The sequence below is a fragment of the Cricetulus griseus genome, chromosome 4 (genome assembly GCF_003668045.3).
Source record: "Cricetulus griseus strain 17A/GY chromosome 4, alternate assembly CriGri-PICRH-1.0, whole genome shotgun sequence".
Lineage (NCBI taxonomy): Eukaryota > Metazoa > Chordata > Mammalia > Rodentia > Cricetidae > Cricetulus > Cricetulus griseus.
This window is the reverse complement of record NC_048597.1, coordinates 43,015,140-43,087,228: the sequence shown is the minus strand read 5'-3', so window position 1 is coordinate 43,087,228 and position 72,089 is coordinate 43,015,140. Positions and strand designations below refer to the sequence as shown.

Here is a 72,089-nt window from a genome sequence, read left to right as displayed (position 1 = left end):
CAGGCTAGCAGACAGCCTAGGAGCAGTTTGCTTCAGTGTCTTACACTCTCCTTATACACACAAGGATGCTGTTCTACTGTAAGATGATCTCTTTAAGTGTAAGTTACTAGAAGTATAGTTACTGGATCAGGTACTATGTACTTGATCAAGTTGGAATTTTTTTTCTAATAGTCTTCCAAGAACACTGTGTCAATGTCTGTAGCCAAAACTCAGCCATGAACATGCTTTGTGTCTTTGTGCACTCACAAGGAATTTTTTGTTGTCCTCTAAAATTTGCCAGTTCAATAGGGATTTTTTTCCCTTTTGTTCTCTCTTTTTTGTTTTGTTTTGTTTTTGAGACAGGGTTTCTTTGTATTACCTTGGCTGTCCTGGAACTAGCTCTGTAACCAGGCTGACCTCAAACTCTAAGACATACAGCTGACTCTGCCTCTCAAGTGCTGGGATTAAAGGCATGCACTTTACCACCATCTAACTAAAAAAGAAATTATTTTTAAATGGAAACATTTTACATTCTCACAAAATACAATCAGCATTCTTACCTCTCCTGAATTGCAGGTCATAAATATATCTTGTGCACTGTGAAGGATTAGGATGGTTTTCTTTCTCTTAGTCTGTGATAACTTTTCATATATTAAAGACCTCAGCCATCAAGCAAACATTTGTCAAATATCAGCAATGCAGCAAGGACTGCACTTCTATACAAATGTATATATACAAATGAATACACCCTTCTCTCCCAGATCACGCATGCTACCATGTCTCATGTGAAGAGTATACAAAATGAAGATTTTTATTGTCTGGAGCCCTACTATGAATTAAATGACTTTTTTATCACTGAGCTAAGAATATAGGTTGTATATCCCTAATGTGTAACGCTGGAGACCAGAAAATTTTCAGATTTCAGATTTTGTTTTGGATTTTAAAATATTTGCATGTATTTGATGATTGGGAAGGCATGCAAATTTCAGCATGACTTTGTTCTATGTTTCAAATAGACACATGACCTCAAGGTTACTTTATACATTATTTTTACTGTACCTGTATGTTAACTGTAAGTTATGGTGTCATGTCAGTGTTTGAAAATCTTCAGGTTCAGGCCGGATGGTGGTGGCACATGCCATTAATCCCAGCACTTGGGAGACAGAGGCAGGTGGATCTCTGTGAGTTTGAGGCCAGCCTGGTGTACAAAGATACATAGAGAAACCCATCTCAAAAAACTAAAACAAACAAACAAACAAACAAACAAAAAACAAAAAACAAAAAAAAACTTCATGTTCTGGAACCTTTGCATTTAAGCTTTTCACATCAATGATACAAAACCTGTATTATCCTGACTTAACTTGCTGCATTAGACTTAAAACTTACATTTTTAATCAAAGAATATTTTATATTTTAAGATTCATTTCTAAAGCTATATTTAACCCTCTAATCCCACACTGATCCATATTGGCATTTGGAAAAGATGTTTTTTCAGTCATGGGATAATGGCAATCACTGCTCCATCAGTAATTTGCACTACCAGATATCCCATAGTTCTGCCATTAGAATCAATACCACTGATGCCAAAGAAACACATGGATCTAAAGCAATAGCCAATTCATACACACAGTCATACACATATTTAATATATTCTCCATGACCACACCAGTAAGAGTTTACTAGAAAACACCTAGTATCTGTTACATGAGTATAATAATAAATGACTGAGAACAAATAAACCAATCAGTTTAACAGAATGCTATGGAACATCTTCATGTCCTAGGTACTGGGGTAGGTGTTGTGGATATAAACTCTGAGCCATAGTGGACCAATTACCTAGTATAACATTCAGGAAACCCAGTTAAAACCCCAGTACTATAATAAAAAAATAAAATGAAATACACACACACACACACACACACACACACACACACACACACACACACACACACCACGCCAACTGAGTTTCGTAAAGGAGAAAGGCATTTAGGAAAAATAAGATATGATATGGACTCCAGTAGCAATGTCAAGACTGAGCAGGGCTCCTGTGCATGTACTGCTTCCCCCAGTGGCTGCTGGTGCCACACACACACACACACACACACACACACACACACACACACACACACACACACACACACATCAACCTATATTGAGCATAGCGAGGATCCCCAGAAATATATATGGAAACAGATGTCTTTGAAAAGCAAATTCTATTTTCAATAAGCTCTTTTAAAGTCACTGTGTAGCAAACACCGATGAAAAGTAAGAAATCATGTCTAATCACTTTCCCAACTTATCCTTGTGGTTTACTTTGAGTAAGATAAATCTGCAATGTTAGGAAATAATAATGCACCAAATAGTCAGAGCCAGGAATTCAAGGAAAGGTTGTAATGAGTTTCTGTAAAGGTTGGGGAAATTTGGCTCCCTTCTCAAGAGATAGTTCCACTACTTTAAAAGCATAAGCACTCTATGGAATAATGTAGCAGGATCAGCCCAGATATAAATATTATTTTATAAAATTATGATAATTTCTTGACAAGATAAAGAACCCCATATAATTTTATTAACTCCTTTCTTATTTTGGTAAAAACAGTATTTGGTATGATGCCTAGGAAATTATTTCAGCTCCCTTTAAACGTCCCTGGCAAGTCTATAAAGGATTTTACTCTTACTTACTTAGTTAATATTTTTAGTTCACTGTGACAACATGGTAACCAAAGTCAGGACATCCTGAGTGCCACAAGCAGCAGGAGCTCGCTGCCTATGAGAAATGACTGTAGCATCCCTGAGTCAAAAAGTTCAATGAGATAAGAGACAGCAAATGCCACTTGATAAAGATGGACTTCACATCTAAAAGCAATGCTATTGGTCTAACAGCTTCTTCGTGTGTTCCTCAGGACACAATTACTCAGATTGGCCCTAGAACATGACAGCTCTGCCTGAGTGCTCAAGGAAGACACTCAACAATAACCTATTTTTGACATGTTAAAGATACTCATGGAGGCTAGAGAGGTGACTCATTGTTAAGAGTGTTTGCTGTTTTGAGGAGGACTGGAATTCAGTTCCTAACACTTAGATAGGGTGGCTCTCAACTGCCTGTAACTCCAGCTCCAGTAGATCTGACTGGATCTTCTGGCCTCCTCAGGCATCTGTACTCACATGTACTTGAGCACACACATGTATGCGCATATCTCGAACACACAAACACACTCGCGCGCGCACACACACACACACACACACACACACACACACACACACACACACAAACACACACACACCATATCCGCATATGCGTTATGTTTTTAATCCTTGGGAAGAAAGGACACTCATTACTCATACCTGTAAAAATAAAGGAAAAAGGCAGAAGAAAATCTGAAGCCAAATGAGCACCTTGACTCTGCTCTCCCGTACATGGTCTAGTAGAGTGTCACTCACTAGATCCTTAATCATTTGGGTCTGTACATATGATAGCCTGCAGTAGTACAGGGACCAAGTGTTGGGAGCTGCAAAGTACCATGCCCAAAAGATGGCACCGGTTGCCAGTTTCTGCCTTCTGCCAGCCCGACGGCAAGTGCTCTCTGTGGTAAACAACTCCTAATTTGGTAAAGGTCATGTATCCTCTTAATTCTGCTTGGAGACAACAAATCCTGGCGCACCACGTAGGGTTAGGTGATTGGCAGATGTAGACTATATCAGGCCCCGTCTTGCTCTACCCGGGGCCGCCATTTCACTGTAAAGCAAGGTTGCCGAATTAAAGTATGTTGAAGAAGATTCCTCGGTGTTGCGTCGTTCGTTCTTGCTGGTCAAGGGTGGACGCGACAAGTGGTGGCCCGTACGGGGAACCTCCGCGGGTGAACGACTCAGAACTTCCTGCAGTCAGGGCAGTCGACTGGTAAGTCCCAGGTAAGTTGGGACCAAGTTAAGGACCTCGGTAAAGAGGCAATAAGGTCTCAGGTGTGGAGCAATAAAGTTCCGGGAATGGACAAAGCTGAGGTAGCCAAAAGTGAAAGTATGGGAACTACAACATCGCAACCAATTTTCATTGCTCTTCAAGAGCTGTTACGGTCTAAGGGATTGAAATTAAAGAAAAGTACTTTAGAGAGATTTATCCAAGAGGTTGATGTGGTAGCCCCCTGGTTTGCTGATTCCGGTAATTTAACCACCAGTTGCTGGGACAAGCTTGGAAAAGATCTAGATTTTGCCTGGGCACAGGGAACGCTGAAGCCAGGGACGCGGCCTATTTGGAAAATGGTTCGCAGCTGTCTAGAGGATCAAAGATGCCGCAAGGCTGTAGAAAAGGGGCTGGAGGTGTTAGAACAGCTGAAGGAAATAAACAGATGCAAGTCATGGGGCCTGTGCAGCTCAGTTTACCGTTGCTGTCAGCCCTACCCAATCATGAAGAACCTGATTTGTGATGTGTGCAGGATAGTGTTAGGTTTGCTTTTACTTTCCCTTTATTCTCCATACCATTATATAAGTAGGTGGTTTTACCCCAAGGTATGGCCAATAGCCCCACTATGTGTCAGCTTTTTGTGTGTCATGCTATTGCTCCTATTAGAGAGAAATACCCTGCTGTGAGATGTGTCCACTATATGGATGATATTCTCTTAACTAGTAAGGAGTTGAAATTGCTGCACTTAGCATATAGAGATTGCGTTGGATATCCAATCTACCCTTAATGCTCAATTGAAAGGTCACTATGGTTTTGAATCAATGCATTGATCTAGTACAGGAACAATTGGATACTTTATGGCAATTGGCACAGTTGGGATGTGAATGGAGAATGCCTAGTTTGTGTGTAACAGCTGTTTCCTATCAGAATTATTCTTTAGCAGCAAACATATCTAAACAACCTTCATAGTATCTTCTAGGCAACTGGTCTGGGGATTTTGACAAGCTGATGCAGGAGCTGAGACTCTCCATAGTGCACTTGAATTCCACCAGGGTCAACATCTCGGTTGCGGAAGGACTGTCTGCATGGATCACTCAAGCCATGAATCATCTGAAAGAGTGGGCGGGAATGGGTGCCCTGGGAGGAATGCTTATCCTAGTTAGTTTCATAGCCTTATGGTGTATCTGCAGGATGACGGTCACACAGCAGAGAAGTAATGCCATGATTGCACAAGCCTTCGAAGCCCTGGAGGCAGGGCAGTCACCTCAGGCTTGGCTAACAGTACTAAAGAGCTAAGCAGTCATCCCACTCAGGCTGCGAGAGGAAGTACTGCACTTGAAGTCAGCGTTCCGTGGCTTCATGAAGGGCATGTCTGATTGCATATGGGTTGGTATCGTATTCCCATCTCTGAGAAAAGATACCGGACAGGTGTGGTACCAGCTCAGCTGATAACTGGGCGTTGAGTCATTATAAAGTCCCTTGATTTCAGGGATCAGACCTCTACCCTTTCCTGTTGTGTTATTTTTAAAATAAAAAAGGGGGAACTGTGGGGAGCCACAGCCCCAAGATGGCGCCTGGCTGGATGCCAGGGAGACCGAGCTTAGCTGTAAACAAGCCTTATTTGGAAGCGCTTAGTGGATCTGGTGTGCCTCCTCCAGCTGTGACCTATCCAGGATGGCCAGGTGGCATGAGCTAATTGGGTAATGAGCTTGCTATCTGGGATTGCCAGGTGTTGTGAGTTAACTGGGTAATGAGCTTGCTTTTAAGGGCTTGCCAGGGGGGCTGGGAGATATAGAAGAAGCAGAGAGAGAAGCTATGGAGAAGCTGAGGTAGAGGTAGAAGGAGAAACTAATGTACAAGGTTCCTGAATAAACTGCTTGAAGAAGAGTCGTGGTCGTGTCCTTCTTGCTGGTCGAGATAGGCGAGACAAGACCAAGGATATTATAATCTGCAACCTCTGGTTTATATTGTAACATGGCCACAAAAGATCTGTGCAAAAATGGGCATTTTTAATCCCTAGTACTTTTCTCATCTCTGAGAAGGAATAAGAAAAACATACATTACAACTAAGAGAAAAAAGGGGTTACGCATGTAAAATTCTTCCCCTGGACAAATGTCAATTGCTTAATATTCAAATGAATATTTGATCAGCTCCACCCTACTACTAAGGAATGACTCATATTTAGATACAGTGACTCATTAACTTGAGTCTATGGTAGAGGGTTGTTTTGTGATCTTCTCCATCATTAGGTGGGTCTGATGGAGTATTAATGTGCAATTGTCCACAGTCTGTCATTCTTGACCTCCTCTTCCTTTTAGATCCCATCTCCCTCTAGGCTAACCTCTTTAAGACTTCAGTCTGTCTGAAGACCCTCTAGGGAAGACCTCACCCTCCCTGGGGAGCAGAAAGGGTATGGGATAGGTAGGGTTGTGGGGGCAGGGGAGGAGGGGAGGCAGAGGGAACTGGGATTGACATGTAAAATAATCTTGTTTTTAATTTAAATAAAAAATGGACAGAAAGAAAAAAAAAGACTTCAGTCTGCCAGAATAAGACAGAGATATCTTCTCACCACTCCTATTTAATAGAACACAGCATGTCTTAGGGAAGCAATTGGTCAAATACTCCATCAGAAAGTTCACATCAAGGAAAAGTTCAGTAAAGCTGAAAGATTTTTTTAAAAATCCAGTACACATATAAAAGCAGTGTTTTTATAACAAAATAAATTGCTGAAAAAACAAAAACAATTAGAAAACAATCCCATCCTCAATAGATTAAAAAAAAAACACTTAGGAGATGAACAGGGACAACAATAATAGATTTGCCAAGTGGACAGGAGAAGACCTCAGCCCTACACAAAGAACTACAGCAACTAAGGGATGCTGAGAGCAGTGTGGGAGAAGAAAGAGCACACCAATGATCTACCCAGTACCAAATGCTTAGCCCTGAAGTGGATTTTTGCTTATTTTGTTTTAAGTTACTTTTTAAATTTTCTTGGGGGTGGTTATTGTATGGAAGCGAGGGGTGGATACGGAAGGACTGGGAAATGAGTCAGAATGGGGTGCATGATGTGAAATTCCCAAAGAATCAATAAAAAATTGTTAGTAATAAACTACTCAATCTTATTAATCACTAGGGAAACACAGACAAAACAGCAAATAAATATCATTTACCACACTTAGAATGACTATCATCAAAAAGAAAAACAACAAGCTTATCAGTCTAAAGGAAAATGAGTGCCTTTATCTACTGTTTGATAAAAATATAAATTAGCACAGTCCTTATAGAAATTACTAAATAAGCAGCAGCAAAATAGAAGGTCAGCAAGATAGCTCAGTGGATAAAGGTGCTAGCCACCAAGCCTAAGCACCCAAGACTGATCCCCAGAGCCTACAAGGTGAAAAGAGAAAGCCAAGTTGCATAAATTGTCTTCTGACCTCTACATGCATGCCACATCATTCCCCCCTCAAGAAAAATTTAAATACCATGTGGTCCAGTTATTCCTCTACTGGAAATATTTCCAAAAAGGACAAATTATTAGACACCAAAGATATAGCACTCTTAGTTCCAGTGTACTGTTCCTGATGACCAAAATAAGGACTCTACCTAGAGGATAATCACTGGTTAGATGGCTGAAGATTCTCTCTCTCTCTCTCTCTCTCTCTCTCTCTCTCTCTCTCTCTCTCTCTCTCTCTCTCTCACACACACACACACACACACACACACACACACACCGAGAGAGAGAGAGAGAGAGAAGAATTTATTCTTTTTTTCTGAAGCACAGGAAGAGAACTATCAGGAAAAACAATCTATTTCATAATGACCAGAGTAGTGAGAAACCCAACACATAAAAGTGACTAGTTATTTGAACAGATATAAATGCTCTTCATGCTGATTAAATTCTTACACATTGTATACTTTTACATGCAACAGATTTCCATTATGAATCCCATAAACATATGTAAATTTTAGTTCAGTAATAATTTTTTTAAAAAAAGAATGTTTTAAAAAGTCTTAATTGCATTATTTAAGTGGTCTCCAAATTCCAGTGACCCTCAGTCTTCCAGAGAATGTGCTCGAAGTCCAAATTAAGCCACTTTTCTTAAGCCACTTTATTTGTAGTACACACATATAGGTGAAGTAAAAATCGACTATAATTAAATTGCCATAAAAATATGTGAATAAAGATACCAAATCACAATGTAATAAATTATGTACACATATATAGAGCCAGTTACATAAACAAACAGCTAGGAATTCTTTTCCTGCTGGGGTGCATGTAAAATATTATGATCTTTTATAACAAGTAGGTTATGTTGAATTATATAGCAACACAGCCTGAATGAAACAGTGATTTGGAGAGTCTTAGGTACATGGAAAACTACTGATAATAAAAGTGATTTTTAGTGATGCCTTTCTTAGCTGAGTTTCTCTGGAAAGCTAAGTCAAAAGTCAATTGCTAACATTTTTATGAAGCAAAGCATAATTTTACAAAAGCAAGAATGAAGAAAGGCACTAAAGAAAGCTGATCACACACAAGGCAGCATATTATTAAACCAGGCCACCATGACACACATCTCTGTGGACTGACTGGATGCTTGACCCCACTGGGTACATTTATAGAGGGGAACGGAACAACTTGGTTTCTGAAAAGACCATAGGAAGATGCAGAAGTTCCCTTTCAGGTTCTTTCTTGGCTCCTGTCATGTTCCCAACCCACCCCTTCTGCAGAGAAAAGCGATTCTATTCCCGTCACATTGGCAAGGTGCCTGAGACAAGAGGAACTCAGAGGAGCTGGATCCTGCATCAGGTAGTGGATCTCACAGGCTTCGTGGAGATGGTTACTGAGTGAAGACCATGCTGAGTCTGTCTTGATTCTTTCAGAGAGTTCTCCCAAACTTAAATGGGTCATTTGAGGGTAATTACTGGAAAGGTTAAAGTGAAAGGAGCCAAATGGAAGAGCAGGTATTTGAGATGCTTTTCAGAACTGATCCTTGTGAATGGGAGGAGGGCAGGAAGCAAGGTTAATCAGGGAATGCCTCACCCAGCCTATTACAACTTAATCACATTCTGTGAAACAAAGGGCGCATATGATAGGAGTAGTGCATTGGGAAGAATTCACCACGCCCTAACACTACCACCATGTTTAGTGGTGAGCAAAAGAGTAACCAGGACCTTAGTACAGTGATGGATGTGTGGTTGCTATGGATGGTGCAGCTGCACACTTTATAACCAAAGACCAATTTCTTCCTTAAAGAATAATTCAAATGGCACATCTCTACAACTCCCATTCCCTTGGAGACCTTGCCTCTATAGCACCTATGGTTCAGCAATCCATTTAGGATATATAAACAAATAAGATGGAATCAAGGCATCAAAGAAATGTGTACACACTTGTATTTATTGCAACACTATTCTCAGTAGCCAAGCTGCCACATCAACCTAATACGGTGATATTTTTTTTATTTTATTAGTTCTAGTTAGGGAACAAGCTTATTTCAAGTCCCTTCTCCCTCTCCCTCCCCTCACCCCCAAGCCCTCCTCCCCACCCCCAGTCTACCCCCCACCCCATCCACCCACCACTCCCCAGGCAGGGTAGGGCCCTCAACTGGGGCTCTGCAAAGTCCACCAAGTCTTCCTATGCTGGTCCTGGGCCCTTCCCCATGTGTCCAGGGCCAGAGTGTAACCCTTCACATGGGATGGGCTCTCAAAGTCCCTTCTTGCACCAGGGAAAAATACTAATCCACCACCAGAGGCTCCCTGGAGTGCAGAGGCCTCCTTATTGCCATCCATGTTCAGGGGTCTGGATCAGTCTTGTACTGGCCTCCCAGACAGCATTGGGGTCGATGTGATCTCCCTTGTTCAGGTCAACTGTTCCTGTGGGTTTCTCCAACCTGGGACAGACCCCTTTGTTCTTCATTCCTCCCTCTCTTCAACTAAATTCCCGATTTCGGCTCAGTGTGTATCTGTGGATGTCTGTCTCTGCTTCCTTCAGCCACTGGGTGAGGGCTCTAGGGTGGCATAAAGAGAAGTCATCAATCTCATTTTAGGGGAAGGGATTTTGGGTTATCCTTTCCACCATTACCTGGATTGTCAGATCATGTCATCCTTGTAGGTCTCTGGAGATCTCCCTAGTTCCAGATCTCTTCTCGGGCCTATAGTGGCTCCCTCTGATATGGTATCTCTCATCCTGCTCTCTTTCCTCTATTCTTCCCCCAACTCAATGTTTCTGCCCCTCCATTTCCTCTCATACGGTGATATTTTGTTCATGATCTAATAAAGCTTCCCTGAATATCAGAGCGTAAAACTAGCCACATTAGTCAGCCATAGAGGCCAGGCAATGGTGGCACAACAACCACACTAGTTAGCCATAGAATCTGGGCAGTAGTGGTACATGCTTTTAATCCCAGCACTAGAGAGGAATATAAGGAGGGTAGAGACAGAAGTGCAGTGTATTCAGTCACTCTGAGGACAAGATTGCCCCAGCCTTGGTAGAGATAAGAACTCTCTAGTAGTTGACTGTTTTGTTTCTCTGATCTTCATCCAAGCTTTATTTGTTAGATCATAAGCAAAATATCATCACAGCCTAAGGGTCCATCAACAAAATAAATGGATGAAAAAAATATAGAGTACACCACACACACACACACACACACACACACACACACACACACACACACACACACAAACACCATGTAGAATGCAATACTTTTTAAACATAATAAAATAAGGAGCTCCTGTCACTGATTTGACTTGAATGAACCTGAGAGAAATAAGCCACCCACACAAAGATAAATAACATAGAAACTTACACATATGTGCAACCAAAATGAAATTTGATCATGAAAAGTAGAGTAAAATAGAGTGTGGAGCAGTTAGGAGGTATTGGAAAGACGTTGGCCAAAAAATACACAATTGCAGTGATGTGGCAGGGACAAATTTAAGAGTTCTATTGTATAGCAAAGTAATTATCATTAATAATGATGTTTATAAAAACACAGGGAATGGATGTTAACTGTTATCACTGTAAAAATAATAATTGTGTGAGGTAGTACATTTACAATTAGCTTATTCAACTAATGAATACATACAATTTTATTTGTTGATTTTTTTTAAAAAGTAATTAATACTAGAAGTCACTCTTAAAGCAAACAAAACAATAGGAAGTGGTTTGAAAAATTAAGATTTTAATGAGATTGATCTTTAATTACAAAATCCAATGCATGCTTTTTTGTGTGTTTATATTTCTGATTTTTGCCATTGACTGATCTCTTACAGATATTTTCCCTAATAACCTGCAATTATACATCTTCATAGTTATAAATATGGCAGAAAAAAGTGAACAGTTTTTCAAGACAGTTCAAAAATACAGATGATATATAATATGTAAATAATACCCAGAGGTATGCATAATATCCCTGTGACTAAGGAAACAAAGGGTTCCATTCTCTTTTTATTCAGCAACATAGACCAGGTGACAAGAAAGCTTTCTCAAATGAAAAGATCTAATGAATATACTATATGGCTTATGAAGTAAGAAAAATATCAGATTTATATCATTTTTCTTTGTGGTTCCTAAGAAGGAAAAATGAAATATTTAAATGTAATACTTGGAATGTAAAACAATAAAAAGAAAAACACAATTAGTGGGGGGGGGGAATGTAACCCCAATGTAGAATGAAGAGACTTTAAATTTTTCTTTCTGAATAGCAAGAAGAATCTTCTTGGCCTAGAATAAGCTTGTGAAATTATATTTAAAGAAAGACTAGGAAGAGAGCCGGGTCACAGTAAACAATTTTGTGCCAACCCGTAGGGGGATCAGCTTATTGGATTTCTTCTACATCCTGTCTGTCTCCTTCTATGTCTGCACCACAACTTCCCCGAGACTTTATTAGAGTTCTTGGTAGCTCTGGGCACAAATGGGTATCTAATGATTTCCCTATGGAAGGATCAAACATCCTTGGAGAGAAAGCTGAGCTGGAACCTCTCAGCAACCAATACATTCTTTCCTAACATGGCAGCTGGTCTGCAAGAGGGCAGAATGTATAGAAAGTCCCCATTGGAGCAGACCGTGTTCTAAAGGCTTCAGTGGCAAAAGTCCTAATTCATTCCCCGTGAAAACCCATAGTCATTAGTAATAATTGACATTCACTAGACAGATGCTGTGTGAATCAAACTCTTTTAACCCCTAAAGCAACTCTCCCTATTTATCTATGTCACTCATAAATACTTGTTCTAAGGGCAATGCGCTACAAACAAAGTGGACACTGGAAAACCAAAGCAGTCTTGATGTAGCAATGACGATAGATTATTCTCCCAATTTCTGTGACAACAGAAGACAAAGAATGAAAGGAGAGGCCTCTCACACTGCTACTCTTCCTGTCAGGGCTGATTGCTAATGCAGCCATGTGCAGCCACCTAGATTTTGTGCTTAGAAGAGGACCCTTGTGTTTCATGATCTGGGGCTGCCATCTTGCATTTCTTCAGAGTTCCCACGCATGTTGTAGGAAGTCCTGCTAATGCTGTCTTGAAATTAGCTGAGTGTCTGCCTGGGTATTACTCCATTATATCATAAAACCTTGTGAGGTAAGACAGAGTTTGCTGCCTCTCTTTTACAGAAATGCAAATTGAAGTTGAAAAGGGAAACTTTTTTTTCCCCCAGAAGGTTAATCTTTAGGGAGACTGAGACCTGAAGCCAGTGCTTCAGGCTTCTGGGCCTGAGGGGTTCTTTCTGATAGCTACTGCCTCATGTATCTTGAGCAGTATGACATGAAGGGCTGTACAGGCCAGAGGAGCCTCCTTTCCAGGGGACCCCCATTGCTAATGATATTTCACCTTAACGTTTCTGTGCTTCTTTAAAGATTTTATAGTTTGGCAATTTAGTCATTATCTAAACCCCACCGATCTTTATGTGCACGTGTCCTGTCTTAATTGGCAGGGTCACATCTTAGTTCTCTGTGATGCTTTGACCCCTGTCAGTACACAGATAGGATCTTACTTGCTGCATGTGTGCCTTTCTGGGACTTTTTTTCTTAGCTTTCAGCTGTAAGAAGGAGGGTTGCTAATTAGGAATCCCATGAGGCATCACTGAAGGATTTCCAATAGTGGGTAGTAAAGTGCCTCTATCCCACTAGAATATGCCTGGCAGTGCCAGGTGAAGCAGGGAAAGAGCAGCAAATGATAAGATCCTGGGTTGTGAGAATTACAGAAACCATGGAGAGACAAACGTGGCAGGCACAACCAGGATTCCTCATTTTGCCCCGAGGATAGAACTGAAGATAAGGTGTTTCTTTAAAGGTATTTGTTTCTAAGTATTAAGGCGAGTTGGAACCTCAGAAGCCATGGTTGCTTTTCTCTTTAACATCCAAGGCCCAATTCCAAACCAGCTCTGTCCTCGGAGGACCCAGTATTTGAGACACCATTGTGCACTGTGTGAGGGGAGGCACTAAGAACTCTGATTACATGCTGCTTTCAGTACACAGTCATTTCATGGAAGCTGCAATTAAACATTTACAATTCATTTAAGAGCAGTAAAAGAGACATGGTTTTAAGACATAATTGCAATGTGGGCTTTACAGGGTTTTTCTTTATATCCAAACATTTGCAATCATGAGATTGATATATAAGAGAAAACTGCCTTTGGAAGAAGAAAATACTCCATAATTTTACTGAGGGATACACTCTGAGTCTTTTGCTAGCTGAAGTTATAAGCAGCCTTATAAATGCTTAAATGTAGTATAAGGATTTACATTGATATTTTGAATCATCATTTTTAGTTCTGTATATAAATAGTAATACTTGACATTCTGTTTTTCATAATATAAGGATATCTGTGTGGAGCTAGGTTGTATCAATTTGAGTCAGTTAACTACAGTTCTCAGACATTCTAACAATCCACATACCTTTATGATATGGGATCAGCTTCATAATGTCAGAGATTTTTCTAAATATGCTTGCCGAGATACGTAGCCCTCATTCCTTACTATCACACAGTTGTTACCTAACTATGAAAGAACCCCCAATATTTTCAATGTGAAAAAAGGCCAACATGGCAAGGCATAAAGAAAAATATAATAGCATGAGGAGACAGGAAACGTGAGTTCTATTTCCTATTTGTTAATCAACTAGTCAGTGTCTTTCTGAGCCATTTCTTCTTCAAGCATGCCTAATGTAAACTATACAATCTCTATTACTCATGGCTCCCAATATCTCATTTTCTTTCATGCTTGTCTTGTTAATATAAAGAACAAGTTAGTCCTCCCTTTGTCTCTTTCTTTCACTTTTTCCTGCTTGCCCTATCATGAATCAAAATATTGTACCAGAAAAGGTGGAAAAAATAGAGATAAATGGGAAGGATCTGTTTCTCCAATGCAGTATTTGTGGATTAATTTACATACTAGAAAAGTGCCCTTTGCTAGGTATGAGGGCCAGCTGCCTTCGGTAATGAATGAAAACTGATACACAAAATAACCATCCAAGGTCTCTAATTTAATAGCGGCAAAGCAAAACTAAAGCCTGTGTCTCATGGCTCCAGCCCACAATTGTTTTTTGGTCTGCAAATGCATCAGTATTGACATGAGTGTGACAGTGGGTGGGAGTTTAAGAAATCCCATATAAGTGATGCTTAAAACTACATTTCAGTCTTGTTGCTTTCCCAGGATATTCTGTCCCAAATAGCACACAGAGGCTTGGAAGGCGGAGTAAGTTATGGCTACTGACAGGAAAGCTTGGGCCAAACCAAATTGCCAGCAGTTGCTTGTGGCCTCTGTGGTTTCTATAGCTTAAACATCCAAGTTCAGGCTTTTAAAACTGATGATACAGTTCATCAATTAATGCATTTCAAACAAAAAATAATCTCTAAGTAATCAACTTTGGAGTGATGGCACACACCCGTAATCCTAGCACTCAGGAAGCTGAGGCTTGAGGATTGGAAATTTGAGGGAAGCCTGGGCTACATGACAAGTTCCTGTTGAAGATGCAGAAGGATAAGAAGATCCAGAGGAGGAGGAGGTGGTAGTGGCAGTGACTAGCCCAAAGAGATTATCAGTATATTCATCAATATTTTAAAATGGATCTTCAGTCTAGGTATGGGAACATTTAGTGATCACACATTAACTGTGCCTGTTTCCTTTCTGCACATCTCCCCCACTTCTTTTTTATTGTTAATAAAATATTTATGGACATCTTAGCTCTGAATTCTTCCTCCTTGGTGGTATATTTCTCAAGATCCCTGTAAAGTCTTCAAGACTGGAGTAAAGTGGTCTTGGTCTGGCAGAAACAACAGGTACTGTGTCTGGTGCTTATGATGAGGGCACCGTCTGAGCGCGTTGTGGCAAACTGGCAAGCACTCCCTACCTCCCCATTCCTATTCTGTTTTGCTCCTGTGTTTTTAACTTAGTTTCCTTAAAAACTCCATGCCTCGTCTTGTAATTTGGATGCACTCATTTGAGATGATATGCAGCATTTGAAGCTAAGAAACAGTTCTGTGGACATCAGCCTCAACTCAAAGCAAAAAGAACACATTAAATGATTACGTGAAAGCTAGCTCTAGGAAACCAGCTTAGCTCTCTGTGTGCAGTTGAGCTATTCATCGAGGTTTGCATTCAGAGTATGGCAGTCTGCACTTTACGCCAGCACTTACAGTTAACATATTAGTGTGAGCAATTATTTATATTAGTATTTGCCTGGTTTGTATAAAATTCAGGAAACTCTGCAGGTAATTATTGATCATCTGACATCTCAGGCACCTGCACTCCTGTACACACATACACACACACACACACACACACACACACACACACACACACACACACACACACACACAAGTGTGAATGCACACATCTCCTTCATAAATTGCTTGCTCCTGGTTTTGTCTATCTTATAAAGGACTTTTATTAAGAGTTCATGTTTTTCCATAACAGGGCTGTCACACATTTGAACTCACAGAGACTTCAGCAGCATGCACAGGGCCTGCACGGGTCTGGACCAAATGAGGTCCTAGAGATGAAAACAGAAGAGGACAGGAGCCCCCATTCCTAACCCAGAAGTAATTGATAGCTACTTGAAAATGAAAAATGTCCCCCACATGGGAGTCACAATGGGAAAACAACCCACTCTAGGGCATGTCTCATGCCCAGAACTAGATAGCCAAGACAAAATAAACTTAATGGCATATTTGGAGTTTCTTTTCCTCATAGAGTTGAGTCAGGACATTTTTTTAAACTTGACAAGTCCTTAGCATATATACTGTGGCTTTCAGTTTTGTGGGATTTTTTTGTTTTTGTTTTTGTTTTTTGTTTTTCGAGACAGGGTTTCTCTGTGTAGCTTTGGAGCCTATCCTGGCACTCGCTCTGGAGACCAGGCTGGCCTCAAGCTCACAGAGATCCTCCTACCTCTGCCTCCCAAGTGCTGGGATTAAAGGTGTGCACCACCAACGCCTGGCCAGTTTTGTGTTTCTATGGGATTCTTGTGTTTGTGAATATGTGTATCTCTAGGTCTTGAGGGTTTTTTTTATATATATGCATTTCTTGAGTGTTTTTTCTTTGGCTCTTCCCCCCACCCTTTTGTTTGTTGTGTCCTGTTCTAATATGTTTGTTTTCATTTTATCCTAGTATATGGTATTTTATATTATTGTTCTTTAGATAATGTTTCTTTTCTAAGAAGAGTCAGAAAAGGTGTGGGCAGGATGACAGGGCAGGTGAGAAGGAACTGGAAGGAGTAGAGAGCGGGGAAACCATAATCAGACTATATTGTATGAAAAAAAATCCATTTTCAATAAAAATGAAAAAGAATCAACGTGTCTTTTGTAAGAGTTTCTATTGGTTGATAGACGATTTAATATTTCGTTCTATCTATAGTTCATATATCCACATACTAACTATGTTTATGATGTTTTTCAACAAATAAAAGATTTTATTGTAAGATGGAACTCTCATTTACCATTTTAAATAATTGGAATCAGGCTAGAAAGATGGCTGAGCTGGTATCAGCAAATACTGTTCTTGTAGAGGACCTAAGTTTGATTCCCAGATCAAATGTCAGATGTCTCACAACCAAAAGTATCTCTAGCTCCAGAGAAATCTGACAGCTCTGGCCTTCACAGGCACCTGCACTCCTACACCACACACACACACACACACACACACACACACACACACACACACACACACACACTCAAACGTGCGCACATGCGCACAATTTAAATTTTGTATTTTTAATTTTGGAAAATGAGATTTTACAGTCTATTTAACTAAATAATTACCAATAATTCTTCTAGTTATTACTCAGTCATGTATCAACTTTTCTTTTAATGGTATTTTGTTTGGGTTTTCTTTTCCATTTCCATTGGTTTCATTCTTTATTCCTAAGTAACACTCACTTAAGTAGTCAAGAAAAGCTTTATAAACTTTTCAAGCATCATCACAAAATACTCTGAGTAGTTTTTTTGTTTGTTTTCAAAGTAGAGTTAACTATATCTTTAACTATACTCACTAGTTCCTGGGATGAGCTTACCAATTTATAAAATTCCCTTCAACAAAGTCCTTTTCCATTATATTTAATCTAGCTAACTAGCTATTTAGTGTGTGTGTGTGTGTGTGTGTGTGTGTGTGTGTGTGTGTGTGTGTACTTGTGAATACACTCATGGCATACCTGTGGAGGACAGAGGACAGGCTGCAGGAGTCAGTTCTCTCCTTTTACCATGTGGTTTTGGGGATCACTCAGGTCATCAGGCTAGGCAGCAAGTTCCTTAACCTTCTGAGTCATCTCTCAGGCCCTCAATTTCCATTTCCTAAGGGCCATTACAGATGTTTGATTTTGCTCCTCTCTGGTATCATGGTTCCCTGATTTCTTGCCATCTTTTGTGGTACAGTGGTACCTGCGCATTTGAAGAAACAAACTTTTATTCTTGTTATTCCAGGCTGCATTCAGCAGAATCCCTTCATCAGTCAGCACACTTAGGAATTCTTAGCACACAGGGACCATAGATAAGCTTCCTTTGAGAGCTCTCAGACAGTCTAGTCTGGTGTCTGTCTCAACAGGTAGATGGGCCAAAACCCTGGTACTACTAATATAGGTTTTTCAATTTGGCTCAGAGATGGACCTGGAACCTAGATATCAATGGTATGGGCTTATAGTTTATACTTTTAGGGTCCACCATCAATCATGGGTGGCTCCACGGGGACCAATTTGATGTAAACCCTGAACCTTAATCCGAACAATTGTCCTGTACTGAAATAAATCTGCTTCTGACTCCATACAGATGAACTTGTGTCCCACCTCTATCAAAAGCTAGACTGATGCCTGGAGCTACAAGGATCTAAAGAAGATCTTAACTTTGGAAGTTTTTGAGCCAAAAAAGACATTTGCTAACCTAGATTTTTGGAGCCCTGCCTGCCACATGAGCAAGTCTACAGTCATGTTCAGCCTTTAGCATGTGTCCATGGTGTGGCTTAAATCACAGTTTCTTGAAGCAGACCCAGTGCCAGGATCCATGCCAAAGTTGGGTTCTCAGATCACATGTCATCTTCACATGGTTATTATCTCTCTCCACACTCAATTGCAAGGCTTGGGAAAGGCATGCTGAATGGCGAGAAACTACTTTTCTATTGCTCCCAGTGTGCCTTTTCTTTTCTCTATGTTACACCCAGATGATGTAGCTCATCATCTAGACTTCTCAACTCTTGTGAATATGTTTTCAAGTGTAGAATTATCCCGATTGACAGTTTTGTGGGAGAGCAAGCACTGAAACATCTTATTCTGCTTGTTTAACATCCAGATTAAATTATTTCTCATCTACAGGAAAAGTAGTTCCAGGCTGAGGTGTGAGGCATAGTAAAGTGCTCACCTTTGCATGTATAAAGCTTTGGGTGCCACTCCCAACAATGATGAATCTCTGGCTTCTACCCCAGCATTCAGGGGTCTCTGAGTTCTATCCCCAGTAGGCATGTGCATGGGTTTGGGGGTTCAATCCCTAGCATGTGTGAGTGTCTGTGTTCAATTCCCAACAATGAAAAAAGGTCTCTAAAACATTTTAGATCGATACCAACATTAGCTCTGTCTTATTCTCATTTGGCACTTTGACTTGGATGTAATAATTTTAGAATTAATGATGCATTCTTTATGAGAAATCAGTCAATAATGAAGCCATGCTATTAGACTTTTATTATGTCCACAGTTACTGACACTGTTTGAATAATTGTGTATTGCACAAGTGCATCTGGAAAGAAAACTCAAATGAGGTATAAATTAAAGAAATTAATAAATGAAACAGGACATTTTACATTGTTAACATCTATCTCTCCATTTTGTAAAACATCATTGTTGCACTTTGTTAACCAAAACCTTTGAATGAATGCTTTTTCAAAATATTTTTCAACATCAGTATCCGATATCTGATAGGCAATAACTCTGTGAATATCTCTCTCTCTCTCTCTCTCTCTCTCTCTCTCTCTCTCTCTCTCTCTCTCTCTGTGTGTGTGTGTGTGTGTGTGTGTGTGTGTGTGTGTGTGTGTGTGTGTGTGTACAGAACTTCACTATATAAATATATCAAAGTGTGCAGGACTGCTGTCAGATCTGGTATAAGGGATAAATAAGAAGTAAGTCAGAAAAGATAGAAATAAAAACCAAGTTTATTTTAGCCTGTCTTATTTCTTTTGGTTCCATCACATCTGAAGACTTGGGAAATTTTTTCTGTGCAGTCGAATCAATACCAACTATGAAGAACTGATAAGCACATCTACAGAGGGGAAAAAATGTCATTTTAAAAGGACAAGTAACTGACAAACATTATATGAGAGTAGCAATTGGATGTAGCCCCAAAGCCAATGATTCCCCCATCCCTGTAAGGGGACACCTTTGTGAATCTGCATCTAGGGCTCATCTGCCTTCTCCAAGGAAGCAGCTCCTAGCAAACAGCACACCCTTTGCTAAACGCTCTCCTTCCTGTGTTCCACCTGTCCAATGACAGTCCTCAATGTCCCTGGTCAGGGCACTGGTGGCTGGAGATGAATGTGTCTGGTCAATGATCACAGCTAAGGATATAAAGCTTCTCTCTTAATGTATGCCCTCTTTGTGTGCAGGAACATTTTCACTGATAGTTGTTATCTGTTTGTTTCTTGACCAGTTTCAGGGTTTGGCTTTGCCTGAGCTGTGAAGGCACATGTCTCTAATCCCAACCAAATGAGTAAATCAAAAGCTCAAGGCCAGCTTGGGAATCTTAGAGAGAATCTGTCTCAAAAGACAAAATGTAAAAATGGGGGATGGGGCTGTATGTCAGGGACAGAGCACTTGTGTATAAAGTTCAAGGCCCTGGGATCAACTCAGGACTGCAAAAACAAGATGAAATGAAATAAAAACCTAAAAGTCTCCCTGACCTGTCTTAAAGTGCTTCCTTCCTCTGAGAATTAAATATTTGTTTTACAAATGACTTACTCCCTACATACAAACACATAGTCATGCCGAGAATGTGGCACTGAGCTATTTAGATGTAATTCATCTTTAAAAAGAATTTACTATCATAAAAGCACAATGTTTAAAAGATAAGTGAGCTTAGGAATGATGCTATTAGATGATGCTCAGACTTCTTTCAACTGTACTGCACCTCTCTTACAACTTTGAACTCTAGAATCATTGTTGAAGTCTTTGTCTTCACGCAACAGAGATTTCTTTGAAGTGGAAATGAGTGACCGGTATCATCCTCACAGAAGGTAAGGGGACCTGGTGTGTGTGTGTGGAGATCCCGATTCTTTGTCTTTACACTGTCCCTCCACCTTGATGCCAACTGGGCTCCCTCTTATTCCCAACAACTGGACTTCACCTTCGAGCCCAGTTTATATATGTGTGCTGCTGAGCCCTGTCCTATCTCTGACTTTATCTTAACACCTGCTTGGATCCAAGACTCTTTTTGATTGCAATGTTGGTGTCTCTGCCTCAACCTTACATGTAGACAGCACTAAGTCAGCCCATCTACAGCTTCCTGAAGGCCACATCATGATTCAGGAAGCACTGACACTGTCAGTGTCTTAGACTGTCACTTTATGCCTGAATCTGTCCCTCAGAATCTCAGAATTCATGCAGTTCAGTGCTTTTGAGATTTCATTACACACACACACACAGATATATATATATAGATAGATAGATAGATAGATAGATAGATAGATAGATAGATAGATAGATATAGATATAGATATAGATATTTCTCCTTTTAGAATGCTGGCTTACTGGGAGGTGTTGGCACACAACTTTAATCCCTCGGGAGGCAGAGGCAGACAGATCTCTGAATTCCAGGCCAACCCGGTCTACAGAGCAAGTCCCAGGGCCAGCTCCAAAGCTACACAGAGAAACCCTGTCTCAAAAAACAAACAAACAAACAAACAAACAAACAAAATGTTGGCTCTAGGTTGTCTCAGTGGTTAAGAGCAAGTATTGCTCTTCCAGAGGACCTGAGTTCAATTCCCTGCACTTTTGTCAGGTGGCTTACTACCACCTGTAACTCCAGCTCCACACTATCCGACACCTCGGGCCCCCACAGTCACCTGTTCTCGTGTGCATACACGCATATATACACATACTTAAAATTAAATTTAAATATTATGACTCTCTTAGGGCCCTCCTTGTTTACTAGTTTCTCTGGCAGTGTGGATTGTAGGCTGGCAATCCTTTACTCTATGTCTAAAATCCACATATGAGTGAGTACATACCATGTTTGCCTTTTTGTGATTGAGTTTCCTTGCTCAGAATGGTTTCTTCTAGTTCCATCCATTTTCCTGCAAATTTCAAGATTCCATTGTTTTTTTTTTCTGCTGAGTAGTACTACATTGTGTAAATGTACCACATTTTCTCTATCCATTTTTCAGTTGAGGGGCATCTAGGTTGTTTCCAGGTTCTGGCTATTACAAATAATGCAAAAATTACAAATATTACAAATAACTGCTATGAACATAGTTGAACAGATGTCCTTGTTGTATGAATGTGCCTAAGAGTAGAATTGCTGGGTCTTTTGGGAGACTGATTCCCATTTTCTTGAGGAGTCGCCATACTGATTTCCAAAGTGACTGTATGAGTTGTCACTTCCACCAGCAGTGGGGAAGTGTTCCCCTTTCTCCACATCCTCTCCAGCATAAACTGTCATTGGTGTTTTTGATTTTGGCCATTCTGACAGGAGTAAGATGGTATCTCAGAGTTGTTTTGATTTGCATTTCCCTGATGGCTAAGGATGTTGAGCACTTTCTTATGTGCCTTTCAGCCATTTTAGATTCCTCTATTGAGAATTGTCTATTTAGTTCTGTACCCCATTTTTTAATTGGATTGTTTGTTGTTTTGGAGAATAGCATCTTGAGCTCTTTGTATATTTTGGAGATCAGCCCTCTGTCAGATGTGGGGTTGGTGAATATCTTTTCCCAGTCTGTGAGCTGCCGTTTTGTCTTACTGACTGTGTCCTTAGCCTTACAGAAGCTGCTCAGTTTCAGGAGCAGTTATCAATTGTTGATCTCAGTGTCTGTGCTAGTGGTGTAATGTTCAGGAAGAAGTCTCCTTTACCAATTAATTCAAGGGTACAGTTTCCCACTTTGTCTTCTAATAAGTTCAGTTTGGCTGGATTTATGTTGAGGTCTTTGATCCATTTGGACTTAAGTTTTGTGCATGGCAATAGACATGGATCTATCCAGCATCCAGTCATGCCAGCACCATTTGTTGAAGATGCTTTCTTTATTCCATCGTATAAATTTAGCTTCTTTGTCAAAAGCTAGTAAACAAGGAAAATCCTAAGAGAGACATACATGGTCCCCTGGAGACAGAGAAAGAGACAAGATCTCCTGAGCAAATTGGGAGCAAGGGAGGAGGGGAGAGGGAGCTAGGAGAATGGGAATGGGAGAAGAGGAGGGGTGAGCAGGAATTGAGGGAGCAGGAAGGTTCAGTCAAGGGAAGAATAGAAGAAAACAAGAAAGGAGATACCATAATAGAGGGAGACATTTTAGGTTTACAGAAAACTCAGGCACTAGGGAAAGGTCTGGAGGTCTACAAAGATGACACAAACTAACAATCTAAGCACCAGAGGAGAGGCTACCTTAAATGTCCTCCCCTGATAATGAGATTGATGACTGTCTTATATGCTCTCCTATAGCCTTCATCCAGCAGCTGGTGGAAGTAGAAGCAGACACCCCACAACTAATCACCGAACTGAACTGGAATCCAGTTGCAGAGAACAAGTGATGGGCAAAGGGGTCCAGACCAGGCTGGTGAAACCCACAGAAACAGCTGACCTGAACATGGAGAGCTCTTGCTTCCCAGACAGATATCTGGAATACCAGAATGAGACTGATCCAGGTCCCAGGAACGTGGGTTTCAGTGAGGAGAAATCAGAAATCTGCAGGACCTCCTGTAGTAGTTCAATACATATCCCTAGCATAGGTGTGTGGATTGCCACATACAGGGATACTTCCTGAGCCAAGACACACAGGGGTGGGCCTAGGGCGTATCCCAAAGGATATGATAGATTTTGATGACCCCCCTATGGAAGGCCTCACCCTCCCTGGGGAGCAGAAAGGATATGTGATAGGTGGGGTTTTAGTTGGGGGGGGTAGTAGGGGAGGAGCGGAGGGAGTGGGAACTGGGATTGACATGTAAAACAATCTTGTTTCTAATTCAAATAAAAATAAATAAATAAATAAATATTCTGACTCTGGGTCTAAAGTGCAATGAGAAAGAAATGTGAGTCACAGCCTTTTTAGTGGCAATGACATTTCTTACACGGTGCAATCCCTTATGATTTTGAAGACTCTTTTCATAACATTATTTCTCTCTGAGTAAATTTAGAATTTGCCTGGTAATAATGAGAAAGGGTTTCGTAGGATCCTCCAAATACCAGTGAACAACCTTTAATAAGACATAAAAATTCTTAATATGTGTTGGTAGCAGTCTCCCCTAAGAATACGTATTTCAGCAGAAGAGCAGACCCACCAACTAATCTCCAGATTAGAAGCTGGCACTAGGACTGTTCCTGCAGCTTCATGGAGAAATCAAAGCTGGTACTGTCTTTTGATACAGCAGTGCCCTTTTCCCAGAGCAGTAGCTAATTATTGAGACTCCTCTCAAAAAGGATAACACTTATGCCCCTGTGCTTGTTGTCAGTTGCCAGAGGTGTGGAGCAGAGCTGGCTGATAGTGGTGGGGCCACTCTATGTCTCAGAGAGGAAAAGACTACTAGCAGGCTTGGTTATTAACATGCCACGTCCAGTTCTGCCTAATAAAACTGTCTCCTATCCCAAAGCCACCACTGGTGATAAACTGATATTTCCTCAACACAATGGTATGGGTCAGAAAGAGGTCAAGGCTCAGGAAACTAAAATTTGAAGCCAGTCCCACTGCTTACACTGTTACTGGAATAAACTTAGAGTAAATCTGTCTCCAAGCTTCAGCTCTCTCATCTACACAGTGAGTCTGTTGATTCTGTTCATAAAAGTCTATGCAATGATTTATAAAATGAAAAGCTTCGGGGGCTGGAGGGAAGTCTCAGAAGTTAAGCACCCTTGCTGCTCTCTGGAGTTCCGTTCCCAGCATCTGACGTAGCTATGACGTTAGTTCCAACGGGGTTGACACTCACTTCTGACCCCTGCTCATCCTCCCACACACACATATGTGAGAACACACACCAACACATATAACTAAATTAAAAAATTAAAGAACTATTTGAAACACATGAACCTTCATCCATATAGAAATAACTATTATTTTTATGTTTATCCTCTGAACTAGGTTTTCACACAGTCAGAATGAAGGAGGGAGGAGCTGGTGAGAAACAGCACAGTCTGTTCCTGACGTTGATGTGGGAGAGGACAGAGGATGATTTCAATAACTTCCTGCACAGCAGGCACTGCTGGGTAGCAGAAGTGACTCACATATTTAAAGGAATATTTGAGACCCCAAAGAATGTCTCCCATCTCTAAAGAGTTCAAAGTCTGTTATAATAGAATTGAAATATAAATGAAATCCACACTCTTCTGTTATCTCTTGCCAGACAAATGCACATGTATGACTAGGGGGAAGAATTTTTTTTCCTGGCCATAAGAGGAGAATGGAATTTTAACCTTTTGCTTCCCTGTTTCTTTCATTTAAACCAATTACGCAATACAGAATGGTTTCAGACTGGATGACGTACTTCATGAAAGGCACGGATTATAACGCACAGATTTCTATCAAAAGACGTTTAAATTGGCTTGCAAAGAAAAAAGAAAAAAGAAAAAACTCAAGTTCTGAGTTTCTGCCTCTAACCACAGATAACAAAATGCAATGGCAATAGCTCTCGTGTGTGTGCCATTTACCCAAAACACTGCTGGAAGCTGTAGCTATCACATTAACTGAAAGTGGCTGCCTGCCCACAAAGGAACCATGGGGATCTGGCCATCTCCAGAGCACCTTTGGAATATGTGGAGAGTGCCAGTCACTAGAACAAGACATGAGTCTGGGAGCCATGTAGTTTCCTGACCTTGGGTAGCCATGTGGGTTTCTGTTCTGAAGATGACCCTCCCTCTGTGCCAGCATCACAGGAGGCTGTGTCTGTGTGAGGCTCCTGGGATCCAGGCATTGACTCCTGCTCCTCTTCATCTGAACCCAAAACTTCACCCTTCCAGGAGGGAATGTCTCCTGGTACTGAAGATTCTCTGGGAGTCATCTTGCTCCTTTCCCCATGTGAGAATATCCACGGTCAGAGAAGTAGAAGGAGTAGGACAAAGGTAAGAGGGCTTTCTGCTGACCAGTAAAGATGGGAAGCTGGGCAGTGGTGGTGCACACCTTTGGTCCCAGCACTAGGGAGGCAGAGGCAGGTGGATCTGTGAGAGTTTGAGGCCTGCCTGGTCTACAGAGAAAGTTTTAGGACAGCCCGGGTCTACACAGAAAAACCCTATCTCAAAAAAAGTAAAGATAGGGAGGGAATCAGAGGTCACTCTTGTCTAGTCTGTGGTTACATACAGGAACTCAGAACATGAGTTTTCTTTGCAAGAATTTTAATGTCTTTTGATAGAAATGCGTGTGTTGTCATAGTCAAGGTGCAGGGACTCTATGATGAGACTGATGCAATTCCTGGAGATGCAGAGGTGATGAAAGCCTCTTTGGTGAAGAACAGCTATCACTGCAGTGGGCTAGTGAGGAGACAGGTGGTGAAGAACTGTTCCACAACCAGAGCCATAACTTTGGGCATCCAGCTTACATAAGTGAGTATCCTATCTTACAGCAGAGAATCTGAAAGTCCTAAGAAGAAAAGATGTAATAAAATAAAAGACAGACTTCAGGGTGTCTTCACACCCTTCATATCCTTTTTATTTCGCTGATATTTTCTATTAAGGCATTTTAAATGCACACGGATTTTGTGTATCTTTAATGTGTTATTGTTTGCTGCTTGTCAACTAGAAAACAGTTGTTGTTTTACAATACTGAAATATAGCCACCATCTAGTGGCCAGATCTGGTTACAGCAGACTTGCACAGTTGCGGAGGAGAACTTTTCACATCATTTTCTGGGTATTTTAAAGATAAAGTTCAGTGAAATTGAAAACTGTGGTGTTGACAGACAACAAGGGAAAATTCTTTTCTCTAAAATTTCAAAGCACTCCCCAAACAGCCCAGGTTATTGCCAAGTCAATGTGTTGCTATCTTAAAACTGACAGCTAAGCCCCACTGTGAAGGTAACACCCACACAACTCATTGAAAGTGGAGAGATGGAGCTGATGCCTACGCAGAACCTTCACCCCTACCTTCTAGTGCCTTTGGCATGGAAGGTGCTGTGCAGGCTACCATACTAGAAACATGAACAGCAGCCCAGCCACAAAACCTTTGATCTACAATCCTCCTGCCTACAAAACATGCTAGGATAAAGGTGGCACATAGCTTGTGGGAGTAACCATCCACTATCTGATTTGACTTGTGACCTACTCCACAAGATGAGTGACCAAGAAGCAGAGACTAGCCAGTGGCCTAGGGTAAAACTGCATATTACTTGTCAGAAACAAAATAAAAGTAACAGTTAAATGACTCCTAATGACATTCTGCTGTACTCATAGATCAGTGCCTTGCTCAGCCATCATCAGAAATGCTTCCTACTGCAGCAGATGGGAACAAATACAGAGACTCGCAGGAGACATTACACAAAGAGTGAGACCTTGGAACACACAGCTTTAATTGGGATGTCTCCACCAAATCTGCCTTCCTCACCCCTTCAGAGGATCCCATGGGAGAGGAGACAGAAAGAGTGTATGAGCCAGGGGTGAGGGAGGACACCAGGAAAGCAAGTCCCTCTAAGTTAACTGGGCAAACTCATCTGAGCTCACTGAGATGGAAGCAGCATGCACAAGGCTCACACAGTTCTGCACCATGACCTCTGCATAAATATCATAGTTTTCAGATTATTATTTTTATGAAATTTCTTAATGTGGGAAAAAGTGAGTATCTGATTCTTGTGACTTCTCTTGGGGCTCTTTTTCTTATGTTGCTTTGCCTTGTCCAACTTCAATGTCAGAGTTTTTGTTTTCTCCTATTATATCTTATTTTGTTGTTTTTGGTTGGTTCTCACTTTGAATCCTGTCTTTCTAGTGAAAGACAGAAAGAGAGTAGATTTGGAAGGGAAGGGCGGAGGAGAGGAACTAGGAGAAGTAGAGAGAGGGAACTATAATGATTTTTTAAAAAAGAAAGAAAAAGAAATGAAAAAAGAAAAAGAAGATTTCAAAGCACAAATTCTGGGAAACAAGGAGCTTGGGTGTAGTCACATTGGACTAGTGACCAGCACCTCCTGTGGGTTTTCCAGCCAAAAGTGACTTAGCAACACCTTACTGGAAGAGTAGAAGCTTGAGCAAAAGATACAACAAAACAATCTTATTTATCTGTACCCCCATGGTCAGTGTAGCATGGCTCACAATAACCTGGATGTGGAACAAGCTAAATGTTCATGCGTTAACAGATAAAGACGCCATGGTAGGTACAAAGCATGAAATGCTATTAGCCCCTCCAGAAAAGGGAAATCCTGCCCCCAACCAGAACAGATGAACCTGGAGCCATTATGCTAAAGGAAAAGAGTTGATCTTATGGGAGAGGGTAGAATACTGATTACTAGGAAGTGGAAGAAAATAAAGACACAGTAAAGACAAGCTAGAAAATGAGTACTAACATGCCTACCTACCTAGTTCTACAGCACAAAAATGTTTATAATGTTCTTACTTCGAGATTTATCACAAAACAACCACAGTTACAATTTCATGAGTCCATGCTTACCTCCAAATTCAAGCTGTATACCTTCAATTTGCATGGCTATTATATGGCAACCACGCGTCAAAGTCTTTGCATGTTCTCTCAGGCCTTCACAATCTACCAGCTGACATCCACTCCATCTTTTCATCCTGCCTCATTGTCTCTTGACCAGGATAGTTCAACCATGGTTGTCTGATTGCTATTCCTTGACTCTGAGTACATATCAGTCTCAGGGTCTTTGTACCAACTCCATGTTTTCAACTAATTAGTTTTTCTTCCTCTCACCTTAGGTTTCTATTGAAATATTTCTTCAAAGACACAAACTCAAAGAATCACCAAACTCTAAGCTCTTTCTTTAGCTGATTTCATTTTTATACGTGTTATGATACTGATGTTGTGTTATTTAACATTTTTTATCTTAAAGATTTGTTTTTGTTTTATGTGTATTGATGCTGTGCTTGCATGTGTCTGTTCATTATATACATGCCGTGCCTGAGGAGAACAGATGAGGGGACGGGGACTGGATGCCATCAAGCTGAAAATAGACAGTTGTGAGCTAGCTGTGTCCTGGAAACTGTACCTGGGTCCTCTGAAATAGTAGCAAGTGATCTTAACCATGAGCCATTTCTCCAAATCCAGTGTTCTATTATTTATTTACAGGTTCAGAAACAATTCTCTAAATCTACAGTACAATTTCCATAAGGGGAGGGACTCCATTGTGTGGACCACTGTTCCCTGGAGGAGTGTTGGTGGAGGATAAGTTTAGCGAGTACCCTGAAGTATCTGGGCAGAGATATAGTTAGGCAGGCCAAAGTCTATGCAGACTCACAGCATGAAGAGGCTGAAGTCACTGATTCTGACAGAAGAGAAAGCACACAACACTTATGGACAAGTGGTGCTTACATACAAAGGGATAATAGAGCCATCATTGGTTTGAGGCATAGGCAACTGTTAGGAGCTGGGGATTAAATAATGGACTACAGGTACCTCCATTCAAACTTTGGTCATGTTGGGTGGTCTGTGGGTCTTTAACCCGTAACATTTTCTCCTCTGACATTTTCTTTTCCTCTCCTTCCTACACACCAGTCTAATATTTTGACAATGGATAGAGGGAGGAATGACCTCAGGACAGAGAGCTCTCAAGTCCATGTTTCCTGTCGATCCCAGGAGAACAAAAATGGTGCAGAAGAAGGGCACCCTTCTGAGTTCTATTCTAAGTAAGAAGTATGGTTGCACTGAAGGGTCTCAACTGAGATGGCAGGACCAGAACCCTACCCTGGATTCAGGAATGCAGTTTGCTACAAATTCTACTGGAGGTGGTGAAGAGGTTGTTGTAGAGTCTGCAGGGCTTTGTAGCAAACAAGTCCTCAACCTCACTGGGAACAATCTTTTCACCCACTTAAAAGAACTTAAGAATGTCAACACCAATCACCTGTGCAACCTGTAGTTTTCAAATTTCATAGTATAGAAAATCATATGAGTGGTAGACTTAAGAGGTTAATTCAGCATTTGCATTCAGCTGAGACAGGCTTTTCTGGGTATGTGGACTTCTGCATCTGTGACCAGGGCTCTTAGAATTTGTAGCATGGTTTTTCCTGTCACTCACCTCCAACCACTCTCTTCTGTCTGCTGAGAAGTACACTGAGTAATATTTATTGTATTTACAAAACATTTTATTACAGAATATTTCAAGCAAATATACAAGTACAGTATATTATAACAAACCCTCATGACCTATGAGACTCAACAGTTAGCTCTCTACTAAAGTACACTCCTCTACCCATGGTGTATGCTTTGATTGAATCTCAGAAACAAAGTTTATGTGAACCAGAAAAGAGACCTCAACTTTTATCTTAGTTGTATGAGTCTATCTGTGACTTGGCAAAATGCGTATATCTTCTTGTTGAATATAGGCCAGAATTAGTTGTTTTGCAACTGAAAACTTCAGAGCTGAGATACAGGATGGTTTTTCAGCTTTCTTTCCTTTTTTAAAGATCCTGATGTTGATCTTAGGACATCATATATGGTGGGTAAGTGCTTCATCACCAAACTATATCACAGGACTCATTTTGTTAAAACACAAACCAAAAAAGCCCTTTCACACCTATTCTAAGTTGCCCGTGAAAGCTTAAACTTGAGAGGTTCCCTCCTCAGGTCCAATCTGGGAATAGAAGCCTACACAACAAGTCTTTTAAAGGGTATAATTTATTTCCACCAAGGTTAGCAGGGCCAGAGAGCTGCAGTAGCCCAACCCTTCAAACGCCTGAACTGTCAGGCAGACAAGTGAAATGGCAACAGCTGCCTCGGGCTGTCTCGAGGGTGATAAATGAAATGCTGGCCAGCAGCTCATCTATTTTCTCTTTAAACAGTTGGCCTATGTTGTGTGGGACTGCCTGCTGCAGGTGGCATGGAAATGCATGCCTGTGGCTGGCTGAGTCCTGGCCCATCTCGGCTACACTACTTACTACCTCTGAGAAAATATAATTAGCACCCAGCAGGGAACATCTAGGGGAGTAGACAGAAGTTCAAATAGGCTAATATAGTCCTCACATCTGGAAAGGGAACCCACGTGGGCAACATCACACAGAGCTCTTGGTTCCCTGGCTTACCCACCTGACCACACATTCTGTCGGTGTATGTCTCTCCTCCTAGAATTCTTTTCATGAAGTTGTCTCGAATTCACTGATACTTGATGTAGATAAAGCGTGGTACCATGAACCTCCTGCTTAAAACCTTCCCATAAAATAGGCCACGACAGACATCATTATGACAAGAAAAGTGAAAGCACTCAGAATATTGAGTAGCTGGTAATCCCATGCAGAACCTTTCCGCAAAAACAGCTATTCTGCGTAGCCCACTAAAGACAATCAGAGGGTCAGTCCTAAGAAGCCTGACGTTTCCAAGTGCTTGGGAACAGTGCGCCACTTTCCTACCCCGGGGGCCCTGCCAGACCAACAACAAATTTGATGTGAAGTCAGGATAAACTCTGGAAGGAAGTCATGTGAGGAAAACAGTCCTGGATTTCCTCAGTACATAATAAAAAATAAAATCCCCTAAATGGATTTCGAGGCAGGCATTTTAGTTAAACATGGCATGTTTCCCTGTGATATGTATGAGTCAAAGGAAGTAAAAGAAAACATGAAAGGAGATTGTGAGAACAGAATGCCTGGATTCTCAAAATAAAAGGAGATTGTGGAAAGACATGAAATTACTCATGTTGTTTTTTAAGTTCAACAATTTTCTGTCTCTGAAAAATAAAGCGGTAAAGGTTTTGGAATAGCTCATAGAAATTTCCCAATAAAATATGACAATGAATCTCACCGAATAAATTTAGTTTCCTGAGGAGATGTACCAGATAAAGGGAATATGTCAATATAATTTTGTTATCCTGGCTTGGAAAAACATGACTATCAAGATACTATTTTAAGTCAATGAAGCAATACAAAGAAAACTTCTATTTTTTTTATTTTCCCTTTGAGTTCAGAAAAATGATATATCCTCTGCCCCACTCACTGCCCACTCCCTCAGTGATAACTCTAAGTTTATTTCTGCTGCATCACCACCCACGTTATCCTTGAGTACATCATCTTTTTCTTTGTCTTGTGTTTAATCACTACTGTGAATTTTGACTATAATTTCTTTGAATTGTCTATCCCCAGTAGGACCATATTTTCCATGCCGTATTTCAATATTTCATAGAATTTTTTACCTGAAATTAATTAAGGCAAAACAAGACAGAATCCAAAGTGCCATGTTTTTTTCAAAAAATCTCTTTCTTAAACAATTATGGTTTAAATCTTTACCTGTAATAATTCCAGAGGGCATATGGATCAGAAGGGTGTTTCCTATGAGTCCACTAAAATTTTCCTCCATTATTATAAAATGAATTGAAAGCACTCAGTTTATTTTTAAAACCATTTTAAAGCTGCTGCTTCCTCTTCCTCCTCCTCTTCCTCCTCCTCCTCCTTCCCCTCCTATTCCTTCTCCATCTCCTCCTCATCCCCGTTCCCTCCTCCTCCTTCAAAAAACACCAAATGGGGATTACACCACCTCAGAGGAAGGACCCAGAGGACTCTGGGCCCAGGATTAGGAGGCCACCCATCTTGAGAAGAGGATTCAGCAGTGGTCTTAGGGACTAAGGTCTTGGTTGAGGTGTGGTAGAGGCTTCATGGCTCAAGGAGGTAAAGCCAAAGACAAGGAGTGGATCCCTGTCACCAAACTGGGCCTCCTGGTTAAGGACATGAAGATTAAGTCCCTGGAAGAGATCTACCTGTTCTCCCTGTCCATTAAGAAATCTGAGATTATTGTTTTTTCCCCCCTTGGACACATCACTGAAGAATGAGGTTCTAAAGATCGTGCCAGTGCAAAGCAGACTTGGGCTGGCCAGTGGACCAGGTTCAAGGCTTTTATCACTATTGGGGACTACAAAGGTCATGTTGGTCTTGGTATTAAGTGCTTCAAAGAGGTGGCCACTGCTATCAAAGGGGTCATCATCTTGGCCAAGCTTCCCATTGTCCCTATGTGGAGAGGCTACTAGGGGGACCAGATTGGCAAACCCCACAGTGCTCCATGCAAAGTGACAGGCCACTATGGCTCGGTGTTGGTGGTCTCATCCTTGCCCCCAGAGGCACTGGCATTGTCTCTGCTCCTGTGTCCAAGAAGCTGCTGCTGCTGGTGAGTATTGATGACTGCTACACATCAGCTAGGGGCTGCACTGCCACTCTGGGCAACTTTGCCAAGGCCACCATTGATGCCATCTCTAAGAACCCAGTCCCTGGAAAGACTGCGTTCATCAAGTCTCCTTACCATGAATTCACCGACACTTGTGAAAACCCACACCAGAGTCTCTGTTCAGAAGTTCCAGACTCCAGATGAGGCTAACACATAGGGTTTTATACAAGAAAAATAAAGTGAATTAAGTGTTTCAAAGTGTTTTCTGTTAATTGCTTACTTAGAGATTGGATAACATCCCTCTATTTTGTTTAATAGTTTTGGTCTCAACATGATGGCTCTATATGCCTTTATCTGTTTCATATCCTCATTTTTCCAATACCTTACATACGATATTGGTTAATGGAACTTTTTCAGGGTACCCAGCTGTTGACCTCATATCCGGAATGATCTATAAGTGACAACTTTTAGACTTAATTTCTGAAGGAATAAAGCATCATAACCTTTGCAATTCCCTCTCAACTTGTCTAATGATTATGGTTCTCGGCAGCAGCATCTAAGGGCTCACTTCTGGATTCTAGAACACTCTAGCTAATGGGGAGAGGTTTCCACATATTGCCTCTGCATTCACTTTCCAGGTTTAACCTAATCAAAATGGATGGACTCCACAAAACATAGGCAATCCAAAGAGGGCATAGGAATACATGTAAGATGTATACTCTGCAATCACAGACCAACTATTATCTTATAAATACAAGCCACAAGATGACTGAATGCCCTTGATGATTTTCGTTTTCCTTTCAGTGTGCCCTGAGAAGCTGCTTGAAGGAAGTCAGCTGAGAGATCCTGTTCCTGCCCCTGGGTAATAAAGGTTGATTGGTGTAAGCATGTACGCCACACACATGCACACCAAAGGCCTTGTGTCAAGCATCTATAAACAAAGTGCCCAACCTCTCAGTTGCTCATTGGCTTGATATTTACCAAGAGTCAAGTCCTCTAACTATGGGAGATTAGGGAGGGGAGAATTCACTTTTCAAAGCAAAAATATTAAATTAATAGAAGCACCCTGACCCTTTCTGCTGACTTACAGCAATGGCATTTATAAGATTCTATTTGAAGATCACACAGGAGGTAAATGAAAACCCTTTTTTAGCTTTATTTTATCACTTGTTCACTGCTCTAGAAGTGGTAGTAACTGGGAGAATGGGCTGATAAATGAGGTGGGCTAATGTTTCATGAAGCAAGTCAACTTTATTCAGCACATCAGACAATTTCCACTCTCAATGTTAAAAAGAGTCAAATGAGTGGAGCGTAAAATCATCGGAGGCATATACACAAGTCACAGTAGCTAATTGTAATGGATAATCTGAGGTAAACTCACTTCTATCCAATACACCTGTGGGTGGGGGGGCACACACAGAAACATAATCTAAGGGCAATTCTGTGTTTTTGAAGAAACTGAGGTCACAAGACTCTTGCCTTTCTTTCTCAAGAGTTTTCTCACAAGCACAGAAATATCTTCACACAACTTCATTCTTGGACCATGTTCTGACAATCACTTTTTCAGAACATACACAGGAGCCAGGCAGTGAGATTTGTGATGTCTGTCTACACCAAAACAGCTCAGCCTTGAGAATAAACCCTGTAAATATAATAAAGCAACTTTTACTACCTAACCCAAATACCACTGACTTGTAGCCCTAGTTATCTGTACCAAAGATGGTCATTGATTAAAAGTGTTCACTTTCTCTCTCTCAAGCATTGTAACTTGGGCAATGAAACAGCCCAAAACAAAACAAACAGAATCACAAAACAAAAACAGAAAGTTATGTGATACCAAAACTAGCTTCATCCCTTTCTATAGTTTCTATGCATCATCCCCATTTTTTTCAAACAGTAGACTTTTTTGCTTTTCTTAATTTAGTTTATCATACCCTCACCTAGTGAAAGTAAGGCTAACTAATACTGAAGAAAAGAGTGTTGAATGTGAGTCACCAGCACAGAACTGAAGTAACGTGTCCATCAAGACAAACCATTCAGATTTCTTCCTCTGTCTCACCTTCAGTTTTGTCAGAGTCTTGGTTTCCTGCTCACTTCATCAAATTAAGAATTGCACATGTGATTCTGTATGGTCTTGTGAGCATAGATGACTAGAGCTGACCTGACTTTGATTTCAGAAAGAATCAATTCAACGATCTCTATAGTCACTGCACCAGCTGTGGTTCATTTGCTCCTGTCTTCATTATTTTTCTCAACCTGTACATGGTCACTCTAGCTCCCATATTGTACCTATCAAATAATTTTCAGTCTTTCTCTAAGTCTGAGCAAATTAAGGGGCTTTCATGAAGAAATATGGACACTCTTTCCTTCTGGACATCTCTATACATTTGTATCTCTCTAACACTGACTAAAGAAGAACAGTCAATATCATATTAATGCTCAATATAGAAAAGACAACATTATGCCAGATGTAGTGGTACATTCCTTTAATTCTAACACTTAGGAAGCGGAGGCTGGCAGACCTCAGAGAGTTTGAGGCCAACTTGATCTACATAGCAAGTTTCAGGCCAGCCAGGGCTACATAGAGAAACTTTGTCCCAAAAAAGAATTTTTTTAAAGATAGTCTAACAATCAATAACCATACAGAAAGAAACAAAATGAGTCTGGCTGAGGTAGACCACGTATCCTAGTTCCTGACCAGTGACCTCAAACTGCCCCTTACAGTGACTCATGAAGAGGCATTATGATACATTCCCAACAAGGGTTCTTCCTGTCTTTTCTCCCATTACATGCCATTACTTCTATGTCCTAGTCATGTTCTTAGTGTTATACCCACCTTATTCCACCAATGATATAAGGGGTTTGTGTGTAATCATAAAAACAGAATAAGATGGATAACTGGATCTGAGGAATATACCTAACCACAAGAATGATACCCGTACTTCATTTCCCCCATAATTTAGAGAGAAAGATCATGGTTGTTCTAAATCTCTCAATGGCCTCTCATGTGTTTCTCTACTCACCCTTGAATAATAATGTCTGCATTATTTGAATCTTGAGGATGGTTAAGCCTCTGTGGCTTAAGAAGCCAGTAGAGCCCAGCTCTACCCTCTAATTCTCTGTAGTACATATTTCCAGGTGTTTACCCAGTCTAAACAAAAGTGGTGGGAATTCTACATACATAGTCCAGGATAGGCTATGGTATGGTTTTCCCAAGTCTGGTCACTTTTTTAATACAAACAGTGATGTTGACAGGAAGCTTGTCTGATACATAATAGATGTTAGAAAACAAAAATATTGCATTGGTTCTCCGAATCAGAACCCAATCTAAACACAAATCAATATACACTTGGATAATTCCATATAACTTCTTCTATAAATGTTTTTCCATATTTCTCTCACTTTTAAAATCTATTCATTTCATATGTATAATGAGGGAGCCAACCGGATCTATATGGAGATCAGAGAACAACTTAGGCTGTCTGGTTTTCTCATCATGTGGTTTCCGTCATGTGAATTCCAGGGATCAAACTAAGGTCTTCAGGCTTGGCCATAAGCATCTTTACCCACTGAGTCATCTCAATAGTCCTCTCATTATTATTCATATTATCCATAAAATTCTTATCAGTTTTCTTAGGTGAGTTCATCTCATTGTCCTTGCTGACTGCCGGAACCTTGCTATTGTATCCGTAATTTGTAATGTAACAGGAAAGTGAGAGCTACAGAGAAAGACATGAAGCTGATCATGGCTTCTTCATACATTCTGTCTACAATCCACACACATGACTTTATGTGAGACAAGGAAACCTAGGAAATAGGTAGACATCTTCTTTGCCCTTTGCTTTCTTTTTCTAGTTCAAGTCTCATCCCCTCAGAGCTTTATTTGATTTGCTAGTTCTCATTTCTTTTCTTCACTCTGAAATTCCCACTACATTTAACATGTGTCAGGCAGTTAAATACTTAATTATATGCTGTCTGATAGTGTTTCACGCATGCTAAGGTCCTACAGGACATAGGTGTCTTACATTTCTTTGCAAATCCACACAGTCTCTATAGCAGGAAGTGCTTAATAATACCTGCTGTATAATTGAGTTTCCATTTATATTGCAGCCTGGAGTAGTTACACAAGAACTTGGTACTTGAACCTAGTTAGAATGGATCTACGTGATGAACATAATGGAAATAGAGAGGTGTGATGGCCATGGACTTAGAGGTGTGTGTGTGTGTGTGTGTGTGTGTGTGTGTGTGTGTGTGTGTGTACTATGTAGTGTGTATGTGTATGTTTACAGTCTCGCATGCACATGAGATGCATAACGAGTAAATATAACCAAACATTGATCTACAGATGGTAGTGACCATTGCATATATATTAGCATGTGTGTTTGCACATGTATTTGGAGCTAGCACCAAAAAATGAACCTAAGGGTTCTAATTTGGAAGGCATTTCTTGATTGCTTTAAAAAAAATGCCATCTCATCCCAGTTGTATTATGGTTTCATCAGTAGAATAAAAAATTTTGAAAGGGCAAACAAGAGAATCTGATATAGGCAATTAAGTCTGTGTTGGTTTAAAGGGGTTAAAAATAAATTCAGAGCCACAAAATACTATGTCAGCGTCATATTAAGAACAAAGATCAATGCACTTAAGCTTAGCATCATTTAATCAAAATGGAGCCCAGATTTGAATTTTAGACTCTGCTTTCCCTATGTCTTCCATCATCCCCAACAAAGGGTTTTTGCACTCTATTTATTGAACAGCAAAAAAAAAAGTATAACATGAGGAAGGAATAAGCAATACTTTACAGAAATCTTTTACAGAGTTTTACAAGGGATTAAGTCACTAAATCCAACCGACTCCAACTGATCTAGATAACAGACAAGCACTATCAAGCAATATCAGAATGCCACTTCTAGCATTTATAGTGGATATTCACTTTATAAGGCTGCTGTTAGAAACATTTTCTGTTTCTAACAAGTGATTATCACAACACACTTACAAACACGCATGCATTACTTGGGTCAGGAACATGCAAGCGTACATAACTTAAGATTATAACTTTCTTTAACTTCAGTTGTCAAAATTGATTGCCCAGGAAACCTTATGGCAAGTAAAGTTGGTGGCTATATTGTTCTCTTAAAGGCAGGTTAAACAAAAAAGCTTAGTACATAGTAGGATAGCAGTCTTAAGTCTTAAGTCTTAAGTGACCTTGGGGTATATTATCCACTGTGACTGTGAGGTCCAGCAAAAGTCCCAGTCTCTTAGGATATAAGACATATTTTTAAAGTAATGCAGTGATGCATAAGTCCAGTCTACTAGAAAGTGTTCCAAAGAAGAAAGAAGATTCAGAATTGAACCTTAGCTTCTTGAAAACTTACTCTGAACCATTTCAATATGCTGAAACATAGAAGGAACCAAAAAGGAACACTACCCACTACTAAGAATGAATTCTGCATCCCTAAGCCTTTTTATTTGACATTCTGACCTGCTCCACATCTGCAGTATCTCAACATTACTAAAGGCAGAGTCTGAGCTCTCTCTCTCTCCATGTCTACATAATCAGTTCACAGATGAGTACCTGACTATCAACATCAGAAAGTAGGTTTTAGAGCTACCAGGGGGACAACAATTATTCTTTTATTGCCAGTTTTATGCCTATTCTACTGTGTTTGGATTCTTGAGGATATAAATATATTGAGGTGCTCTATACAGAAACAGTAGGAGAAATAGAGCTAGAGCCAGATAGAGATAACAGAGTTGGAAGATGATAAAGTTGGTAGCCCACATCCTGGGTATCGACCTTTCTCATTACACTTTCTGGATCTTACTTTGCCCACTTACAAATGAGAGCTATTTTTAGGACACAGCCATCAGAAGCATCAAATTATTAAGGCCTAAGCAAATCACTTAAAGAAAACAGATTGATATAATACACCAGTATTTTTGTTACTCTGATGTTTAATCCTGGATGATTAAACTTTGGAAAATATGGCAAATGTGCACAGTTGATTATTATTTCTAAAGGAAGGAAGTGCTGCCATTTACTAAAGCATAACTGAACCTGGAAGAAAACAGGTTGAGATGTTTCTAATCTGATTCCCAAGCTGTTCAGATACCCCTTTGACATTTAACACTGATGTCTCAATCACTCTCCCTATTTGTCTGAAAACTCATTTGACTATTTGATAAAACCTGTTTCCTACTGAATACTGTTCTTTGGTAGTTAAAATTTGTTACATACATTTATAGAATATTCGATTAGAATATTTTAATCATTTTGGTCATTTTTGCAACAACTGAAATAATTTTATAATAGGTCTCAAATACGTCAGCCAGCCATCTCCAGAGAAGCCACAAATGAGTTTTCAAGCTGTGTTAATAAACACATTGCACCAGACCAGCTTCTTTCAGAGACTGTCTCTTCCTTAATTTGTATGAATGGAAAACACTGAGGTGCAGTGCCATAAACTTCACAGAGCATCTTATGACTGACAGCATTTAGCAACAGCACGGATTTTACTGAAGTCAATACAAGTAATGATTTTGCAACTGACAATGCCTATGCTCAGAGCTTTCTCTCCATTGAGTCATCCTTCCATTACCCTGTGTTTGTGAGACAAGTCCACTAAAGGGGACATTCTGCTTTTATCCTTGAGTCACCCAGATATTGGATTTATTGGTGTGCTGATTTCTTTTGTAAGGAGATAACTGCTGGTTGCATTGACAATAAGTTCCCAGCCAATGTTGAACTATAATGCTGGAACTGTGGAGCAGGAGTTATTGAAATGTGAGTAGCATGTTTGAGTTTCAAGAATTCTAGTGACTTGCTGTTTAAGTGTGAGAGATGCTCAGTTCCTGCCTGAGTGCTATCATTTATGTGGTGAATGAAATACCTCAAAAAAATAAAAAACATGTTTGAAATTCTCCTTAGATTATTTTAAGATCATTGAAACTCAGAAACTGACACCCATTTTCTATATACAATACCATAGTCAATATTCACTCTATGCTACACTTTCCTTCTGAATAGCTCATTATACCAGTCGTTAATCTAATAATGAGTTATTGCCTATATACTTATGAAAATTCAAATCAAATTGACTTATGAAGAAAAAGAAGAACTTCCGCCTGCCCACTCTGGTAGCTCCCATCCTGGGGTCTGCAGGCAGGTCGACTTGGCCCCTGATGACCAAGCAACCCAGAGTCTGCTGACATCTCTGTGCTAGTCCAGCTCTCACCAACATGGACAGTGAGTACCTCAGAACCACCTGCACCCATCTTGAGACCCATCAGAGTATTGGACCTTCTTGCACCCACCGGAAGAGAACCTTGGACCAATACACACCAGGAAAGGAAGAGACACCACCTGCACCCACTGGAAGAAGAGAGAGGAAGACAACAATATAAGAACATATCCAACAACAAAAAACCCAATATGACACCACCAGAGTCTAGGGACTCTACACCAGAAAGATATAAACATCCCAACACAGATGAAGCAGAAGAGAGCAACCTTAAAAATAACTTCATGCAGAAGATAGAGACCCTAAGAGAGGAAATGAAAAAATTCTTGAGAGAAATGGAAGAAAAGACAACTCAAAAGATCCAAGAAAAAAAGGAAATAAAATTAAACAGCTGAAGGAAACAGTTCCAAGAGCTGAAAAGAGGCAATAAAGAAAACACAAACTGAGGGAATGCTAGAAGTAAAAAAAAAAAAACTGAGTAAACAATCAATATCCACAGATGCAAGCATGATCAACTGAATACAAGAGATGGAAGACAGAATTTCAGACACTGAAGATAAACTAGAGGAAATAAATTCATCAAGCAAAGAAAATCTTAAGTCCAACAAATCCTTAGCACAAAATATCCAGGAAATATGGGACACAGTGAAAAGACCAAACATAAGGATAATAGGTATAGAAGAAGGTGAAGAACACCAATTCAAAGGTGCAGAAAACATATTCAACAAAATCATAGAAGAAAATTTTCCCAACCTAAAGAAAGACATGCCAATAAAAGTACAAGAAGGCTACAGAACAAATAGAGTGGGCCAAAAAAGAAAATCCCCTAGTCACATAATAATTAAAGCATCAAACACACAGAATAAAGAAAGAATATTAAGAGCAGCAAAGGGAAAAGGCCAAGTAACATAAAGGCAAACCAATCAGAATTGCACCGGACTTCTCCATGGAAACTCTAAAAGCCAGAAGGACCTGGATAGATATTCTACCAACTCTAAGATAATATGGATGCCGGCCCAGACTACTATACCCAGCAAAGCTTTCAATCACTATAAATGGAGAAAACAAGATATTCCAGGACAAAACCAGATTTAAACAATATGTAACCACTAATCCAGTTCTACAGAAAGTACTGGAAGGAAAACTCCAACCTAAGAAAATTAACTACACTCACAAAAATATAGGCAATAGATAATCCCACTTTACCAAAACACAAAAGCAAAAGGAGGGTAAATCCACATACAATACAACTATCAACAACAAATCAAAAACAAACAAGAATAAACACTCAATGCACCTTAATTTCCCTCAATATTAATTAATTTATAATATTAATTAACTTGCCTATAAAAAGACACAGGCTAACAGAGTGCATAAGAAGACAGAATCCATACTTTTGCTGCATACAAGAAACACACCTCAAATTCAAAGACAGACATTACCTCAGAGTAAAGGGTTAGGATAAGATTTTCCAATCAAATGGATCCAAGAAATGAACTGGTGTAGCTATCCTAGCATCTAACAAATTAGATGTCAAACTAAAAATCAATCAAAAGAGATGAAGAAGGTCATTTCATATTCATCACGGGGAAAAATCCATGAGGAAGAAATCTCAATTCTGAACATCTATGCCCTAAATGAAAAGGTACCCATGTTCACAAAAGAAATGTTACTAAAACGCAAATCACACGTAAGACGTCAGACAGTTAGAGTGGGAGACTTCAACACCTAACTCTCACCACTAGACAGGACGTCCAGACAGAAAGGTAACAAAGAGACAAAGGAACTAACAGAAACTATGACCCAATTGGGATTAACAGACATCCATAGAACAATCTATCCAAACACAAAAGAATATATCTTCTTTTCAGGACCACATGAAACCTTCTCTAAAATCGACCACCTACTCGACAACATAGCAAACCTCAACAGGTACAAAAAAAATGGAATAACCCCCTGTATCTTATCAGACCACCATGCTTTAACCTTAGAATTGAAAAACAATCCCAATTGAAGAAAACCTACAAACTCATGGAAATTGAACAACATGCAATTGCACCATTCCTGGGTCAAGGAAGAAATAAAGAAAGAAATTAAAGACTTCCTAGAATTCAATGAAAATGAAGACACAACATACCCAAACTTATGGGACACTTTGAAAGCAGTGCTAAGAGGAAAGTTCATAGTTCTAAGTGCTCACATAGAGAAACTAGAGAATAGTCACACCGGAGAGTTGACATCACAGGGGAAAGCTCTAGAACAAATGGAAGCAAATTCATGCCAGAGGAGTAGACACCAGGATATAATCAAACTGATACCATAAATCAATAAAGTCAAAACAAAGAAAGCAATTCAAAGAAGCAATGTAACAAAGAGTTGGTTCTTAGAGAAAATCAACAAGATAGACAAACCTTTATCCAAACTAACAAAAAGGCAGAGAGAAGAACATGCAAATTAACAAAATCAGAAATGAAAAGGGGGAAATAACACCAGACACTGAGTGAATCCAGTGAATCCAGTGAATCTTCAGGTCATACTTTGAAAAACCGTACTCCACAAATTTCAAAAATTTGAAGGAAATGGACAATTTTCTGGACAGATATCACTTACCAAAATTGAATCAAGAACAGATAAGCAACTTAAACAGACCTATAACCCCTAAGGAAATAGAAGCAGTCATCAAAAGTCCCCCAACGCCCAAAACCCAGGGCCAGATGGCTTCAGTGCAGAATTCTACCAGAAATTCAAAGAAGAGGTAATACCAATACACCTCAAACTGTTCCACACAATAGAAGCAGAAGGTTCATTGCCAAACTCTTTTTACAAGGCTACAATTACCTTGGTACCCAAGCCACACAAAGACACAACTAAGAAAGAGAACTACAGACCAATATCCCTCATGAACATTGATGCAAAAATATTCAATATAATACTGGCAAACCAAATCTAAGAACATACTAGAAAAATCATCCACCATGATCAAGTAGACTTTATCCCATTGATAGATTCGAAAATCTATCAATGTAATCCACCATATAAACCAACTGAAGAAGAAAACTAAATGATCATCTCACTAGAAGGTGAAAAAGCCTTTGACAAAATCCAGCACCCCTTCATGATAAAGGTCCAGGAGAGATCAGGGATAAGAGGAATATACATGAACATAAAAAAAAACAATATACAGTAAACCAACAGCCAACATCAAACTAAATGGAGAGAAACTCAAAGCTATTCCCCTAAAATTAGGAACAAAACAAGACTGTCCACTCTCTCCATAACTCTTCAATATTGTCCTTGAATTTCTTTTGTTTTTGTTTTCGTTTTTCACAGCAGGGTTTCTCTGTGTAGCTTTGGAGGTCCTTGAAGTTCTAACTAGAACAATAAGACAACAAAAGGTGATCAAGGGGATACAAATTGGAAAGAAAGAAGTCAAGCTTTCATTGTTGGCAAAATATTCTACATAATAGTCTATTATGTAGATAGTCTACATAAGTGACCTGAAAAATCTACCAGGAAACTCCTACAGCTGATAAACACATTCATCAAAGTGGCAGGATACAAGATTAACTCAAAAAGAAATCATCCTACTATATATGGATGATAAATGTGCTGAGAAAAAATCAGAGAAACATCACCCTTCACAATTGCCACAAACAACATAAAATGACGTGGGGTAAAACTAACCAAAAAGCAAAAGACCTGTATCATAAGAATTTTGAGTCTTTCAAGAAAGAAATTAAAGAAGATACCAGAAAATAGAAGGATCTCCTATGTTCTTGAATAGGTAGGATCAACATACCTATCCAAGTAAAAATGGCAATCTTGCCAAAAGCAATCTACAGATTCAATGCAATCCCCATCAAAATCCGAGCACAAATCTTCACAGACCTTGAAGGAAAAATTCTCAACTTTATATGGAAAAACAAAAGACCTAGGAGAGCCAAAACAACCCTGTACAATAAAAGAACTTCCGGAGGCATCACCAACCCTGCTTTCAAGCTCTATTATAGAGCTATAGTCCTGAAAACAGCTTGGTATTGGCGCAAAAATTGACAGGTAGACCAATGGAATCAAGTTGAAAACCCTGATATTAACCCACACACCTGCAAACACCTGATTTTTGACAAAGAAGCCAAAGCTATACAATGGAATAAAGAAAGCATCTTCAACAAATGGTGCTGGCATAACTTGATGCTGGCATGTAGAAGACTGCAGATAGATCCATGTCTATCACCATGCACATAACTTAAGTCCAAATGGATCAAAGACCTCAACATAAATCCAGTCACACTGAATCTCTTAGAGGAGAAAGTAGGAAATAACCTTGAATGAATTGATACAGGAGACAGCTTCCTGAACATTACATCAATAGCACAGACACTGAGATCAATAATTAATAAATGGGACCTCCTGAAACTGAGAAGCTTCTATAAGGCTAAGGACACAGCAAACAAGACAAAATGACAGCCCACAGATTGCAAAAAGATATTCTCCAACCCCACATCCGACAGAGGGCTGATCTCCAAAATTTACAAAGAACTCAAGAAGCTAATCTCCAAAACACCAAATAATCCAATTAAAAAGTGGGGTACAGAACTAAATAGACAATTCTCAGTAGAAGAATACAAAATGGCTGAAAGACACATAAGAAAGTGTTCAACATCTTTAGCCATCAGGGAAATGCAAATCAAAACAAGTCTGAGATATCATTTTACACCGGTCAGAATGGCTAAAATCAAAAACACCAATGATGGTTTATGCTGGAGAGGATGTGGGGAAAGGGTGACACTCCCCTGCTGGTGGGAGTGCCAACTTGTACAGCCACTTTGGAAATCAGTATGGTGATTCCTCCGGAAAATAGGAATTAGTATACCACAAGATCCAGCAATTAGACTCTTAGGCATATACCCAAAAGAAGCACATTCATACAACAAGGACATCTGCTCAATGATGTTCATCGCAGCATTATTTGTAATAGCCAGAACATGAAAGCAACCTAGATGCCTATCAACTGAAGAATGGATAGAGAAAATGTGGTACATTTATACAATGGAATACTACTCAGCAGAAAGAAAAAAAAACAAAAAACAATGGAATCTTGTAATTCGAAGGGAAATGGATGGACCTAGAAGAAACCATTCTGAGCCAGGTAACCCAGTCACAAAAAGACAAACATCATATGTACTCACTCATATATGAATTTTAGACATAGAGCAAAGGATTATCAGTCTACAATCCACACTGCCAGAGGAGCTAGGAAACAAGGAAGACTCTAAGAGAGACATGCATGGTCCCCTGGAGAAGGGAAAAAGGGACAAGATCTCCTGAGCAAATTGGGATCATGGGAGGAGGGGAGAGGGAGCTAGGAGAAAGAGAAGGAGAGAACAGGAGGGGAGAGGAGGATATGAGGGAGCAGGAAGGTTTAGTTGAGGGAAGAATAGAGGCAAGCAAGATAAGAGATACCATAATAGAGGGAGACATTTTAGGTTTAAAGAAAAATCAGGCACTAGGGAAATGTCTGGAAATCTAAAAGGATGAAACCAACTAACAATCTAAGCAACAGAGGAGAGACTACCTTAAATGCCCTCCCCTGATAATGAGATTGATGACTAACTTAAATGCCATCCTATAGCCTTCATCCAATAGCTGATGGAAGTAGAAGCAGACACCCACAACTAAACCCTGAACTGAACTGGAATCCAGTTGCAGAGGAGTAGTGATGAGCAAAGTGGTCAAGACCAGGCTGGTGAAACCCACAGAAACAGCTTACCTGAACAAGGGGGATATTTGGTCACGATACTGATAGCTGGGAAACTAGCATGGGACTGATTGAGACCCCCTGAATGTGGGTATCAGTGGGGAGGCCTCAGAAATCTATGGGGCCCCTTGTACTGGATCTGTACTTATCCCTAGAATAGGAATGGACTTTGGGAGCCCATCCCACATGGAGTGTTACTTCCTGAGCTTAGACACAAGGGGTGGACTTAGGCCCTATCCTAAAGGATATGACAGACTCTGAAGACCCCCTATGGAAGGTCTCGCCCTCCCTGGGGAGCAGAAAGGGTATGGGATAGGTAGGGTTTTAGTTGGGGGGTAGGGGAGGAGGGGAGGGAGAGGGAATTGGGATTGACATGTAAAGTAATCTTTCTAATTCAAATAAAAAATTATAAAAAAAACAAAAAAGAAAAGAGATAGAAAAGTGCATTATGTCCTATGATCAGACAATAGTGACTCCAAAAAGAAAAACGATGCTCTCCCTAACTGTCTATTTGCCCATTCTACCTTCAGTCTGAATTTACCCTTTTTCTCCTACTTTTAATGGCTGCTAAACATGGGAGGTGGAGGGGTATTTGCACAAAAGTAGTGGTAACATTACTATGCAGAGGACAGGATCTAGTTTTTCATCTAAGTTTTCTCTATAAGTACCCTAGGAAAGCTAGCCTGCCTTAGGAAAGACTTACTATTTGGTTTTGTTGGTTTTTTGTTGAGTTTTTGTTGATGTCGTTTGTTTCTGTTTATTTCTGTTCTGAAATGAAAGACGTTTTTACCTTGGGTAATAATCCAGGTCATATTTTCTTTCTCAGGATGTGGAGAGTGGTGAGAGTCTGCTGAAGACCATCTTCTATTAAATCTTATGTGTGGAGAAGCCTGACTTCCTCAAAAAAATATGTGAAGATCCTGATCCAGGAAGGAAGGAAGAATCCTCTAATCAGTAAAATGTCAGATGAACATGAGACTCCACACCCAAGGCTCACCCTGTATTTCATTTTTTAACTTGTTTTTTAATGAGATATACATTTTCCCCACTCCCCATCCCTCTTCTCCTTTTCCCCTTCCACCCTCCCTCATGCTCCCCACAGTCCCAATTTACTCAGGAGATCTTGTCTTTTTCCCCTTCCTAGACAGATCCATGTATGACTCTCTTGGGGTCTTCTTTGTTACCTAGGTTCTCTGGGGTTGTAGCTTGTAGACTGGTTATCTTTTGCTCTATGTCTAATATCCAATTATGAGTGAGTACATACTGTGTTTGTCTTTCTGAGTCTGGGTTACGTCTCTCAGGATGGTTTCTTCTAGTTCCATCTATTTGCCTACAAATTTCAAGATTTTTTTTTTTTTTTTTTTTGCTGAGTAGTACTCCATTGTATAAATGTACCACATTTTCTTTACCCATCCTTCAGTTGAGATGCATCTAGGTTATTTCCAGGTTCTGGATATTATGAATAATGTCCTTGGGGTGGCTCACCCTGTATTTCATTTTCGTTGTTGTAATAAAGTACCCTGACAAAAACAAGTTAAGGAAGAAAGGGTTTACTTATCTCCCAATTCAAGGTTACAATCCATCATAGCAGGGAAATCAAGGCAGCAGGGACTTGAAGCCATAGTCACATCCATAGTAAACAACAGAGAGAGAGAAATCAGTGCATGCATGAGAGCTTACTTAATGTGATTGTTTTCAGTTGTGTGCCTTACTAAAGAAACTAAATACTTAGTGATGACTATAAAGTTGTAGCTGATGTAAGCTATATTATCTACTCCCAGCAACTGCTTTGGCTCAGGCTATTGTAGAAGATTGTATCTCTCTTTTTCCTTATCTGTGTTGGTTTTTGTGGAGCTCTTTTTTTTTCTGGTTATTACCTGGTACTTGATCCCTTCTGACAACTTCAATCCTATAATACTCTTCCCCCAAAGGCTGTACTTAAAATATAGTATCTCTGTACATTACAGATATTCAAGTTCATGATCTCAGTCCTTATTAGGCACACTTTGCAGTTCTTGGCTGGAATTTTTATACCCATGATGTCATAGAATATATTTACTATATGAATGATGTTACCTTTTTCTCTGATGATCTTCAAGAGTAAGAGATAATATGCATTTACCAATATTTCCCCACTATGCTTATGGTTTAATCAATAAGTTTAAAAAATTGTATTACCAACTGACTCAGTGGAGCCCTTTCTACTCAGTGGAGCCCATTCTATACGGAAAGATAGCTTGCCTAGCCTAGACACAGGGGTTTTTGGGGTGGACAGGTTTCTTGGCCCCGCCTCAATGAGATGATGGGACAAACTTAGTAGACTTCCTAGGGGAGGTCTTACCCTCTCTGAGGAGCAGATGGGAGGGGGGAATGGAAGGAGAGGAGGGAGGGGGAACTGGGAATGGAATGTAAGAAATAAATTAATAAGAAACACAAAAATTGTATTACCAAGAAAACCCTACATTAACTAAAACTGGTGGTTTTCTTGGTAGTTATCCTTCATTGAAGATCAGTTTTATCATTGTGACTTACATTGGCAATGAAAGAGAAAATATGACTTGCTATGCATTAAGCATTGTTGTCCTCTACTATTATGTTATACATAGACTGTGTCATGAAACAATAATTAAAAGTATTACTCTTAAAGAGCTTTATTTTTCATCCTACATTTCCATTTCCTCCTTAATCTGCCTGTGAGGCTCTCAACCCCCCCACCTATATAGAGAGCCCTTCGAGAATTGTCCAACAATTATACATCTCCTGTCAACTCAGAAATCAATTCTGTTCTCTAAGTTGACCTTCTCACACACTTTGACTCATTTAATGACCTCTTCCTGGTAAAAACATATCTTTCTATCAGTGATTAAGGGAAAGTGGCAAACTTTTCTGTAAATATTTTAGGCTATAGGGACTTTTCTGTTGCGACGATGCAATTCAGCTATAGTAACATAATGTCAGGCACAGACAATATGCAAATTTATGAGAGCAACTAAGCTTCAATAAAACTTTTTTCATGTGTCAAAAATGTTGTTATTCTAGTAAAGTAAATGTGGTTCATATACATGGTGGAATATTTCAGCTATAAAGAAGAATTAAGTTATGTCATTTTCAGGCAATAAACAAGATTAGAGTGAAATGCATCAGTCTCAGAAAAAATATATATTGAATGTTGTCTTTCACTTGTGGGTCCTAGAGTTTACATAACACACAAAAATTATATATATATATATATATATATATATATATATATATATATATATGATAGAGATAAAGGGACTGGAATGGAGAGGAGAAGAAAGCAATGTGAGGAGGAATATATTCAATGTACATTACAAAATGATAAAAAAATCCTCATGAAACTCAGTATCATGTACAATCAATATTTATCAATAAATTGTGGTTATTATTTTGTTCAATCTTTTAAAATTGTAAAACCCATTCTTTGCACTTCACTAATACAAAACAGATAGCAGATTTAATTTGACATCTTAGCATTAGCTTGCCAACACGAAGCTGTAGTTATTGTCCTTAGCAATTATCTCTCCTTTTGTGAATTTGTTTCACTTGGTCTTGTCTGGTCTTCAAGCATCACACAGTGCCCCCAGGATCAGTTCTTAAGCATTTCCCCCGTTTATACTTTCTCTGTTGGTGATCTCATCTCATGTAACTATGAAAGCTCATTTTCTGTTGTTAATAACTCAATATTACTGACTGCATTTTAGGAAGGAAAATGTTGGGTCACAGTTCCAACAGAAAATGGAGAGGCCACATCTGCTGATAATTTTCTTGCTGGCTGAGTCTCAAGGTATCACATTTCATAGTGTGGCAAGACACAAGGAACATATACAAAACTTACCCAAACTGATTTTTATAGCAGATCCACTCTTGAGATTATTTATTAGTCTATTATATATGAATCCATTAATAGTGTGATTGGATTTATCTACTCAAGAGAGCATAAGCCAGACACATTGTGAATGTTCCACCTTGTACTACCTCATTATAGAGACTAAATTCTATCCTTAGCTTCAGAAAGTGTTGATGGGGAATGTTCTTCTGTGTATATGTCTTATTGGTTGTTGAATAAAGCACCATTGGCCAATAGGGAAGCAAGATAGGTGTGACTAAGAGTCAAGGAGAATTCTGGGAAATGTAGTAAAGAGAAGTCGCCATGTGATCCAGGCAGGAATTGACGTAGCAGGCAGAATCAGAATATAAGCAGAGACAAGCAGAAAATTGCTCTCTTCTCTTCTCTTCCCTTGCCTCTCTTCTCTGTGGAGATGCTGAGCAGAAGTGATATAGACCCCAACAGAGTACGAGGCCCAGACCTTATCTCCAGTAAGATAAGGCCACGTGGAAATACTTACATTATTAGAAATTGGTTAATAATTAAGACTCAGCTAGCAAATAAGAAACCTTAGGCAAAGGGCAACAGTATTTGTAACTAATACAGCTTCTTTGTGTTTCTTTGGGGCAGAGAATGGCAGCAGGATATAGCCGGGCCAAGAAAACCTCACATTACAAAGTGCTAACCACTTTCAAATCACAGCAATCTCTCTATGGTCAAGAGTCACAAATTTATACTTTTGCTGAAACTCTCTATAAACTCATGTATTTGTCTGTCTCCTTCCCTCTCTACTTGTAAATCCAATACATAGACAATAAGTAGACTATTGAACCAATAGTCTCTCCCTTTTTATTTATTATTTGTTTATTCTTATTATTTATTTATTTATTTATTTATTCTTTCCCTTTTACAGCTATTTTTCAATGTTTTGCATCTCGATAAGGAGGTTTACAATTTCCATAGTCACTCAAGGCAAAATCCCAGGCTCATTATTGATCCTTTTGTCTCTGATACATCCAAATCTCAAACAAGTTTCTGTCGCTTTACCACTATTTACCACCCACCAATTCCAATTTGGATTAAGTTTATAAATCTTTTGTCTGGATTATTTTGTTAGCTTTCTAGCTCATCTTCCCATATTTTTCCTACCTCCTTCATTCTGTTCTCCACTTTGCTGCCACACTGATACTTTCCAAATGTAAAATAGAGTTATGTCGCGTGCCTACTCAAAAGTATAATAATTTTCTCTCAAAATAAAAAAGTTCTAAAAACCAAATCATTACTATAAAGCTTTCCATGATCTGGCCTCTGCTTATCTCTGTAAATTAATTCCCTGCTATTATTCCCTGCTTGTTTTGTTCTACAGAAGCCATAATGGCTTGAGAATTTTTTTCCATTACTTCTTTTGGAGTGCTGTCACTTCATGTTAAAATAATGCTGCCTTGGAAAGACTTCTTGCGGCATCATGCCCAAGACATCATTCTCCTCCCTCCTCTGTTATGTTATCTTTTTATCCTTTTTATTCTTCATTGATCTTCTACCAATGGGTTGGAGATATATCTTAACAGGTAAGAGTATGGACTGCTCTCACATAGGACTTAAGTTCAGTTCCAAGAACCAAAAGCAGGTAGCCCATAATGACCAACCTCCAGGGTTGAGTCCAACCCCAGAGGACCCAACACAATCCTCTCTTCTGGCCTTAGGGAACAACTGAAATCATGTGCGCATACTCCCAAATACACACACACACACACACACACACACACACACACACACACTTTGGAAGTTAAAAAATTAACCCTTAAGAAAGCTTATATTTACAAGACAATATGTTTGACTGATTGTTTACTGATATATTCCACTAGAATATCAGCTTTTATAGAATCTCATCCATATTTCTCTGTATGTGTATCTCAGAAGCTAGAATAGACCCTATCTGTAAGGCAAAGGAAAGAAAAGTACCTTCCTGGAACTTCTGGGAAAGATGAAGAGCTAGAGGCTGCCTCTGTGTGAGTCAGGGAAAAAAAAGTCAAAATAAAAACAGACTTTATCCCAAAGACAGAAATAGAGAAAAGCCTCAGAAGTCCTCAAAGGAAGTGAAATGATGCTAGACATGAGCAGAAACAAAGACAGGGCAAGCAAGCTGAACACAGTTTTAGCCATGCAGCTCTGTGGGTTTTGGTGAGACAGTGACTTCTCTACTAAAGCAGAGAGAACCCTTATTTGTCTTGCTATGTTACTAATAGGGTAGAGACTATGCACTACCTTGAGAGGGAATCTAGTATTAAAAATTGTGCTACCCCAGAGGCCTGAGATCAGGGAGCATTCACAGATCAAGAAGCCTCAATTTGGCATGCCACAGCCACTGGGAGTCAAGGGACAAGAACGGCAGCTCTGGAGAACATGAAGTCATGACACTGACAGGTCACAGGTCACAAGCAGCAGGAAGCTGGATCAACCTATGAAGAGCATTTGATCATAAGCCTGCCCTCTGTGGCTATAAAAGATGCTCATCCATTGAAAATGTATCTGAAGTTTCATAACATTGAGCCTAAAGGCAGTGGGTGAGTCAGATTCTGGAACCATCTACTGTTGTCTACTGTGAGTAATTTAACACATGGAAGCACTTAACAACAGAAAACACATGACCATGTCAGCTGATGCAGAAAAAGTCTTTAACCAAATTCAACATCCCTTCATGATAAAAGTTATGGAAAAACTAGAAACAGAAAGAGCACAGCTTCACATAATAAAGGTAATATATGCCAACTTCTAGTCAATGTTATACTAAATATAGAGGAACTGAGAGAATTTCCAATAAACTATAGAATGAGACAAGAGTGTCTTTTCCCTCCACTCTCATTATAATGCCTGAAGTCTTCGACACAACAGTAAGATAAGAAAGAGAGATAAAGGGGATACATATACAAAAGGGAGAATTCAAATTATCCCCACTTTCACATAACAAAACTCTAAAATTTCTGTAAGAAAACCCATAGATTTGATAAACATGTTCATCAAAGTAGACTATAAAATCAGCATGTCAAAATAGGTAACTTTTCTGTATGCAGATGAGCTTGATGAGAAAGAAAAAAAGGTGGGAAATCTCATTTATATTTGCTTTAAAATTAAATAGATAAATGCCTGTAGAAGAAAATAAACAAAAGAAGTAAAAGATCTTTACAATGAACTTTTAAGACAGTGAAGGAAATCACTGGAAGCATCTCCTATACTGGTGGATAGACAGAAACAATATTTTAAATATAGACATATAGGTACATATATAATTGAAAGCAATCTACAGATTCATTATAACTACATCAAAATCCCAATGACATTCATCACAGAACTAGGAACAAAGTTCTAGAATGTATATGAAAGCATAGAAGAGTAAAACAATCATTAGAAGAAAGGGTAATGCTAGAAGTATCACAATACTTGAGCTCAAATTACACTACAGAACCAGAGTAATAAAAACAGCATGGTACTGGAACAAAAAAACAGACATTCAGACCAATGAAGGAATAGAATAAAATAGACCCAGAAATAAACTCACACAGATAAAGCTATCCAATGCTTGTCAAAACTATCAAAAACATATACAAGGGAGAAAACCAATATTTTAAACAAGTTGTGCTGATAAAACTGAATTTCCCCTTGTAGAGGTATTAAACTGTCTTGAACAAAAATCAACTCAAATTGCAACATAAATATTCATATAAAAACTGAGACTTTGAAACTGCTAGAAGAAAGCATAGCAAAGCATTCTAAGATACAGGCATAGGCAAAAAAAAAAAATTCTGAACAGAACTCCAGAAGCACAGAAAATGATTCAATAAATTGATAAACAGGAGTACAGAAAATTGAAGGTTTCTCTGCATGGCAATAAAAACAATAGAGGGAAGGGACAGCAAGCAGACTGAGAAAACCAAGTGTTTTTTAGCCACACATCAGACATGGGATTGACATAAACAATATATAAAATTACACACACGCGCGCGCGCACACACACACACACAAACACACACACACACACACACACACACACAGGAATAAACATTCAATCAATAAATGAACTAATGAAGTTAAGAAATTGTTCTACAAAGAAGAAGACAACTGAAAAAATTTCAACATCCTTAGCCAGCAAGAAAACAAAATTAAAATAGCTTTGAGATTCTTTCACCCTTTTCAGAATGGCTATCACAAAAAGAGAAATCACAATAAACTCTGGCTAGGGTGTGGAAAAATAAGAACCTTTAATAGCTGTTGGTGGGGATGTAACTTTTGCATCACTATGGAATCAGTATGCATGTCCCTCTAAAACTGAAAGACTGACTACCATGTGATTTAGCTATACCAGTCTCATTCATCTGCCAGGAGGATTTAGTCACTATACCACAGAGATACTTATACATTGACAGTTATGTCTACACTATCATCAATAACCAGGAAATGGAATTAGTCTAAAGGTTAATCAACAGATGAAAGAAACTATGGTTAATATAGACAATAGAATTTTATGCTGCCATAAAGAAAAATGGAATCATAACATTTATAGGAAAATGAATAGAATTTGAAATCATTATGTGGTTAACCCAAATAATCCAGACTCAAAGAAAAGTACTATGTATGTCCCTCATATGCAGAACATAAATGTAAAAGTCTATGTGTATGTGTGTAAATGTGTATGTGTGTGTGTGTGTGTGTGTGTGTGTGTGTGTGTGTGTGTGTGTGTGTGTGAACCCATAGAAGTGATTATGGAAGGGAAGAATATGACATCAAAAGTAGGAGTCGGACATGGGTAATAGTATAGATGTAAGGGGGAAATGGAGACTAACTGAGGTAATAGTATAGATGTAAGGGGGAAATGGAGACTAACTGAGGTAATAGTATAGATGTAAGGGGAAATGGAGACTGAGGTAATAGTATAGATGTAAGGGGAAATGGAGACTAACTGAGGTAATAGTATAGATGTAAGGGGGAAATGGAGACTAACTGAGGTAATAGCATAGATGTAAGGGGAAATGGAGACTAACTGAGGTAATAGTATAGATGTAAGGGGGAAATGGAGACTAACTGAGGTAATAGTATAGATGTAAGGGGGAAATGGAGACTAACTGAGGTAATAGTATAGATGTAAGGGGGAAATGGAGACTAACTGAGGCAGCAGAGAACCAGCTGGAAGTGAAGCAAAGATATAAGAGAAGTCATTGGGGAGGGGAAGTAAAGTAAAATGTTACATATGTATGAAGATACCTAATGAAACATATTATCTTGTATACCAATTTATTAGTCTTGTGTGACTAATAAATTGATCAGATGTGATTTTGAAAATATGTCTTTCCCCAGCTTATTAGCCAACTTCCACTGGGAGTTCCTTTCTTTCTTAATAAACAATTTCTCTTTCAATTAGAAATAAATCAAATTTAATCAAATAAAACAGAAGAACTTGTTGATTGGTTGATTGATTAATAAATGTGACCAAAACATCAGTACAGGATTTTTGCAATGGTTAACTCTAATAGAATTATGTTGTCTACTTTTTTACATATGTAAGAATATGATCAAGTATAAGATTTTGAAGGTTATATCCACAATTGACATATCTATCAACCAAAGACTTGATTACTTTGGTTATTACTAATGTACTTTACCAGGGCCAACAATGCAGTTCCTCATCTAGCATGTACATTTGACCTTTTATACTTGTTAATTCTTTCTACAACATCACACGCCCTCACATATGCACACATGCACACTCATGCATGCACATACAAATTTAATTTTCAAATGCTGTTGAAATGTTTTAATGAATGCATTATTCAAGAAAATATTTACTGAAATTTTTCATAATGCAGTTGAATTCAGTTTTAATTGTCATGTTAATGCTTTGCTGGATATTATTAAAAACTATACTTGTTATTGAACACACATGATTGCAAAATAACTAAACATACTGAGTATTATTGACACACCTTATTGGTGAATAATATAATATAAAAATTATACTATGCTAGAAAAATTTAAATACATTTATCTGAAACACACTCTGTTACACTATTCTACAATGTCTTTTGTATGTAGTTTCATTATCTTTAATTACTTTGTCCTTTCAAGGTTTTATTTTGTATACTTTCTACAATAAAAAGCAAACAGACTTTCCAGAAATTACAAAGAACTGAAACAATAGAATAAGGAACAATCACATTAGCTTGAAAAGCAGCTCCTGCCAATATTACCATTATAATGCAAGCTCATCGAAGTCTTTTACATCTTTTCATATTATTCCAAGCCAAGATAAAAATAGTACACTAAGTATAAGGTAGACTATTTTTAACAAATATACACAGCATGTCTTCAATCTTAATTAAATAAAATGCATTGTTAATTAAAACAAGGACATTACTACCAAAAGTTCTTATTTTCTCTTGCCTCTGGCTTTATTATGTTAAGAAAGGTGAAACTGAGTCTAAAGGTAAATCCTAGGGTCCTCAAACAAGCAAATGTTGAAGGGCCCATATGTCAGAGTGTGTTAATTTTATCATTATTTAATTATCTGTCTTCCATGACTGGGTATTAATCCTTATCTCTCCCCCTAGGAGATCACTAACCAGCCTAATATATTCCATTCAGTCTGCAATATCTATCTAGATCAGTGATTCTCAACCTTTGGGTCACAACCCTTTTAGAGGTATAATGACCCTTTCATGGGGGTTCCCTAAGACGATCAGAAAACACAGATATTTACATTACAATTAATAACAGTAGCAAAACTACAGTTATGAAGTAGCAATGAAAATAATTTTATGGTTGGGGGTCACCACAACATGAGGAACTGAGGAACTCATTAAAGTCGAGGCATTAGGAAGGTTGAAAACCACTAATCTAGATGTCTTCATTTTGCCCTTATAAGACTTGGAAGACAAGCTACTGACAGAGATCTGACTCATGCTTGTTTGGTATCAGCAATAAGTCAGTTTTCTCTGATCCAAGAGAAACTAACAAAACTAACAGAGGCTAATGTTCGGCACTTTAAAAAGCTAGAAGGGGTCTGGGATGATGGCTGAGTGATTAGTGATACCTGCCACCAAGCCTAATAACCCAAGTTCAATCCCCAAGAACCACATCGTGTGAGAAGAGAACAACTGAATCCTACAAGTTGTCCTCTGGCCTCCACATGAGTGCTATGGGATGCATACACAAACATACATATACACACAAATAAATAAACACAATATTAATTAATTAATAACCTGGGTAGTGGGGTACTTATTATAAATATGGTGGATAGTTCATCGAATGGAGGACTCAAGCAGACAAACCTCAGAAAAGTCTAGAGATTTTACCAAGAGGAACCCTTGAATAATCACTTTCCAACTCTAGCATCAGAAGATTTCATTAGTTAATGAACTATGTAGTTGATCCTGCCATATACTTCATATTAGTAAACCAAAACCCTGAAAGATATCATACAATTAGGTTACACTATATACCCAGTCTCAATGTCCCTATAGTAGAAGAAAGTAGAAGTTCAAAGTTGATAATCACAGCATTTTCTTCCTCAAGAAATTTTTCAAGACAATTGTAGATTTTACACATGGGAACTAAGGAAAAAACAATTGCCCTGTATAGAAACCCCTAAACAAGCATACCACTATTTCACTCTCCTATAGCTTTACATATACTGTTCTTTTCACTAAAGGTCTCTTTTTCTAACCCATTGGTGATAACAGACATGCATAGCTTGCTATCCCTTGCATGACCACCAAAGAGCAACTCTGGGCCACAAACAATGCTTTGCTGAATAAAGAACCCTCACTATCAGCCCTGGGCATGTACACATCCATGGAAGTACCCTTCCCTGTCTGGGCTTGATGTGTGCCTTTTGCTGCTGTTCTGATCATGAGTGTGTATTGCAGAATCTCATCAGCTATATTGCTGGATCTTCTCCCTATGGGAAAGGAATGGGATCCTTTCTGGTAGCACAAGAAGAAGGAGTGCATGTGTTCTCCTGAATCTGCTGTGAGACAACGTCACAGGATCACCCTGACATCTGGAGGTGATCTTGATCTATTTTTTCTGCACACAACAAAAATGTTGTTCTGTTCAGGGCCAGTGTGAGTCATGTCTGTCGTGGTGACATCAACTCTTGCAATCCAGGATGGAGAATGACATCCTGGGAGTGATACTGGTGATGATAGCCATTAGGTGATTTGCAGTCCTCCAAGTAGAGAGTGAGACTAATGCCCTGGGAATGCTAACATATGAAACCTGCTGGATATTCTCATAGATTGGAAATGGGAAAAGTTATCCCCCGACTCTTGCTTTTGCTACAGTACTCTTATGTGTAGAATCCTAACCTAAGTTAACATATGAAAATCTTTGTTTAAATGTCTATCTTTGTTAGTGAGTGTAAAGGTGTTTATTTATTACTGTGTCACCAACATTTACTCTTGTTCCTACTCCTTTTATGATAATATAAATATTTAATACATAAATGAGTTAAAGAGCATTTGAAAGAGGTGTGTGGTTGTGTGTGTGTGTGTGTGTGTGTGTGTGTGTGTGTGTGTGTGTATACAAAATGTCTTAGAAAGTGAGTCTATACCCATTTTTCAATCAGTGCTGAGATAACACAGAGACAAAAGCCATTAAAGGAAAAAAGGGTCTCTCTGAGTGTACAGTTCAACATGGACATAGTCCATCATGTCAGGAACTCACACCAACAGGAACTCAAGACCACTCATCATATCATGTCAACAATCAAGAAACATACAGATGATAAATGGTTGGTTGCTGCCATTTTTTTTATTTAGGACAGTGCCCAGTAGATTGTTCAAATCTTGTGACTGAAAAATGAGTACAGAAGACTACAGATAGAAATAAAATTTTAACATAAATGTATTTTATCTAAGGCCCACTCTACAACAAGGAATTCATACCTGACACTATTTGGGTAACCAAAACCAGAGACTAGATGGCCCAGAGACCTAAGGTAAAATCAAACACTACTGGTATTTAAAAATAATAATCATAAAATGATTCCTAATGATATTCTGTTATACTCATGGATCAGTATCTTATCCAGTCATCATTAGAGAAGCTTCCTCCTGCAGCAGATGGGAAACACAGAGACCACATACAGACAATATGGAGACAGAGAGTCTAAATTTAGGTCTCCATCAAATCCTTCCCCTCGAGGCTCAGGGAATCCAATGGAAGGGGAGGCAGAAAGCTTATAAGAGTCAGAAAAAAAAGAACAACAGGAGAACAAGGTCCTCTGTGTCAACTAGGCACAGTGCATATAAGCTGATGGAGACTGGATCAGAAAGCACATGCCTTCATTGGTCTACACCATGTTTTTTGAGTATTCATTGTAACTATTAGATTAGTATTTTTATGGGACTCCTGACTGTGAGAACAAGTGGGTCTCTGACTCTTGCACCTGCTCTTAAGACTCTCTTCTTCCTGTTGGGCTGCCATATCCAACTTCGTTATAAAAGGGCTTTCTTCATCTTATTATATTTTATTTTGTCATGTTTGTTGTTAGTTCTTAGAAGCCTCTTCTTTTCTAATGAGAGACAGAAAGGGAGTGGATCTAGAGGGGAGGGGAGGTAGGGAGGAACTAGAAAGAACAGAAGGAGGGGAAACTATAATCAGGGTGTACTGTATTAGAAAAGACTCTATCCATAATAAAAACAAAATTATAAAGGTATATGACCCAGTTTATTAAAAAACAAAATTATATATATATATATATATATATATATATATATATATATATTTCCAGTTCCTGACTCTAAGAAGAGTTCATCAAAGTTTTGTTAATTAAATGAAAGAATAAATGGGTAAGTAGATGAATAAGTAAACCAGAGTTTACAGGTAAGAAAGAGACCCCTGATCGTCACCCTTGGAAAATGGTTTCAGAACTCCCTTTTAGCTTCAGTTTTTAGACACTTAGTTAGGGTTTCCATTGCTGTGACAAAAACACTATGACCAAAAGAAACTTGGGGATGAAAGGTCACACTCCATCACTGAGGGAAGTCAAGGCAGGAACTGAAGCAGAGGCCATGGAGGAACACAGATGGCTTGCTCCCCATCACTTGTTCAGCCTGATTTATTTTTTCCTTCATTTTTTTATAAATTGAATTACAAACAATCTTGTTTTACATGTGATTCCCAGTTCCCTCTCCCTCTGCTGGTCACCTGCCCCCAACCGACACCCTATCCCATCCCCTTTCTGTTCCCTAGGGAGGGTGGGGCCTTCCATGGGGGATCTTCAAAGTCTGTCATATCATTTGGAGAAGGGCCTAGGCCCTCTCCTGTGTGTCTAGGCTGAGAGAGTATCCCTCTATGTGGAATGGGCTCCCAACACCCATTCATACACTAGGGATAAATACTGATCACTACCAGAGGCCCCATAGACTGCCCAAGCCTCCTAACTGATACCCACATTCTGAGGGTCTGAGTTGTCCTATGCTGGTTTCCCAGCTATCAGTCTGGGGTGCATGAGCTCCCACTTGTTCAGGTCATCTGTTTCTGTGGGTTTCTCCAGCCTGATCTTGACCCCTTTACTCATCACTCCTCCCTCTCTGCAACTGGATTCCAGGACTTTAGCTCAGTGTTTAGCTGTGGGTGTGTCTGTTTCTGCTTCCATCAGCTACTGGATGAATGCTCTAGAATGGAATATAAGGTAGTCATCAATCTCATTATTGGGGAAGGATTTAAGATAGCCTCTCAATTATTGCTTAGATTGTTAGTTGGTGTCATCCTTGTAGAACTCTGGACATTTCCCTAGTGCCAGATTTCTCTTTAAAGCTATAATGACTCCCTCTATTATGGTATTTCTTTTCTTGATCTGCTATACTCTTCCCCCAACTCAAACTGCCTGCTTCCTCAAGTCTTCCTCTCCCCTCCTCTTCTCCCCTTCTCTTTTTCATAACTCCCTCTCCCCTCCCCCCATGCTCCCAGTTGCTCAGGAGATCTTATCCATTTCCCCTTCTCCAGGGGATAATATATGTCTCTCTTAGAGTCCTCCTTGTTTCCTAGCTTCCCTGGAGGTGTGGATTGTAGGCTGGTAATCCATTGCTCTATGTCTAAAATCCATATATGAGTGAGTACATACCATGTTTGTCTTTTTGTGACTGGGTTACCTCACTCAGGATGGTTTCTTCGAGTTCCATCCATTTGCCTGTGAATTTCAAGATTCCATTGTTTCTTCATTAGTACTCCATTGTGTAAATGTACCACATTTTCTTTATCCATTCTTCAATTCAGGAGGCTCTGAGCAGGGCACCTGAAGGTGGGCTGGAAACAGGCCCCCACTTATCTCCTCCCATGTGTAGAGATGGGACTAGCACCTCGATGCTGGCAGACTCTGGATGGCCTGGCCCACTTGGAAGGGCTCCCCTATGCACAGTCCCCTGGCCTCCCAGCCTGCTTTCTTATGCAACCAAGGACCACCTGCCCCCATGGCAGTGTTCCCCCGCCCCATTCTGCAGATTTGCCTATAGGCAATTTTATGGAGATGTTTTCTTCCTCAATTGAGGTTCCTCTTCCCAGGTAAGTCTAGCTTGTGTCAAGCTGATGAAAAATTAAAATAAAAACTAACCAGGACAGATCTTTTCTTTCTTAGAAGTTCTCTACTACTGTCTTGAACACAGATGATTTCATTTTCTTCATGATCCTTCTTTTGTTCCATGGCCCTTTCTTAGTTGTATTTTCAGCTTAAACTTCTCCCCCATTTCTAATGTCAACACACCTTCACTATGTTTCCACAATTCTATCAAATATGGTTCACAGCACTATAAGAGTTTACGTCCTCACTAAATTGGAGACCCTTGTGGTTGAGCGAACTAGTCAGTGGCTAAGTTGAGGCTTCCCTACAACTATCCTAGTACCACATAATTATCATCCAATAAACGGAAAGTAATATATCTTTGCAAATGACACATTAGAATATTATTATGGTTATCTGCTTCATTTTATGCAGCAAAGAATATGCCCAATTGTGTTTTGATTGAATTCTGACAACAAAGTCTGCTTTGAATCAGAGGGCAGAGTTGATTACTAGCTGACTAAATTAACTATACAGGTTTTGGAAGGCTGAGGACAGACAGACAGACAGACAGACAGACAGACAGACAGACAGAGACAGGAAGTAGTAGGGTGGGGCTTAGAGAAGGTCTCAGCCCTTTTGGATGGAAGAACAACAGAGATAGGAGGCTATCTACCACTTCTCTTATCATTCAGTTTCTTACCCCGATATCTGACTCCTGAGTTTTTACTGACAAACAATAATTAGATAAATACATCGCCCAGTCCCTTCCCCTAAGATCATAACAAGCAGATCAGGGAACTGTAGAAGCATAAGAAGCCTAAAATCATATCAAAACCTATGGAAATGAAACTCTGATTCTTCCTTAGTTTTTTTTTGGGGGGGATGAGAATTCTCCCCCCTGAAGTTTTGTTTCAAATCACTTTGCCAACATAGTGTAATGTTCCATTTTACTTTCCCCCCCTTATTTGTGAAGCCAAAGAAAAATACTGTTATATGCATCAAAGTCACCTCTCCTTCAGGACTTACGAAGAGGAAAATACTTTCTTTTTTGTTTGTCTTTCCAAAAAATAATTGAAACATTCTCTCTCTTGCTGGCTAATTGAGCCCATTCACCTGTGACAAATGCAAGCTGTGTTGCAGTCAGGACAGCACACATCTGTAGGCAGGGTCACTCACAGAGTGCTCCGTGCCTGTGCAAAATTGCTGATGTTTTCAGATGCTTTTCATTGTGAAATCCTAGCAGGTGAGCATAAACAAATAGCTCTATTTAGTCAGGAAATAGCAAACGTTGAGCAGGAGAGGAGGTGTGACGACGCTATTCCCATTGTCTTGCTAAGTCAACCAGACTCTGCACAGCACCACCAATCCATTATACATGATTTCTCCCTTCTACACAGAAGCACACCCCAGCTTAATGCTTCTGGAACATTTCTTAACTCTATTCTCAGTGTTTCTCCTCTATCCCAGATTCAGCTAGAGCAAGAAATCTAGGAGAAAAACAGAGCACACAAAAATATAATGCCATCATACCTCTTACTTCTCCTGATTCTATCTTTCTAAAAAGCCATGGGTCAGTTCTCTGTGTACCCTTTCAAGGATTCTCTGCTGGAACTGTTGAGTTCACTTAGTAGTCCACTAAAGTGTCCACTTAGTCATAATACACACCTGCATTTTGCACACACACTATCTGGAACTCCTAAGTCACCTGTGGTGTGTCTACTAAGCCATAGTACAAGCCTGCTTCTTCCACACACATTATGATTCCTGCCATTTCAGAATAGTGTGAATATTGAATGGATAGATAAATGAATACAAGGCATGGATTTTTGTCTCTAACTGGTGACAACACTTTCTGTACTAGATTACTGGGATTAACCATCCCTTTTGTGATGTGCCTTTACAGTTTAGCAACAGAAATTTTAAAATATCATAAAACATTTCCCCCACTACCCATAGTCCTATAACAAAGAAAATATTAACTATGGATATGGTAGTTCTGTTTCTCAAAGGTTACATTGCTTCCAAAGTACTGTTGGAATACCTTGGTCACGAAAAGCTGGCAACCTTGGGAAACATGGCCTGCCTCCTTCTGTTTGTCATCATGGGCCTGTCAGGATAAGTTGTGTGATGGAGATGACTCAGACAGATCTTAAATTTGCTATGTATCTATGAACTCCTGATCTTCCCACCTCTGACTCACACATATTGAGATTACAGGCATGTCCCATCCTGCCCATACCAACTCCTTCTAAGTGGCCAATCTTATACCATTTTGTCTTTTGGGACACTCAACAAAAATTGTGAAATAAGGAAAAACTGTGACCAACAATTCCAGGTAACAGCTGCTACGCAGTTGCAGCTGCCGAGGACACAACCTCATGGGGAGAGCCTTTACCTGCTGCCGAGCTGCTCACTGTCCTGTGACAGCCACCCTCCATTCCCAGTGCTCCCAGCCAAACCTGCCAATACTTGACTTCCTCCATTTCCAAACTACAAACTTATTCTCAGCAAAAGTCACAGGATTCTTTTAGGGGCAAAATCCCAGGATATAACTATTTACTAAAGGGCCGAAGTGTTATAAGTGAAATTGAGTTACATAGCAGATTTCTTTAAAAGTATCTTGTTCTTGAAAATCATACTCATGATGAGTGTTTAAATCCAGCTACTGTCCTCATAGAATGGCCTGTGAAAGTCAAAGTTATTTAAATTAACAAAAATGAGAGGACACTTGTCACAAACTTGGTCCTAGGCAAGGAGCTGAACATCAGGTTTCTGTAGCAACTCTCTTTGGCAAACATCAAATACTGTCAGATGCTGTGCTGAGATGTCCTGAGAACAAGTTCACCTTCCTTTCATGCAGGCATGGAAATTTGCCTTATCAGATCTGGTCCTCTTTCTTCTTTAAACTGTTGCTATGCAACCTGTTTTGGGTTTTGTTTTATTTTGTTTTTGAAGATGTTTTGCTCTTATCTTTCAATGAGAGTTTGCCCTCCAATTGGCTGCCCAGTAAAATATGAGTCATGCTAGAAATACTTTACTAATATTTGAGTGTTATCCAGTGGAAATCGGAAGTAGTCATTATGTGTTTCACTTAAAGTAAAATTCAGAGTTTTAATTAAAGAAATCATTGGTCTGGTGAGATGACTCAGCAAGTAAAAGTGCTTGCTGTCAAGCCTAATGACCTGTGCTCTGTCCCTACAACTTTAGAGGCAGAAGGAGACAATGGACTCCCACAATGTGTGTTCTGAGATCTAAACACATGTCATGCTACACAACTGTGTGTACACATACATATGTCAAGGTAAAAAAAACACAATAGAACAGGACATAAGAGTAGAACCACATCCATACATTTTGAGGATGGAGTAGCCTAAGAAAGATGAACTTGCCTGGGAAAAGTCAGGATAGCATCTATTATATTATGGTTGAGAAATGAAAACCAGCTGTTGCAGGTGTATTTTCACTGTGCCTCATGCTAACAGAAACTTTTAGTACAGCACATAAAATCAAGAGACTCCTAGTGAATGTAAGTTTAAGAAACAAGTAAGACCCTGTCTTGGACCCTCAGGAGGAAGTAGTTTCTTCCCAAGACAGCCATACATCTCCAGTAGCAATACTAGACTGCATGAACACCAATCCCTGGACATGAAATGAATCCGCTGCCTGTTCACATCAATAAAGAGACCATATTTATCCACACTAAAAACCAGTGCTTTGCAGAACACAAGTTCTTGGAATAGAGTTCCAGTACACTCTACACAGAAAACTCCAAAGAAATAATTATCAGATTTCGTACAAAAATTAGTAAATACCTCATACAAGAAACGAAGGTACTGTCTCACCTCAGCATTAACCTCTATTGTGCAAATTAAATGAATGTATGCATTGATAACAGCAACAAATTCCATAAGATACCTAGGAATAATGAAACAATCACTATTTTAGTTAAATATGAGTAGATCAACATGTAAGGAAGAACATTTATGTTTAAACTCTGTCTGTAACATACAAGAGAGAGTGCTAAGGCAATCCTCCTCTGAATTACTTTATGAATTCAGGTAATTCCAGTAAAATATCAAGTCTATTTTTATTGTTAAAAGCTTCTTTTGTAGTTCATCTAGAGTAGGTGAAATCAACTATCATATCTCCTTGACTCTTTTTGCATTGATTACATGTTATAGGGATCAGACTGGTAGCTACATGAAATTAAGTAAGAAAGTGAATAAATAAATTCAAGTAATAGATGTGATATAAGAAATATATAAAAAGAGTCCAGTATTGTCCAATGTGAAAAGAGCAAAAGTGCCCATTGCATATCAGAATAGTCATGAAATCCTCATGGTTATCAGAGCCCACCACGAGTAACATGTGCTGTGCCAGTTGTACAATCATGATTACAAAACTGCTCATGCACACCACACAAAGCCATGCATGTGTGGAGAGAGAGAATGTTAATTTTCCTTATGAAACATGATGTGAGTCATCCCTGAAAATTTGTTTAGCCTTTTTCATAATCCTGAGCTGACAAGTCTCTTTGGCTGTCTGTTACTATGTAAAAGCACGAAGGCTATTTCTGGCTGCCAATATTCAAAGATCAAATGGGTAAAGAATTGTTATTTGCTCCCTTTTCAGAATATAATTTCATATATTAAAATGTTATTTCCATTAAACAATTCGTTGAAGCTTCAGTTTTCTGTTCTGGATAAGAACCAGTTGCTCTTCAATAAGCCACAGTACTAGAAAAATAATGGTGCTATCTCCATGAAACTTTTGCTTTCATTATAATGCTTTTGAATTCTTTGGGAGCTTGCTGACCTCAGCTCCTCTAAGATAAGGAGGTCCAGATCACTAGTACATTTCTGGCTTTCCGGGTTATAAATCTTAGAGCATGGAGAGGCTCTTACAGTGTCACAGATAAGAGACTTGGAGAAAAGACTGTCAGGGACAATTTACAGGACTTGAGAGCTTTGAAGGATGGGAATCACTTAAGAAAGGAGGAAATATCTATTTCAGTTCCTGAACCCTTTTTTTCATTTGCCTCCCCTCTAATTTAAGGCATTTAGTCTACAGCTGATAGCTTTTGTTCTCACCACTCCTGGGCCTTGCCCTCCACTGCATTCGCTGTCATTTTCAACCATCACTTTACAGTTAATCTTGTGAGAAATATAGATTCATCCACATCTTTCTGTAATATCAGAATTCATTAAACGGCAACAACTTCACAAGTTGTCAGGTCCCAATTTCTTTGGATAGTGTGATCATTGGCAAACAAAATTTCTTTTTCAATGCATTTGCATGTGAGGGGAAGTTTGAATGAGGTTGTCAGAAGACAACCTAAAATATTATCTTCAAGAACACCACCCACTTCTGAGACTAGGTCTCTTATTGGCCCAGAGTTAACCAATAATGCTAGACATACTATTCAGGGAGATCCAGGGATTCTCCCTTCTGCTGTTTTTTCTTCTCTTCCTTTAAGAGATTTCCTTGTTTCCTCCTAAAGGGTCTCAAACATCTTCATAAAGTAGATTTTTAAGTCTGTCTCTTCTTCTTCCTCTGTGTTTTACTTTTCAGATCTTGCTGGTGTGGAGTCCCTAGATTCTGGTGGTGTCATATTGGTCTTTCTGTTGAGTGTGTTCTTATTCTGCCTTCTTCCCATCTCTTATTCCAGTGGATGCAGGTGGGGTCTCTCTATCTCCTCTTGTCACTCAGTGGTGTGTGTGTGAGCCATGACTTCAATGTCTGCAGCTATGGATGGTCTTGCCTCTCCTGGTAGTCTCCTCACTCAGGAGAGGTCGGAGCAGCAGAGGGGGAAGGAAGAGTGAGGTATTTCCAGACTCAGGGAGGTCCTTCCTGTCTGGGAGGGTCCACTGTATGCAGGCACAGGCCCAGAGAGATCCTGGGGTGATGGGGACTTTGGGCAGGAGTAGGGCTCAGGAGAGGTCAGGGCATCAGAGGGGGGAAGGAAGCAGCTAGACTCCACATTCTTAAAACAAGCTCTTTCAGCCTAACTGAACAATCTAACATGTGTTACTCATAGGAGAGTGCTCATGTATGCTACTGGGAATAGCTTATGATCAGTTGAGAGCCCTGTGCTCCCTGCCTCAGGGGAGCTAACTGTCACCTCAGAGTGATTTAGAGTTATGCAAGGTAAACAAAAAAGTTCAGCCTAAGGCAAACTCCTTCCTTATCTTCATCCTAATCTGAGAAAATAAGTGCAGTTTTGACTAGTAGAGAGAAACTGGCTGCTGTCGAAAGGTCAGTCATAGACCTATAACTGTTCCCTTTGCTTTTCATGGGTAGTATGTATTTGTCAGAGATACGATGCCAAACAGTGGATATTTGCTGTACCATGAACTCAGGCTCTGGCAGGATACAGCTTTATATCTAGAGCAAATCCAAGAAAGCTCACTGCTGAAGGCTGCGGATATGTGCAGTGCAGCTGAATCAGATGGTTTTCTTTGAAAGAGAACTTCACCAGTGCTGTGGTTTGTACATTATGCTGCTCACATCTGCCCCTTTAATCTGTCATTTAGGGAATAGTTTGGTGAGAGGAATCACAGCCCCTGCCCCTGAAGTTGGACTTAGTTCATTTACTTCTGTCCTCTAGTGTCTGCACTATCCTCTTACTACTATTAGAGACCTCGATGCTTCTCTCAATGGCCTATTTGTTTGTAGTCAAGTGCCAAATCTTCAACCAGGAGGATCTGAATCCTGGGTTTCCATGTTGTTGTTCTCCATCGAGTGTGGTAATTTAGTCTGTTACTAGTCACAGTGGGGCAAACCAATGGGCCTGAGGGAACAACTTGAGTTCAGTTTTCTAGCACTGCTATCACAATTTATGGGATAGACTGAAAGTACACCTTTATTCTCTCTCATTGCCAGAATTTTGTAGTCAATATTAGCTTCCCAGCGCTACACTGAAGAGGTTGCCAGACTTGCTCTTCCTAGAAGTGCCTGCTTCTGATGCTTCTATTCTTCGAGTACCCCCTCATCTTCAAATATCATTGCACCAATCCCTGGTTGGCAATGGTCTTCTGCTTTTCTGTTCTTCTGCAATAGAACCCCAATCTGCTTCCTTCTAATAAGGACAGTGCGACTGCATTTAAGACTCAAGATGCTAAAGCAGGATAAGCACACTATCTCAACAGTCTTTATTACAATCTACAAAGATACTACTACCATGTAAGGTAGTTGTCCCAGGTTCCATTCATTAGGACATGGCTATCTTTTGCTCTGTTATTCAGCCATGTGATGATTAATTTTATGTATTAGCTTGAAGAGTGTTTTGGTTTCACTTTAACATTTAAATCCATGAGCTTTGAGAAGGATGACTGCCCTGCATGATGTGAATGGGCCTCAAAGAATATGCTAAAGGCCTGAGTGGAACAAAAGACTGGCCTTCACAAGCAAAGGGGTATGTTTCTAGCTGACCGCTTTTCTTTTCATTCATCTTCATCACTGGCTATCCTGGTCTTTGCCTGTCAATTTCTCTACAGGAAGTTGTGATAACTTCCTTTGGGTCCTCAACTTCACACATTGGACTTGGCAGCCTCTGTAATTGCTGCAAGGCCTAACCTTTCACACATGATGCAAGGCAACTCTGAAATGCAAAGCTTGCTGTGAAGTTTCTTATCAAGTTGTGTGGCTTTGCGAGATATGTTTGACTTCTCTCTCCATCGGATCCTACTATCACAACTAAATACAAAGATCACAAAGTTTATTATAAAAAGGGAAGATGAAATATGGACGCTTATAAACAAAATAGAAATTTTGTTCCAAGTGGCCTGTCCCCAAAAATGGTCACACTGATTTTGTTCTTTATCTCTTCTTGATTAACTGTAAAAAAAAAAAAAATTAATAAACATCACTACTTAAGATGCTGGATAGGCCAGTCACAAAAAGACAAACATGTACGCACTCACTCATATATGGATTTTACACATAGAGCAAAGGATTACCAGCCTAAAATCCACATCACCAGAGAAGCTAGGCAACAAGGAGAACTCTAAGAGAGACATACATGGTTCCCCGGAAATCTCCTGAGCAAATTAGGAGCATGGGGGAAGGGGAGAGGGAGCTAGCAGAATGAGAAGGGGAGGAGAAGAGGGAGAGGAAGACTTGAGGGAGCAGGCAGATTGAGTTGGGGGAAGAATATAGGAGAGCAAGGAAAGAGATACCATAATAGAGGGGGTCATTATAGCTTTAAAGAGAAATCTGGCACTAGGGAAATGTCCAGATATCTACAAAGATGGTACCAGTTAACCATCTAAGCAACAGTGGAGAGGCTACCTTAAATGCCCTCCCTTGATAATGAGATTGATGACTGACTTATATGCCACCCAATAGCCCTCATCCAGCAGCTGGTGGAAGTAGAAGCCAACACCCACAACTTATCACTGAACTGAACTGGAATCCAGATACAGAGAAGGATGCGTGAAGAGCAAAGGGGTCCAGACCAGGCTGGTGAAACCCACAGAAACAACTGATCTGAACAAGGGGAGCTCTTGGCCCCCAGACTGATCACTGGGAAACCAGCATGGAACTGATCCAGACACCATGAATGTGGGTGTCAAATTAGGAGGCCTCTGAAATCTATGGGGCCTCTTGTAGTAGATCAGTACTTATCCCTAGCATATGAATGAACTTTGGGAGCCCATTCCACATAGAGGGATATTTCCTCAGCCTAGACACACAGGGGAGGGCCTAGGCCCTATCCCAAAGTTTATGACAGACTCTGAAGACCCCCCCCCCATGGAAGGCCTCACTCTCCCTGGGGAGCAGAAATGGTATGGGATAGATAGGGTGTTAGTGGGGGGGGCAGGGGAGGAGGGGAGGGAGAGGGAACTAGGATTGACATGTAATACAATCTTGTTTCTAATTTATATGAAAAAATGGAGAAAAAAAACATGCTGGGTAGGAATTGCTATGAATCTTCTAAGAAATGATTTTTAACCATTTCTCAAGGAGCATCTGCCGTGTTCTCAAAATATCATTTTTAAAATGTAAGTGAATAAAAAAAATGCAGGACTTCTGATCTGTTGACAAAGCCCAGAAGACAAGCAAGAACAGCCACGGCCACAAATTATACAGAACGCTAAACACAGCTATGCAACTGACTAACAGTTGAGTCCGATTCCTGCATGATTTACAATCTATAAGAAGTCTAGAGGGTTTTTATCTCAATTATCTAAATACTTCAAAGAAAACACCTGGTAGGAGATGTCTTGAAACTACTCATAAAAGTTCCTTAAGGTTTCCATTTGAAATGTCAATCTTCTAGCATGTAAGATGAAGACAGAAATTCCAGGACCTAGATGAAATGTAATAACCATGTAGCAGCATATAATATAAAGAGCAAGTAAGCCCATATTAAAGCAAAGTGTATTATTGTTACTTTCCCAGATTTACAGCTATATGCGCTAAAGGTCAAGGAAGTTGTGGAAAGTTACAATGAATGATTTCTATGAGCGAGCCCTGGGAGTTACTCAAAGTTCCCTTTTCCAAGAATAGTGCTAATCGGGTCACTCTCATTGCATTACTCCACATGCCTGCTAGAGCATACTCTACAACATAAATCAGAAACAGGTGACTCTTGATAGTCTAAACACAGTTCTGGGACTGAAAGAACTCCTATCTGCAGAAAGTCACCATCAAATTGGTCCCTATAATTTATGCAAGAAAAATGAATAAATACAAATGTCATTCCCAAACATGGGCAAAAGGTGCAACTATTCTGAATCTATTGAATCCTTTTACATCTTAAACTAAGTAACAGATATTTGGATATGTGTATAAAACTCCCTTCAGTTGATGCTTAAAACTAGCTTCTTGTTCACATCATTATATGTATGCAAATCTTCAATACTCAAGTTTAGTTCTAAGTCTACTCTGTGTCACGTGACTGTAAATACTTTGAATTGTCTGACAAATCATAAGAAGCATAGTGAGCCACACAAGCAACTTATCTAAATATGCTACCATCTGGACACTGAAATTCATTCATCTTTAACATACAATGACTTTTACAGTTGTAAAACACTATGAGTTGATGGGGGAGGAGCTTTTGGTTTTGCTGTGACTTTGTTTTGGAAATATGGATTGAACCTGGGTCTCAAGTACACACTCTGCCACCAATCCACTTCTCCAGCCCTAAGATATTCTTAGCAAAATTTAAATTTTGAATTAATTTTTGTTGTTTCAATAACATATTTGCTAACCTGTTTGTGTTCAGATATTCAGCAGCTGTATAATCAATAACATTCATTGATAAGTAAGTTAGAAATTACAAATAAAATATATGCTCATTGGTAACCCCACCATTTGGCAAGGGAATGGAAATATGTCACCTTGTGCATCAAGTAAGAGCTTACTTAACAGCATTTTCAAAATGTAGTTTTACTCATTTCTTCATCCAAACCAACAACAAAAAAGAGAAGTAGCCATTAGAAGCCACGTCCATATTATACTTCTGAAAACATCCTTTTAATCAGACTTCCTCTCTCTTTCCTATAATTTGTTCAAAATTTAACCAAAGACACAAGTCTTGGTTTCCTTTGTTGGTGTTTTTCTCATCGGATTGTTGGTAGAAGTTATCAGAAGAGCAAGAAAGCAAGAAATTAAATCATTTAAAGCCCCCACCTCCATCTCTGAGCTAGCTGAATTTGAGACACTTGCAGTCCTGTGTCTTATTAGGAAATGTTGATTAGAGGAGACTAAGGACTCTTCAATTCTTGTCAACAGACGCCTTGTGCTGACAACTTGGCAAAATCACAGTCTCTTCTCAAACTTTACATTTTCTCTGGTTGTTTTTCATAGCTATGTGCTTTCTGAGCCCGAGAAACAAAACAAACAACTGGAATGTTTTAGCCTTGGCAAGGTTGCTTCTGTTTCAAATTGGTGGCATTTCAGTAGCCA

The 72,089-nt window shown here is 39.5% G+C and overlaps 1 pseudogene; it reads left to right on the top strand.

Moving 5' to 3' along the window:
• Positions 1–29,218: 29,218 nt before the first annotated feature.
• LOC100761261 lies at positions 29,219–32,989 on the top strand (annotated as a pseudogene).
• Positions 32,990–72,089: the final 39,100 nt, after the last annotated feature.